General features: G+C 35.3%; 2 protein-coding genes across 3 annotated transcripts; one reads left to right on the top strand and one right to left on the bottom strand.

The window, feature by feature from the left end:
- Nucleotides 1–5,111: 5,111 nt before the first annotated feature.
- On the bottom strand, nucleotides 5,112–27,865 carry rbl2 (retinoblastoma-like 2 (p130)). The gene is made up of 22 exons (XM_051099489.1): nucleotides 27,538–27,865; nucleotides 25,839–25,969; nucleotides 21,991–22,191; nucleotides 21,658–21,722; nucleotides 16,398–16,526; nucleotides 16,120–16,280; nucleotides 15,727–15,791; nucleotides 15,458–15,629; nucleotides 15,196–15,359; nucleotides 12,880–12,992; nucleotides 12,654–12,757; nucleotides 12,394–12,531; nucleotides 12,143–12,307; nucleotides 11,906–12,002; nucleotides 11,581–11,811; nucleotides 10,742–10,992; nucleotides 10,048–10,224; nucleotides 9,748–9,819; nucleotides 9,557–9,659; nucleotides 8,173–8,387; nucleotides 7,777–7,941; nucleotides 5,112–7,695 (listed from the first exon to the last, which is right to left on the bottom strand). Exons 1-22 carry the CDS (start codon nucleotides 27,673–27,675, stop codon nucleotides 7,522–7,524), a joined length of 3,231 nt encoding a protein of 1,076 aa, XP_050955446.1. The 5' UTR covers nucleotides 27,676–27,865; the 3' UTR covers nucleotides 5,112–7,521.
- A 152-nt stretch (nucleotides 27,866–28,017) lies between these two features.
- On the top strand, nucleotides 28,018–57,837 carry rpgrip1l (RPGRIP1 like). 2 transcript variants are annotated; one of them, XM_051099475.1, is made up of 26 exons: nucleotides 28,018–28,494; nucleotides 28,883–28,972; nucleotides 29,066–29,210; nucleotides 29,323–29,624; nucleotides 32,102–32,207; nucleotides 32,653–32,796; nucleotides 32,928–33,033; nucleotides 33,518–33,664; nucleotides 37,457–37,530; nucleotides 37,746–37,885; nucleotides 37,964–38,070; nucleotides 39,610–39,660; nucleotides 39,770–39,949; nucleotides 42,319–42,436; nucleotides 42,522–42,974; nucleotides 44,954–45,093; nucleotides 45,174–45,540; nucleotides 46,322–46,557; nucleotides 46,672–46,761; nucleotides 47,218–47,289; nucleotides 47,390–47,540; nucleotides 51,750–51,820; nucleotides 53,387–53,573; nucleotides 55,398–55,482; nucleotides 55,616–55,752; nucleotides 56,683–57,837. In XM_051099475.1, the coding sequence occupies exons 2-26, from the start codon at nucleotides 28,888–28,890 to the stop codon at nucleotides 56,805–56,807; spliced, it is 3,819 nt and encodes a 1,272-aa protein (XP_050955432.1). In that variant the 5' UTR covers nucleotides 28,018–28,494; nucleotides 28,883–28,887; the 3' UTR covers nucleotides 56,808–57,837. The 2 variants fall into 2 exon arrangements, with proteins under 2 accessions (XP_050955432.1, XP_050955431.1); XM_051099474.1 differs by having other exon boundaries at nucleotides 28,019–28,585.
- Nucleotides 57,838–72,089: the final 14,252 nt, after the last annotated feature.

A 72,089-nucleotide genomic window follows, 5' to 3' on the forward strand; every position in this document is an offset into this window, starting at 1 on the left:
CTAGAGATTCAGATTGCACTCTGTGTTCACAAATCGCAGATCTTAATATGAATTCAAACATTTCTCATCAGTTCTCTGATACAGCATTCACATCAATTTCATAGCTCTATACCCTTACTGTATGTCAACGAGTGTCTCATCTGTGTCTGTTTTATAGCTCTAAAATGAAAATCTTCACAGAGAAGACCAGAGCTGTGAAAGATCAACCTCTGAGCAATAACGTTCTGCTCACTGCTGTGTTTTTTTACTGCTCTCAATCGTTCATCCACAGGTAAATGTTCCAAGTTTGATCAAGGGCAAATATCTCCTGGCCTCGGAGATGAATTAAACTTGCGAGGTTTGCTCTGTTCATTTTTGTTTTTACGAGAGCAAATGTCGCCGTTTTTCCAGCATGCGGCCATTACTGACGGGTATTGTCTGACATCTGCATAAATGCAGCGCATATTTATGATGTGTCAGCTGTGTTTGTCAGGCCGGACCTCACGGCGCGCTAAATCCAGCCCCTAAAGCTGCCAGCGGTAAGGTGCGACTTCAGGATTGACAGGTCTGTGAGTGACAGAATGAATATTTCTTCAGGAATATCAGCTCTGTCGGTTCGTCAATGGATTACTAAAAACAAGCCTGTGTTTTTACTGCCTCCATGTTTCCACTCCACACGCTCCGCTGCTGCGATTGTAAAGAATGAGAGGTTATATATTGAAGAGAAAAACTGAATATGCATGTGTGAATGTATTTTATGTTATAGACTTTCTCTGGTTAAACTTTTTAAAATGTAACTTCATCATTTACACAGAGGCGAGAAAACAAACAGGATTACTAGTCACTAATTAGATTAAAATAAAGAGCCCAAGTCAGTAATTGCTGTTAGGAATTGAGTTACATAAATATGGAATGTTTTGAAGGCTAATTAATACCACAAAACATCCAATGCTTTATTGATACATTGGTTTGTGTGTGTATATATATATATATATATATATATATACAGTTGAGGTCAAAAGTTTACATACACCTTGTAGAATCTGCAAAATGTTAATTATTTTACCAAAATAAAAGGAGTCATAGAAAATGCATGTTATTTTTTTTTTATATATTGTATTGACCTGAATAAGATATTCCTCACAAAACACTTTTACATATAGTTAACAAGAGAAAATAATAGTTGAAATATGAAAATGACCCCGTTCAAAAGTTTACATACACTTGATTCTTAATACTGTGTTGTTACCTGAATGATCCACAGCTGTGTTTTTTTGTTTAGTAATAGTTGTTTATGAGTCACTTGTTTGTCCTGAACAGTTAAACTGTCTGCTGTTCTTTAGAAAAAAATCCTTCAGGTCCCACAAATTCTTTGGTATTTCAGCATTTTTGTGTATTCAAACCCTTTCCAACAAGGACTATGATTTTGAGATCTATCTTTTCACACTGAGGACAACTGAGGGACTCATATGCAACTATTACAGACAGTTCAAACGCTCACTGGAAACACAATGCATTAAATTGAACATATTTTGTCTTTTGGGAAAAAAAAAAAAAAGCAAAATAAGAAAAATGTACACATCTTCATTCTTTTCAAAAGTTTTCACCCCCTGGCTCTTAATGCATTGTGTTTCCTTCTGGAGCATCAGTGATTGTTTGAACCTTCTGTAATAGTTGCATATGAGTCCCTCAGTGTGAAAAGATGGATCTTAAAATCATACAGGCTTTGTTGGAAAAGGTTTGAATACACAAAAATGCTGAAAAACCAAAGAATGTGTGGGATTTGAAAGATTTTTCTAAAGAACAGCAGGCAGTTTAACTTTCCCAACAATGACCAACAATTGCTAAAAAAAAATAAATAAAATAATAATCACAGCTGTGGATCATTCAGGTAACAACACAATATTAAGAATCAAGCGTATGTAAACTTTTGAACAGGTGTAGTTGTATGTGTATGACCTAACAGTTTAATCATGATTGAATATGCAGGAAATATAATTTTAGACTAAACAAGAGCGAGTGTCACAGATAGTATGAGTAAGTAGTAAAACACTCAGTTGTTTTTACAGTTTTAGCTCTTTTATAAAATGTTTGCTTTGATTGTTAATAAATAAATAAAGCCTCTTGCTTTCATATTTTAATCTAATCCAATGAGATTCAAACCCAGATAGGTTTGGAGGTCACCGAATGATCAAATCCAACATAATAACCATCCCGGGCTCTTAGTGATGCTGAATGAGCCGTATGAGAGCAGCATGTGGTCATATTTCAGACGGTGAGATCATACACTGACTCACAGCCTCAGCTATGGCCGGCTTTCATTCAGAAGCAGAAGTGCTGAGACTCACACACGGTTCCCAGAAGCTCTGAATCATTTCCACAATGATGATGATGGAAGTCAAATCAACACAGGTGTCCCTCAGCCGTTCTATTCAGCCATTAGATAATGTCTTGCTGTTTGATCACTAATAATAGGAGACTCCATAAATTATCCCTGCATGACTAAGAAGGGATTTTTACAGCATAACTCCATATACAGTAAGCATGGCAATGAAGTGAATAATTCCATATAAGAACAATATCAGATGTTGAACAGACTGGGTTGGATGTTGCCCATATGCTTATAGATATTCATCTGACTTCTTTTCTGATTGAACTTTTTAACTTTTGGTCCTAACTGAGGTTTCACATTTGTAGGAGTGTGTTAAGTATCTAAATAAATAAACGTTTGTACTAAGTACTAAGACTGTTTATGATAGATTGCTCCTAAGTCCCGGATAAAGGTACTTCCTTCCTACTAATACAGCAAGTTATTCAGCTGCAACCAATCAAAAGCTGCCCTTATGCGTTCCTCATTAATATTCATTAGAGGGAAACCGTTAAACGTGTCGAGTGGTGGCGTTTGAACTGGAGTTATGAAAGGTTTCATTACTAGTTCATCGATTTACATTGTCCAATCACTGTTAACCTTATAAATAAGCAAATAAGTACATCGATATATTAAATAAGTACATATTCGGGATTACAGTATAACGCACGGAACAAAGGTAACACAGGATTACACTTTCTCAGACATTCTTTCTGTATTTATCCCCAAGCTGTGAGGAAGGCTTCGTTATTAAATTCATACAGTGTGTTTATGAGTAATGCTGAATCACGTACATGATTCAGGTCGTCTGGCTCCAGCTCACTGCTGCTTATTGTGTGATTTGTATTATCATAGTGTGCTCTAGATATTATAACCTCACGATATTTGAGCCCAGAGGCAGGACAGACTCTTTGTGTCTGCTTCACAGGCTTTGAAGTTTGTTGATGACACATCACATGTGGCATCAGTCCACACTTCTGCCCTGTTTGGGGTAAAATACAAGAGCAGATCCTCCCCTGGTCTGTTTTTTATAGCAGCTTGGTGCTTTTTACATTGTGTTTTAATATAATATGTTTTTAAAAACACCTCATGTTTTTGTTTCTGATAGTATTTGTGTCAGTTTTTGTCATTTTACAGTCTTTATAGAGATAAGGAAGTTCATCCGCTCTTGTGCTGTGATACAACAGATTTAGATTAAAAAATAATAATAATAATAACTAGAAAATACATGCATCTATCTATAGAGACTATCATTAATTACAGCAGAGCTTTCATTACTTTAGAAGCATCTGAAAACAGGCCTGTGTGTGAACACATAATAATACAAACCCGTAACTCCAGTGCTCCATCTGCTGGGGAAAAAAACTGTATTATACAATGATACTAAAGCACAACTTCCTCCCCCCCCCCCACAACAACAACAATACCAACAAAAAAAGAACAGGTATTGTTTTGGTTTTAGGACAACTTTGATGAAAGGTTGTGATCGACTTCAAATGTTGAGTGCTGTATATTAGCAGCACTCTGATATGGTATCAACTGCAAATTTATAGTCATTTAACATATTTGAAAGCTACTATGTTAAACATTTAATAAGCCTGAGGTGCAAATTATTAGTTTTATTAGGCTATTAATGACATGCAGAATGCAAACAATTTTGTAAGATCTGTTAAATAGTACTAAAATACTACTAAAACACAGCAAACATACATTACTTATATAGATTTATCATTGTTTAGTGTTGTGTGTGTGTTTTAATTATTGCTGTAATTTCCCTGGAAAAAGTAATAAGAACTAACCAGCTATTTAAATACTAACTTGTTTATTGGTCTACTGTAAAAGCACTAAACTATTATACATATCATTTTCAGTTAAATTCAAATTTAAATTTTAGATGAAAGACCTAAACTTGAAAACTTAAACTTGACAAAAATGAGAAAAGTTGCCTTGACAAATAACTGGAATACATAAGTCTAACCCTAAGTACTAAAATTACTAAAACTGAACTAAAACTAAAGCTATAAACTTTATAAAAGCACATTTCTAGATCTTTAGACATGGTTGTTCCATTACGCTTAATAAAAATGACAAAAGCGCATAACAAAAATACTACAATTAAAACTGAGAATATAAAAATAAAAGGTCATTAAAAATATGAATAAATAATAAAATACTCTAAAGTTTACACTACCAGTCAAAAGTTTTTGAACAGTAAGATTTTTGTTTTTTAAAGAAGTCTCTTTTCACCACAAGCCTGCATTTACAGCATTTGATTCAAAGTAGAGCAAAAACAATAGTTTTGAAATATTTTTACTATTTAAAAGAACTGCTTTCTATTTGAATATATTTTCAAATGTAATTTATTCCTATGATTTCAAAGCTGAATTTTCAGCATCATTACTCCAGTCACATGATCCTTCAGAAGTCGTTCTAATATTATCGAATTTTACAATATATTCAAATAGAAAGCAGTTGTTCTATATCGTAAAAATATTTCACAATATTAATGCATTTAACAGTATTTTGCAGTATTTTGTATAAATGCAGGCTTGATGAGGAGAAGAGACTTTTAAAAATATATTAAAAATCTTGACTGGTAGTGTATGTAATATTAAGAATATACCATGTAATAATAAAATAACACTGCACTAGCATTCATTGCATTATTGCTGGAAAGCAAATAATAACATATTTAAGTCAATATTTAAGACTAACCTGGTTGAAGCAATGTAGATTAGACTTGGTAGAATAACACAACTTGAGATCATTTTTCTTAAAAAAAGTTTATTAAACGTTGGATGATAATTTAATGCTGGGCTGCTGTGTTAGACTCAGAGTAAAGTACAGAGATTATCAGGAAAGGCAAAAGGTTCAGGAGAAAAGGCACTTACAACAAACACGCCGTTCTTTAGAAACGAGGGAAGGAAACATGATCTTATGTTAACAAGCAGAAACTATTGAATAAATTCCTTAAAGACCTGAAGAGGTAATAAGATTCTAACACATCTAATACATGCAGAGAACAACGTAGCAAATAAATACATCAAAAAAGCACTCGCCTTCTACTATTAACATGACTGTTACCTGATGTTATTCATCTAACAAACTAAAGTTAGAAAAATAGCATAAATATATAAACCAGACAAGCAAATCCACAGACACATCGAGTTCACATACATCTCTTGACACTATACATTATAAAACTCTTTATGAAAAATAACTCTTTATAAAACACACGGTAAACTCAGAGCAAGATCTGCAAACAAATCCATTGTTAAGTGCTTCATATCTCCTTCAGTCTTATGACACATCCGAGCATTTTAAGCAAACTCTATGTCTACAAAATACTCTTTTAGCTTCAAAAATATCTGAGATCATTGGTTGATCGTGGCTTGATTGTGATTAATTAGATGGTCATCTTTTTATAGCCCATCCATTTATTAAAAATGGCTTTAAAGCAATGTTTCTACCAAAAACAAAATGATCATGTCATTCATATCAGATACTTTTGTTCTTTTTGTTTAACAAAAATGAGTTATTTTGACACAATTCCACACCTATATGAGTTTTTTGATATTGATAAACTATGGAAGTCATTGGTTACCAGTATTGTTCAGAATATCTTCTGTGTTCAACAGAAGAAAGAAACTCGTCAAGATGTGGAACGACATGAGGGTGAGTACATGGCAGAATTTTCATTATTTGCTCATTTGGGATGATTTACTGGTGCGACTCTCTGATTGGTGGAATTTTCTGTGGAGCATCATGGGTAATGTAGTTTTTCACCAGGGATTCCACTGCTACACATAGAAATAATGCAAACTGATGGCTTCAACAAAAGCATATACCTTCGACTAACAACTTCTGAGCTCACAGAAGGTCTGTTTTTGAAGGTTTATAAGTTATTGTTAAAAATCAATTTCCCTATGCAGAACATGAATGACAATTTTACTTCCAGGACCTGACTGTTGTGCTGTAATACATGCTTGACTGTAGCTGCACGTTCAAGCGTGATTATTCGAGTATTCAAGCCTCTATCTGAGCTGCTGTGTGGACAGGGCATATTGAAACTCATGTCTGTAATCAAAGGGGTCATATGATGTAGACAAAAAGAACATTATTTTGTGTATTTGGTGTAATGCAATGTGTTTATGCGGTTTGAGGTAAAAAAAAAAAAAACACATTATTTTCCACATACTGTACATTGTTGTTGCTCCTCTCTGCCCCACTCTTCTCAAACACGCAGATTTTTACAAAGCTCATCGTTCTGAAAAGCACGGTGTTCTCTGATTGGCCAGCTATCCGGTGCATTGTGATTGGCCGAATACCTCAAGAATGTGACAGAAATGTTACGCCCCTTACCATGTTGTGATGCTGTGCGACGAAACTAAAACAATAAAACCTATTATAAACAAAGGCGTTTGTTGCATCCAGTGAGGACATAATTACTGATTATAATGACCCATACTGTCTTTTTAAACATAACACCATGTCTGCATTTCTGATCGTAGAAACGGCAAACAACAAGCACTACTCTACACTGCACAAAACTCGCATTTGAAAAGTCAGTAGCAAATTCTTTAAGTATGAAAATGTACTTACAGGCTGTGAGTCAGACGCGCCAGACTGTGCAAAGTTGGAATTGCCCCACTTTATAGTGTGCACAGTTGGCATTGTAGGTTACTCTCTCAGGTTCAGGAAACAATCCTCCGTAAAATGCGCTGCTCGAATATTTGTGTTGTAACTTAACCGCTGATTTTTGTACTCACTGAGGCCAAACAAAGTACTTTCACCTTTGCAACGAAACACAGCGTCTCCACAACATGGCGGCGGGTGCAACCATACTACAGTGAGAATAAAAGATACGTACATTTGATGTACATTTGGGCGGTGTTATGCAAATCTTCCCACACCATGATGTAGATTTATGGGGGCATTTGAATGAGCTGTTTTAGCAAGGCGTGGCTGAGTCTTAACTTTTATAAAGAATATCTCTTTGGGTTTGAGACGTCAATCTTTGCAACTTTACAGACCTTATAAATGCACGAACAGCTTGTAACACTCCAAAGACAAAGAAAACATGAAATCACATCATATGACCCCTTTAAATGCGGTTGTCAATCCACAACACTGATTTTGGGTGACTTCTGTCTTTACGGGTGTTACGGGACTCATCAGTGGGAGGAGCTTCGGTCGTTGGCCACATCCTGTAGGCGTCTGAGCAGAGCTGTCTGATTCTCCTGGCAGAGCCTTTTGGCGGGAGACTGTTGCTCTTCCTCCAGGGCGATACTTCGCTTTTTGGTGGGCGTTTCGCCCGTTCGAATCATGCTGTTAATCTCCCGCAGCCGCTGTGAGATAAACGGAAAAATTGTTTGAGAACTAGTTTTTGATGAATCTGAAGAATGAATCTGAACAGAAAATGTTTTTACGTTGGATGGGCTGGAGCTGACGTAGTAGAAGATCTTGTCTCGAGGAGAAATTGGGCTGCCGGTCTTGTGTGGAGAGATGTAGATGGAGTGATTGTGGGACAGGAGCACCCGGCGTGGAGAGCCAATGCGGAGTGATGGATATGGACAAAGGGGAGGAGCTTCAGCCTGCAAACACACACACAACTGCAGTTACAAATCTGAATCTGAATCATCACTAAACTGACTGGAGCTGAATAATTTGAATTTGTTTCATATTTGAATAAGCCTCAGTAATTCTGTTACTTTCCTTTATATTACTGTGAAGCTGCTTCGAAAATTTGCATTGTATGAAGTGTTATAGAAATAAAGGTAACTTGACTTGAGACCACAGTAATACTGAAAACAGACAATAGTTACCCCGTTTTTCGGCGAGTTGCTGGAGTAACGCAGAGCGAACGGTTTGATCTGTTTGATGTAGACGTGGTTGTAGAAACGGATGAGGTCTCCCCTCTCCTCCTCCTGCTCTTGGGGGCCCCCAGGGGCCCGGGTCGGGGTGGATGGGGCGCTGCTGGGCTGGGGAATGGGCAGAGTGCTGCTGGAGCGCATGGACACGGGACTGCTCTCACCACTGGCTGTAAAGCAGAAAAACAGGAAGTCATTGTAATGAATTCACAACCTGCAAATGATTTTGGCATTCCCATGTCCGTTTAGAACTGGTCGCATGCGAGCATATAAAACAGTCATAAAATAAATATTTTCAACTAAAACCATGCTGTATATGATAAATAAACATGCAAAACTTCCAAGTTACATTGTTATAATGCTGTTATTTTTACATTTATGCCAGTTTTAGTTATTAAATTTCTCATTTTCTCACATTTCTCATTTTACAAGAACTACAGAAGTACCACTGTAATGCAAGAAACCAAACATATTAACAATGAAATTTATAAGACTATACAATCTAAGAATTACCAATACTGTCAAAATCAATTAAATTAAATATTCATAATGATTTATGATTTATGAATGCTCAAAACAGTCCAAATGTATAAAATCAACATTGTTCATTTTCTAACAAACAACATTTTTGTTTTCTAAACTAAATATAATAATTTACTTGCATATATACAGTTGAAGTCAAAAGTTTACACACATCTTGCAGAATATTAATTATTTTACCAAAAGAGAGAGATCATACAAAATGCATGTTATTTTTTTAATTTAGTACTGACTTAAATATTTCACATAAAATACATTTACATATAGTCTACAAAAGAAAATGATAACTGAATTTGTGAAAAAGACTCAAAAGTTTACATACACTTGATTCTTAACACTGTGTTGTTACCTGAATGATCCACAGCTGTGTTTTTGTTTAGTAACATTTGTTTGTGAGTCCCTTGTTTGTCCTGAACAGTTAAACTGCCCGTTGTTCTTCAGAAAAAACCTTCAAAAACCTTTTTTTTCATTTAGTACTTCCCTTCAGAAGCTACTTACATGAATTTAGAAGACAAAATAAGTGAAATTCACCCTGATCTTTAAATTCAAAAAGTTTTCAAAACAGACCAGAATGCACCATATGGCACAGAAACAGAAAAGAACACATGGAAAACATTCATGAAAATGCACCTGTTGACATTGGTGTTAATTTTTCAGTAAGGCTGCATTGTTTTAGCACTGAATTTACTATTCACCGTATTCAAGTTGGCGCATCATGCAATTATGTGGGCATGCAAATTACAGAACTACCAAAATAGCAGACTGTCCGGTGTCAAAGGCTCTTTATGAAGTGTGCTACCTTGTTCTTGTCCTCCCTCTGTCGGTGAGCACTGTCTATGGGTGTTTTCACTGTTTCCTGAGTGGCGTCTCTTTCTCCCAGAGATCAGCACACTCCTGTACACCTGAAATACCATTGTCATCTTTGTTAATATCTTCATCACATCAACATCTTGCTCACTGTTTTTACACGTGGACTGAAGTTACACTTACACTGCTGCTGGCCTGAGGTTGAGATCTGTAGCACTTCATGATGTTCTGAAAGGACTTATCCTCTTTTGTCACCTGAACAATGGACAAAATAGTTAAAGCGGCCATTTTTCTTGCTCTTTTGAAATACAAAAAAATGCATGTGACATACAGTAGCATGGAATCTTGATTTAACACATCATTGCTCTGCAATTTTGACAAACATTAAACTATACATTCATTTTCTGAAGAAAAACTGCTACAAATGTCTAGAATATGACCAATTACATATCAGCACACATATGATAAATAATGTTTAAATACCTTAGTCATGACGTAGATGGCACACATGAGGAGCTGGTCCAGATGTCGGTCCATCATGAGGTCAGTGCAGTGCACTAGCGAATACTCAAAACACGTCCAGATTTTCCTGCGCAGATCTGCGCTGATGTCCAGTTTAGCACACAAGTCTCTTAGACGTACACTAGCAAGATGATACACCTAATGAAGGAAAGGGGCTTTATTTTGAGTTGAATGACATCTATTGAATTTTCTGAACAGTTTTAGCATGTTAACGGATATGACAATTTTAATGCATTTGGCCATGGCAGACTAGATCTGCTATAGACACTGCTGTTGCTGGACTTGCTACACAGATACACAAACACGCTTCTGTGAGCATGTCAGATGTGCTGCTGCATGAATATTCATACATCAATCTCATAGCAGATCTAGACAGGTGGTGCTGGGGAGGTGGAGGGTTTCAGAGAAGGTTTCAGAGTTCACACTGAACTTATAAATAGTCCAGTTCCTGCAAAACCCTTCACCTCCCCCAGCACCACCTGTCTAGATCTGGCACAAAGTGTATTTAAATGCTGAGCAAGGAAGCTCATTAGTTACAGATTTAGCAGAAGCCAATAAGCTTATGCCATGTAGTAAATGGTGTGATTGCTAGCCTGCACCATCTAGAGATTCATGACTAAATAAATGATTTAAATAAACACAGATCTTACTGTACCTTGCGGAAAAACAGGCAGAGGGAGCCGGTCTTCTGTACTCGTTTGGTGGGTGTTCCCTGCTGAGGGCTCTTCTTGTCCTGTTTGGCAGGGCTGGGGTTGTTCTGGACTGTAGGTGTTGCTGTCAGCTGCTGGGCGGTCAGGGTGCCCGTAAGAGCCTGGGCACTGAGCGTTGGCAGAGCCCCCCCACCTTGACCCGTCACGCTCACCTGCACCGGGATGAATGTGATGCCCCCGCTCTCATTTGCTATTCCTAAAAACAGTGTAAAGGCCTTAACAATGTTAAGAAACTTTTAAAGACACTCCATTGTTATTTTATGTATTTATACACCCGTCCCGTGTAACTGTATAAATGCAATATCACACTCGTAGACATGAGATATGGCTGTATATCGTCATGCTGTGATTACCTACGACCAAATCACAACAGTGCCGATATACAGCCATATCTCACGTCTTCTTGTGTGATATTGCTTACTTATTATTTTACGCATCTAGTTCAGTCAGGAAACTTCACACAGGCACAGGCTGACTGGTCTCTGCTCATTCTGCAGCCATTGATTGCTCAACTTTTAAACAGTCTGATTCAAGATTTGGTTTAAGCTGGTCTTTCTTCTGAAACCCTCCACCTCCCCCAGCACCACCTGTCTAGATCCGCTTACGGATTTATGTATGACTATTCACGGAGCAACAGCACATCTTACATGTGCACAGCAGTGTTTTAAGTAGAAGAATCTGTGTTTTGATCACTTAGAATGGGGTTTTTCTATGGCATTACCCACTTGATAACAGATTCCTAAAGGTACAGATGATCAGTTGATGATACAAGATTATTTTGCACCTTGAACAGGTATAGTGACTGTCTGGCCGTTGTTTGCTGTGACAGTCGCTGTTGCCATGGTGACCACAGTCTGTCCAGCTGGGATGGGGCTGACCAGAGACGGCTGGGCCACTTTGACTGGTTGAGCAGGCTCGGAGTTTGAATCTCCATCGACAAAGAGGCGGCGACAGGCCGTGCCAGTAGGAGGTGAGTTGTAGCGGTCATGGAGAGATGTAGGGGACGGAGAAACTCCTGCAGGAAAATTTGAACGTTCAGTTTGTTTCAGTAAATGTATAGAAATAATCCTGTATTCAGTCACAGTGCTTGTTTATTCCAAGTAAGGCACCTTTTCCTGCTCCGGTGATGTTACTGCTGAACTCACTCTTGTTGGGAGTATGTGTGTTGCTTCCTGAACTGTCCTCCAGGTGTTGAGGAGGCATTACCTGTAATTAATTTTGCACTTAAGTATGCTCTCTTAAATTCTATTATTTATCTGTTGTTATTATTTACTTCTTTTTGAGAAAGGATAGCAAAGATCACTGATAATTTCTTATGTGGTCATAGGCAGTTATGTTGTTCTGACCTCCTGGCAGGCAGGAACGCAGTTCTTGGCTTCTCGGATGCTCTCCCACAGCGGGGAGTTTCCTTTCCATGCCAAAGATTCCAATACCTGCTCCTCAACATGGTTCAGATGTTTGACTACCTCACGGAAAAGACCCTCCTCTGCCCGTACCAATACCTCAATCACCTGTGAGTGAGATAGAGAGGCTTTGAATGTTATGAATGAATGCAATGCCATTTTAACAGTTAATTTCTATCTCTATATTCACTGACCTTGTAGAAGTGATAGGCGGGGAGGTCAAAGATTTGCAGGACTCTGGGAAACTCTCCCGGTGGTCGATAGGAGAAGATGACAATCTCCAGGCAACAGACGATCAGTGACCGGTTAAATATATCCTGCTCTAGAATGCCCTGAGACACACAATATAACATTCAGAAGACAGAATTAAGCTCTGTCAGGGTATATACATTCTATTCATTGCTTATTTAAGGCATTATACTATGATTATTTTTAAACTGAAGATGAAACCTACAGACAGGTCCGTGTCTCCAAGTCGCTTCTTTTCCTGGTTGATGATCACTTCTAGTGATTTGTAATAAAGTGCCTCAGCCAAGCAAAAATATTTCACTGCAACATCTATGAAAAAGAATTCCCCAATCAACAAATGATCAGTGTTTGAATTGTGGGAAAAGTCATGAGCTACAAATTAAAGAACAAAATGATAAAAATATGCCATAAGGAAGTATGAACATGCACACCTCTTGCCAGAGTCTTGTTATTGTCTCCTGTTCCTTCATAATTCTGAAGAAAAATCTCTGACATCTCCTTCAGTCTGGCTGCTATTGACTCACTGGGGTCTCTTACACATGATCTGTTACACACAAACAGAAAAAATACCATTGATTCCAGTGCACAGAAAATTTCACAGGTCACTGGAATCACTGCAGTCACTAGAATTCACTAGAATTCCAGTTCACTCTAAACTTATAATCAGAATACGCTGAATTCACTTAATCACTGTTCACAGTTTTATTGTACTCTCTGGAATCACAGTTTAAAGAAATAACTGGAATTATGTCAAACATCTTACTGGAATTATAGTTTTACGGGACTCTCTGGAATCACATTTTTTACTGGACTTTTACTGGATCAGGTTATACAAGTAAATGGAATTATGTAAATTTACTGGACAAACGTCTTACTGGAATCACATTTTTACTGGACTCATTGGAATCATAGTTTGTGTAAATAACTGGAATTACATCAATTTACTGGACTAACATATTGCTGGAATCACATTTTTCCTGGAATCTCTGGAATGACAGTTGTGGACTCTGGAAGTTTATGGAATAACTGGAATTATCTTAATTTATTGGACTAACATCTTACTGGAATCACAATTTTACTGGACATTCTGGAATCACAGTTTTACTGGACATTTTTTGACTCTCTGGAATCACAGTTTGTGTAAAAAACTGGAATTACATCAATTTATTTGACTAACATCTTACTGGAATCACATTTTTACAGGACTTTCTGAAATCACTTTCTGGAATCACAGTTTTACTGGACTCTCTGGAAACATGTTTTTACTGGATTCTTTGGAATCACATTTTTACTGGACTCTCTGGAATCAAAGTTTGTGTAAATAACTGGAATTACATAAATTTATTGAACTAGCATCTTACTGGAATCAGTTTTACTGAACTCCCTGGAATCACATTTTTCTGGACTCTCTGGAATCACATTGTATAGAAGTAACTGGAATTACATCAATTTTTATTGGACAAACATCTTACTGGAATCACATTTTTACGGGACTTTCTGGAATCACATTATACTGGACTTTCTGGAATCACAGTTTGTGTAAATAACTGGAATTACATCAATTTATTGAACTGGCGTCTTACTGGAATCACAGTTTTACTGGACTCTCTGGAATCACAGTTTATGTAAATAACTGGAAATATGTAAATTTATTGGAGTAAAATATTACTGCAATCACATTTTTACTGGACTCTTTAGAATCACAGTTTTACTGGATCTTCTGGAATCACAGTTTATAGAAGTAACTGGAATTACATCAATTTATCGGATAAAAATCTTACTGGAATCACATTATACTGGACTTTCTGGAATCACAGTTTTACTGGACTCTCTGGAATCATATTTTTCCTGGATTCTCTGAAATGACATTTTTATTGGACTCTCTGGAATCCCAGTTTGTATAAATAACTGGAAGTACATCAATTTATTGAACTGGCGTCTTACTGGAATCACAGTTTTACTGGACTCTCTGGAATCACAGTTTATGTAAATAACTGGAAATATGTAAATTTATTGGAGTAAAATATTACTGCAATCACATTTTTACTGGACTCTTTAGAATCACAGTTTTACTGGATCTTCTGGAATCACAGTTTATAGAAGTAACTGGAATTACATCAATTTATCGGATAAAAATCTTACTGGAATCACATTATACTGGACTTTCTGGAATCACAGTTTTACTGGACTCTCTGGAATCATATTTTTCCTGGATTCTCTGAAATGACATTTTTATTGGACTCTCTGGAATCCCAGTTTGTATAAATAACTGGAATTACATCAATTTATTGAACTAGCATCTTACTGGAATCACAGTTTTACTCAACTCTCTGGAATCACATTTGACTGGACTCTCTGGAATCACAGTTCATGGAAATATCTAGAAATACCTCAATTTATTGGACTAACATCTTACTGGAATCACATTTTACTGGACCCTCTGGAATCATAGTTTTACTGGACTCTCTGGATTCACAGTTTTTGGAAATAACTGGAATTCCATCATTTTATTGGACAAACATCTTACTGGAATCAGTTTTACTGGGCTCTCTGGAATTACAGTTTACTGGAATATCCTCTAATTAAAGCGTGCTGGAAATTACAAGACAGTGTAATCAGTACAAGAACATTTCAGTTGACAGTGAACTGTGGTTGCAGTGAACCAACAGTAAATACAGGTAGTCTGCTTCTTGTCTTTGGGTGTATGCAGCAGATTGTGACTGACACAAAAGCTAACTTGGGCTCACCTGAAAATGTCTCTGAGTCTCATGCTGGGTCTGTATTTGAATCCTGTCAGCAGAGTGTGCAGACGGCCCACGCTCTGCATCGCAGTGGAAATAGGGGTACCAGCACTGCTCTCCGACACGTACCTCCTTCCCGTCAAAGGAGTGGACACTTTCAGAGCAGATGCCTGTAAAACAAACACACACGTTTATTAATAAAAATAACATCATTATTTATCATTGAGAATTATTTTTATTTGTATTTATGTTTGTCGGACACACGTACTGCCATGGAGTTTTGGAGCGGGTTGGTCAATCGTTCCTGGTTCTCTATTCCTTCACACAAACAAGGTCCTGGGGTGCCAATGTCTTCTCTAGCCGCTTCTCCCAGAAATATCCTCTCATCCAGAGAACCAGATGACAACACGTGTTCCTCGTACACACGATTCAGAGAAGCACTAAAGAAAAACAGAGAGTGAGGAGATCATAAACTACAGGAGAAACATTTGAGCAGCTTCATGGGAAGTGAGTGTTTAACTGAAAAGAGATGCTCACAGACTGTCACCAAAATTCACTGGCTCTAAAAATCCTGTCAGCGTGTCTTCCTTCCCTTTCAAAACCTGTGCGATAGAAAAGATGGGATATACCAAATATATCAATGGTAGTCTTCAGTGTCACATGATTCTTCAGACCTCATTCTTATATGCTGATTTGGTGCTAATTATTATGATTTTTTCTTTGTGCTCAATTATTAATAATGGTTCTTATTATTATCCATGTTGAAAACAGTATTTACTGCTTAAAACAAAAGCATTTAACAGCATGTGTTTACTGTCACTTTTGATAAATTACTCAAAACTTTTAAATGGTAGTGTATCACAGTTTCCACAAAAATATGAAGCAGCACAACTGTTAGTCTACATTATATGTCTGGAGTATTTCCAGTACCTTGCGCTCAAAGAGTTTCTTAATGAAAGGTTTCCAGAAATGCTCCTTTGCTCCTTTAGCCTCCAGCACCAGCCCATCATGAAGCTCACACAGCTTCTCTATGAAACATAATGAACCCGGGCCAGGCTTGTAATCTTTGCTGTTGAAGTCCTCGGGCAACCCTGCGCACAAACCGAACACAAACCAATGTTTGTTTGACCTTACTGTCTGGACAGCTGATCCCAAATCAAATGCTTCATTTTGGTTTTGAAGAAGAATGAATGCTGTGTGTGTGGGACCTTTAAAAGCTGGGTTGAGCAGATCTTTACGACTAGAGCACAGGAGAGCGTTGCAGTAAACCAGGTCCAGAGCGCACAGGAGCAGATGATACGAGTTCACCAGATCATCACTGATCATTGGGAAGTTTCCTAAAGGAGAGAGGAGCAAAAAATAATGTGATTAAATATAAAAACAATAATAATATATGAGGGTATCAGTGGTGGTTGTCCAAGGATCTCTTATGACATTGGACTGTAAAGACATTTTTGGTTCTGGCTCGAAGGCTTATACTTTGGTATAAACTTGTTTTCTCAACTAAAACTTAACAATCTGTCAAACATATTACAGTAAAGAGCTGAGCACAATAGTGTTGAGCAGGAAAACTCTGCTGATCACACTGCAAACGTATATCAAGCAGACAGGTGGCCAACTTTACTGCAACAACAGGAAAAGTCTGCAAAAAAATCAACATGTGCTGTTAGGCCACAATGCCTGGATTTATCATTTCCTGTTTAATTCATTTCAAGAGTTACAGTACCAGCCTGTACAATGCAAAGAAAACATTAAGCCTGTAAAGTGATGTATACCAGCAGCAAATCTCAACTGTTTGATTGCTCCCCAGGTAACAAATTTAGGTTGTAAAAACATTGTGGGAACATTGTTTTGCAATGTTTAAATGTTTAGTTTTCTCGTCATGATTATAACATAATTTGAAGGCTACAACAGTTCTTACAACATTCGATAGATACGATCAATACTACTTATACTACTAATATAATGTTGTTTTCAAAGTTAATCTTTAATATTCTAAGACCGTTTAAATGTCCAGTTTTCTTGCTGTGATTAGAATGTTATTTAAATATGTTCTAAACGTTTCTTAGAATGTTCATCAAGTACAAATAGTATCATGAGAATCTTCTAAGAACATTCTATCTCAACGTTATGAGAATATATATCAAATAGTAATTTATAAGAATGTTCCATAAGCAATACATTAACATTACATTTTGTCCTAACATTTATAGAACTTAAAAAAAGGTCCCAAACTGTAAACGATATATTTGTGTCATATATTCATTATAATTTTCTGTAAAGCTGTTTGGAAACAATGTGTTGAAACATATACAAATACATTTGACTTGACTTGCACTTACAGTGCTTTTAAAAATTAGGCTATAACTGGATGAGACACTGCATATAGTTATCGCCTTACTCAGCTGATTGATTAAATTGATCATTTTTTGTATTACAAGTTTATTTTATGTTAGGTTTAAATATGCAAATGAGGCATTATTTAATGAAATATGCATTAATTTGTATACAATTCTAGTAGAAAATTCTAAACTCTGGATGAAGTCAGTTTCAAAATTCTTGTTTTATTTTTTAGACATATTAGAGTCAAATGTTTTTACAGAGGAATTTTGGGTATCTCCTTTTTGTCACCCCATAATTCAGAAAATACCTAGAACAGACAGCAAACATTATATTTTCACATTTTTAGGAGTTATAACATGTTGTATATAATCAAGGAAATTATATATGAACAAATCCCTTTGTAAAAACCTTTAGAATATAGAAAAGTTATATAATGAAAAGTTTTGTCTGTGCGTGTGTGTGTGTGTAAGAGCTACTGAAGTGTACGAGTGAAACTCATTTTGAGAAAACAGCCTTTAAAAATGTATTGTAACTGAAATCTGTTGACACAAATAGATAAGATGATATAAAAAGAAACACTTAACAGTGTCTTTTGATGTTTTTTTTCCAGTAGTCTGAAAAAACACTTTATGAAAAACAAAAAAGCCCCAAATCTCAAACTTGACAGGTGCATGAAAAAAAAAAAAAACAGTTTTTGCCTGCAGTGTCTCCAGTATTAAAATTCTATTTAATACTGACATGTTCTCAGAATTCCCCCTGTTACATAAGTGTAAGACATGACACCATAATGGCATAATTTGGAATTTAAATTTGCAAAGGAATTGTTGATAACAGTTCGCAAAATGACTCAACTGATTCACTGAAAAAACTCCAATGACTCAATAATCTTACTTGGCGTATTAATTATTACTCAGATACGTTTGCAGTATGTAGTATGTGCACTGTGCAGTGTATTTACATTTTCTGCTGTATATGCTAATATGACCTCCTGCATTTTCCATAATGTGCAAAATACAACCAGTGCACACTGTACAGAATACTGTATCCCACAATGCAATGCATTCAGTGCAATACCTTCAATTTCCAGTGTGACAAATGAAATCAGTGGCAAATTTGAACTTAACTGTAAACTACTTGGCTTATTGCTTTAATGAACTGCTAAAAACCAACAATCAAACAAACAAATAAAATATGCAAAATAAAGTTTTTCTCTCCTAGATTACTTTCCAAAGAAATACAGTAACTGTCATTCACTTGCACAAGACATGCACCTTTCACTTCTATACATTTCAGATTTGCAATGCACAATAAAACACATTGTCAAGTTAAGCTGAATTAGGTTTGCTGCACTACTTACATGCATTTTCTTATTTCATTCCCCAGATAACGTGACCTTTCATCTTTTAGCAGCAGCAGGCTCTTTTCCCTGCATTGGGTTCTGCAGAATGAGGGATTTTCCTCCAGGACGGGATACAGAAGGACACAGATCTGCCCCAGTGGCCCGCTGAGCTTTACTCAAACACAGACAAGTCCTGACTTGTCATCTGGGCTAGTTGCTATGTTAAGTGACGCACGCGGCATATGAGGAAATAATGCGCTCAGCTGGTATCCTCTTGCTCTGCTGCTTTCTGCATTTTAAGCATGAATTTCACAATTTACTTATTAAATATTTTCAATATTTTGTCGGAATACACCCAGATAAAAAGTAATCTGAGCTCAGTTTAGGTTTGAGCTTCATGGATGACATTGTTAACGGCATGACATGCAGTATTGTATGCCATTAATAATGACGCAATTCAGAAGGCTTTACAAACGGATCATTCATAACTTGCTTAAAAGATTACTAGAAAAAAAGACTGAAATAAACAATTCAATCATCTGATTCGGACTGAGGCGCTTATACAGCACAACTAAATGTATCTATGTATCAGAATAAAAGTGTTTATTTGCTTCTCAAGATGTAGTGAAGTAGAACTGAAAGTCAGCAGATTTATATTTATATTTGCAGCATGTGCAGGTTATACTTCACCCCAAAATCAAGAGGAAGATATGAGAAATTACATTTGGATAATTAAAAGAGATAAATAATAATAATAATAATAATAATAATAATAATAATAATAACAATAAAAAAATAATAAAGGTTATTATTATTATTATTATTAGTAGTAGTAGTAGTATTTTTATTATCTTTATTATTTTCTCATTTTATTATCAAAATGACATTACTCATATCTTTTGATAATATACTACTACTGCTACTAATAAAGATAATTGTTATTGTTATTACTAATATTTTTATTATTAGTAGTAGAATTTTTATTATTATTATTTTCTCTTTTTACTATCAAATAATAATAATAATATAATAATAAAGGTAATTAATAATAATAATAATAATAATAATATTATAATTAGTAATAATAATAATAATAGTATTATTATTATAATTAGTAGTATTTTTTATTATCATTATTATTTTCTCCTTTTATTATAAAAATGGCATTTCTCATATCTTTAGATGATGACAATAATAATAACATTAATAATAATAATAATCATCATCATCGTCATCATCATCATCATAATAAAAGGTAATTGTTATTGTTATTATTAATATTTTTATTATTAGTAGCAGTATTTTATTATAATTTTTATTTTCTCCTTTTAGAATCAAATAATAATAGTGGTCAAATGATTAATCGCGATTAACTGCATCCAAAAAGTTTTTGTTTACATAATAGGCTATATGTGTGTATATTTATTATGTATACATGAATACACAAACATACAGTATATATTTTGAAAATATTTCCATATATTTCTATGTATATATTTATATTCATATAATTTATATTATATATAAATATATTTAATATATAAAGTTAACACATTTTTCTTAAATATATACATGCATGTGTGTGTATTTACACATATATTATGTAAACAATAATATAATAATAATAATAATAATAATAATAATAATAAAGGTCATTATTATTGTTGTTGTTATTATTATTATTATTATTTTAGTAGAATTATTTTTATTATCATTATAATTTTCTCTTTTTAATATCCAGATGGAATTTGTAATATCTCTTAATAATAATAATAATAATAATAATAATAATAATCAATGACATTTATTATTTAATAATAATAGCAACAACAATAATATTTTAGCACCAATAAGATATTTTGCATTATGATATAATTTTCATGACAAGCAATTTTTCCACCAAATTCTCCTTACTGAAATTATTCCACTATAATGTTTTATTTTTAATTAGTTCAAAATACAGCATTTAATTTATGCTGAATTACATGTATAAATTCACATTTACAATATTGCATTAATTAAGATAATGCATGGAAACGTTTTTTTGTGTAAATTAAAGCACAACATAATTTCTCACTTTTTAATTGTCACCATATTTCCTTTGGATTCACCAATTTCTACTTAATTTCTCTCCAGCTCTGATGAGATCTTATTGCAGCATGCCTGATCTTGCAGCTCAACACAAACAACGAAAATATCTGCTTTCAACACGGCAAATTCACCCGCAGCATTAAACGAGCGACTCTGCAGATGAGACGGGCATGTGTTGATGTGTGTGTGAGGAAATGCTCTGTCCCCGCTGGCCTCTGACCCAATCAAACATGCCTGCACAGGCCCACATAATGAGCCCAGGTCACATGACCAAGTTCTCTGCGCTCTCAGCCAATGACGGCCTGTCCTTCTGTTAGACACTCTCCACAGCTTATGACCCTCTTATGGGACACTACAGGAGGAACAATCCCACGAAACACTGCCTCATTACAGCAGGAGCTTTCCTCGGCTCCTGCTAATCTCTTCAGCACTCATTCCTCTCTAAAGTCGCCTTCTGTCCCACCCTCAGTCCAATGTTATTTAGCAAAACGATCCACTGAAGCATAAAAATCCAACAGATACAGGCTGAAAACATGACATTTTAAGCTTTCCTTTCATTCTGCACTTCCACAGATGTGTATGTTTTTACTAGTCTGAAAGGTGTAATTAACATTATAGTGCAAGTGGACTTCAGGGGAAAAGGAACATGTAAAATATGGTCTTATAAATGAATGGTATGTTAAACAACTCTTTACCTTTCGCATGTATGAACAGGATCCAGCAGAAGTTGAAGACCTCAGTGACGGTGCAGGGATGTCGTCTGAGGACACAGGAAAGATCAGTCAGCACGAGCTTCTCATGAACACTCGATATAGTGTAGAGCTGTTTGTTTCCATTATCCAAGATTTTTATGTAACCTGTCACACTTTAATTCTCGGGCACGGTGTCAAATACAAATCAGATCCATATGCATAAATCACAGATTGTTTGCACACTACTGCGATTATCTGTGAGCTCCATTTAACATATGATCATGTGCTTCACATTATAAGCATTGCAAAACATGCAGTAAGGTCAGGCTGAAGTACCTCTGCTTCCTGCCTCTGTGCGTTCTGGGTAATTCATCTGTGGGCGCCTTGAAGATGTCTTTGAATAAGGGCACGTATTTCTTAAAGATGACGGAGGTGACGGTGAAGTTTCTCTCTAGTTTCTCCGTGCTCTGCTGGAACTCCTTGGGCAGGTTGGCCATGTCCTGCCATTTCTTCATTTTATTGAAAAACTCAATCAGGCTGTAACATAAAATTACGCTATTTAAAAGTGTTAATCCGTAAGAATTGTCCTTGTTACACATGAGTCAAATTTCATATCTATTTATGGTAACGGTCACAGTTTATATTAGATGGCCTTAAAGGAGAAGTCCACTTTCAGAACAACAATTTACAAATTATTTACTCTCCCCCTTGTCATCCAAGATGTTCATGTCTTTCTGTCTTCAGTCGTGAAGAAATTATGTTTTTTTAAGGAAAATATTTCAGGATTTTTCTCCATATAATGGACTTCATTGGTGCCTCGATTTTGAACTTCCAAAATGTAGTTTAAATGCAGCTTTAAAGGGCTCTAAATGATCCCAGCTGAGGAAGAAGGGTTTTATCTAGCGAAACAATCTGTCATTTTTTTCGGAAAATAATTTTTTTAATCATTTTTAAGCACAAAAGCTTGTGTAGCACAGGTTCTGGGATGCGCATTCACATCGCTATGTACTATTGAATCACATCAAAAGGTCACGCTGAACCACAGACCCAGTGTTTACAAAGCGAACACACAAAGACTAAGAAAGTGCAAGTAAGTAAAACGCTGTTCACAGACAAAAAGGTACAATGATATCGGACGATTCTGAAGTTGTAGGAGAAAATAAGATTTTTTGAGTCAGAGTACACAGACAATGAACTTAGACGTGATTCGTAGTAGTGATGGGAAGTTCGGATCATTTTACCGACTTGGACCTTTGAGTCTCATTCAGCAAAATGAACGAATCTTTTTTCGAGTCATTCCGTTCATTTTGTTTATTTTAGCAAAATATAATTAAAATGTTACGTGTTACTTCACTAAACACATCTACTGCTGATACAAACATTGATCACACTACAAACAAGACTAAACTATAATGCTAAAAGAAACAGAACGACTTGAAAACGGGTAGGAACCTAATAGGATGTTGCGCATGTGCGACTGAACGAATCACTCCCAGAGACGACTCGTTCTTCCCGAGTCACATTAAAGATTCATTCAAAATGAACGAATCATTCAAGAACGACCCATCACTAATTCGTAGCATCATGAACACGCATCCCACAGCCTGTGCTACACCAGCTTTTGTGCTTAAAAAGTATACAAATTTTTATTTTTCGAAAAAAAAAAAAAAAATGGCCAATCGTTTTGCTAGATAAGACCCTTCTTCCTTGGCTGGGATCGTTTAGAGCCTTTATATTACCATTTATATTATTTGTAAATTGTTATTCTGGAAGTGGACTTCTCCTTTAACTACTATTTTAATGAATAATTTGATACAATCCACTTACTGTGTACATACATGCTTTTACATTGTACTTATATTTAAAAAATAAAAATCTGCATGTAATTGCATCTGTAATTAAAGCCACCTAATATAAAGTGGGACCATAATTACATTGTTTTACAACTGTCTTAAAAAATCATATTTTATCCATTGAGGGAATGCGCATTATAATCTCACATACAAATTTTCTGCACTGCATACTATTGTCACACCCCTGTGGACTGTTTTTGTGGTTTTCCCTATGTATACCCTTATTTGGTCTTTCCTGTTCCGTCTTCTATTATTACGTCATTGTTTAATCGATTACACCTGTCCTCGTCTGATTGGTCTGTGTATTTAAGTTTGGTTTTGTCCTCCGCTTGGTTGTCGGTTATTGTTTATGTCACTCTTTATTTCTACGTCTTTTCGTGTCGTTTTGCGTTCGATTCCCTGCTGTTCCTGTCCGTTCCTGTTCCTTGTGTGGATTATTTAAATAAAGTACATGTTCCAGATCTCCTCGTCCCTACTCCTCATTCCCCGCACACGACGCCGTGACAACTATGTGTTAGTTTGCTTGAAACTGCTTTGATGTCTCTTGAATTACAGTTTTTCAGTGTTTTTGAAGTGAGTGGGTCTTAAGTTCATAATAATAATAATAATATTTTTTTCTCAAATCTAAATACTCCAGAATAAGTAAGTTCATTGAAAAAAGTTTAAATGTAATTAAAAAAAAAAAAAATATATATATATATATATGTATAATGGCACACCATATATATTCTTTCAACTGTTACTAACAAAACAACCATTGGGAAAAAAACAAAAATACACCGCCATCACAATACCATGTAACCAGCATCATATGATGCCATTGTCTTCTGTAGTGGACATTTTTAACACATTATTGTAAAAGTCTTGTCATTTTTTCAGGATTTTATCTACAATAACCTATTGTCAAGGAGTACACAAATTAACTGTCAAACTATGCTGGGTGTCTTATTATGGTTTGCTATATTTTTTTATGATTTCAGTTTCAATATATATTGAAATTTGAGGTTAATCTGATTAAGAAAATAACATGTGGTTGGCCAGACAAAACCAGCCATTGAAATGAGTGACCATGCTGAAAATATTAAATGGATATCTGCAAAAAATAAAATAAAATAAAATAATAAAAAGACTCCTACAATTCATTAGAAAAGAATCACACATGGCAGAACAGATAAAGAATCCTTAAATACAGACAAAGCCAGCCATTGAAATGAGTGACCATGCTGACAATATTAAATGGATATCTGCAAATAAATAAATAAATAAAAATAAAAATAAAATAAAAGACTCCTAAGATTAATTAAACAGAATTACTGGATACATGGCAGAACAGACAAAAGAATCCTAAATTCATGTGCTACTTGAAGAGTACCAAGGAAAACCTTGTTTGTATTATTAAAATAGTGTTTAATGATTAAGCTTGCCGACTAGCAGATGTGTCATATACTGATGAAAGATATCAAATGAAACAAAGGGTCATTGTATTAATAGTAGTAATAAATAATAACAGTAAAACCCCAACCATGAACCTATACACTGTTAAGGACTCAGTCAAAATAAAATGCGACTGAAATTGTATTTTGCATAAAGAATATGAAACCTCTTTTTAGGAGGATTTAATTAAGATGGTATACATTGTTACATCATTTTCATGGCAATTTCACATTTCTCCCCAAATCTTGTAATTATTATAATGTCTCTGAACATTTTACTTCTGAGTTTTATGTAATTCTCTGCAATCTGCTCATTACTGTAAAACAAAGTGTTTAAATAAATGAGTGAAAAATGAATTAAAGCCTTAAAACAGGAAAACAGAAAACAGTTCCACCAGGAGAGATGCCAAGGGAGATGTCCTTAATTATAATAAAAATAATGACAGCATGCCTCATTTTATTAAAGCTAAATATAATTTTTGTTTAATTTCTTCAGATCTGAGGTTGCATGTTTTTGACATACCATATACTTGACATTTACCCATATACTGTGTATGGTTATTATTATTAAGACTATAAAAAAAAAAAAAAAAAAAAAAACCTTATATTACCATTTTTATTTTATTATGATTATTTAATAATAACATTACACGACTGTATGCACTACATCCTCTGTGGCTTACAAGCTGTAAGAAGCTACAAGCTCATTGCAAGAAAAAATGCAGCTCTGTAAATCCCCAGCTGATCTTTAAGTTGTCTTGGGAACATCACAACACGTGTATGTGTGTGTGTGTGTGTGTGTGTGTGACGATCAAAAACCTGTTCAGCTGTGTCTTTTGTATCTCTTTAACTCTATCTATCTATATTATCATCAGAATAAGTCAATATGTTTACTCACCTCTGTTGTGAAGAGCGCAGTATCCTGGTCAAAGAAACATAGTTGCCCTCCGCTGTGCCTTTACCTATCGTGGGCACTGATGAACGGCACGCCACATACAGAGCACAAGCTAACCAGTGCAGTTCACTGCCCTAAGATACACACAGAGGATATAAAATAGCTGATTTAGCTAAAATTAGCCAGAAATACACTACCAGTCAAAAGTTTTTGAACAGTAAGATTTTTAATGTTTTTAAAGAAGTCCTTTCTGCTCACCAAGCCCAAATTTATTTGATCCAAATCACAGCAAAAAAAGTAAAATTGTAAAAAATAAAAAAAAAATTACTATTTAAAACAACTGCTTTCTATTTGAATATATTTTAAAATGTAATTTATTCCTTTGAATTCAAAGCTGAATTTTCAGCATCGTTACTCCAGTCACATGATCCTTCAGAAATCATTCTAATATTCTGATTTGCTGCTCAAAAACATTTATTATTATTATGTTAAAAACAGCTGAATAGATTTTTTTCAGGTTTCCTTGAATAGAAAGCTCAGAAGAGCTGCATTTATCTAAAATAGAAATCTTTTGTAACATTTTAAATGTCTTTATCATCACTTTTGATCAATTTAAAGCATCCTTGCTAAATAAAAGTATTAATTTCTTCCACCCCCTATTATAAATATTGATAATAATAATAATAAAATGTTTCTTGAGCAGCAAATCAGCATATTAGAACAATTTCTGAAGGATCATGTGACACTGAAGACTGGCGTAATGATGCTGAAAATTCAGGTTTGATCACAGGAATGAATTACATTTTAAATATATATTCAAATAGAAAGCAGTTTTTTAAAATAGTAAAAATATTTCCAAATATTACTGCTTTTACTGTACTTTGGACCAAATAAATGCAGGCTTGGTGAGCGGAAGAGACTTCTTATAAAACACATTAAAAAATCTCAGTGTTCAAAAACTTTTGACTAGTACTGTACATGTCTACACTAGCAAAACAGCATTACATTAATATTACCATGTAAAACAGCAACCCAGTAAACACAGAAGGTTCCTCTTTTGATACTATTTAGTTCTCATTTGGTTATAATAGTGTTCTTTTATGGTCCAACCATAAAATAACATTCTCCCAATGTTGCAGGAAGGTTTTTGAGACAACCTAAAAATATATATTTCCAGGTTGACCAATAGCATTGCATTCTACTATGTAAATACCATGGGTTTGTGTCCACAATAATAATTCTGCAACTTAGTATTTGACAGAAAACCACGTTTTTACTATTACTAACCCTGCACAGTACAGTAACACTGCTGAAATGTTTTTCAGCACAAGCACAACAAGGTGACATACAGGATATAAGTGGTGCGTATTTATGCCGTATTCATTTTTACGTATTAGCCTTAAAAAAGCACAGCTTGTCCTTACTGTACATTATTATAATCGTTTGACTGTAAAGGTGTTCATTCAGATAAAGCCGCTGATGATGTCACACGTAACTCGGGCGCATTCTGCACTCATGTCAAATACGTAACATGCACATACACACATTTATACGTCCTGTGACATGTTAAAGCACACACTTTATTCATTAAAACATAGTAATAACATGTTAGCGTGTCAATTCACCTCAACGCTATTGAATGCGTGCATAGTTACGTTTCTAAATGCGTGCACCGGGCCTGCATATTATGAGCTGACTTTACCTCCAGAGTGTAATTTTTGCTGATATTTTCATAACTCCTCCAAGCCCCGTTACTCGACTCCTCATCCATATTCAGAGCTCGACACAGATCTTCAAATGCATGTCTAGTTTTTCCTAACGTATCTTCCTCCTCGCTCATTTTTAGGGCTTTTCGTGCGCAGATGTATAATATACGAGCGACGCGAGTCTTTGTTTGCAATAGAAGAAATGCAGAAAAGCAAACCGCTGTTAAATGAACGGGGGTGAAATAAGAATGAAGTTATTTCATGACAGCGCAAGCGACTGTACAGTTCTGCACGGTGTAGCCATTTAAATGTCCTTTGACTGACAGCTCACTTCTGCTGTATTTGAGCTACGCTGAAAGCGTACACACACGTACGCAATGAGAACTTACGACGAGTTTGTGACGTAAGTGTAACAGCGAATGCCAATATGTGCGTAAATCCTGTCACACGGAAGTGGAGGTCCCGCCCACTTTCTGACTTCAATATGCCGTTTCCCCTTGACTTAACTCGTAAATTACTGTTTTACGAGTCGAAACCTGCCAGGCTGCATTTTAGCTTTTGGATAACGTTTTAATACAGGTCAAAGAGTAAATTAGTCTTTTTCCGTGTCAAGTTTTGTTCAATACTCCATTTTCTTTACTGGATATACTGTACGAGCACATTACACTAGATTTGTTTTGCCATTCAGATATTCATGTTAGTGAATATGTGATATATTTTCACGTAGAGAACGAACTGTTACTTTATACTAAAAATAGCAGCAGTTCAATGGAAATTCAACAGATGTTTTTGAGCGCACTTCATTATGCACTCGAAGACGTCACGCCGTGAAAACTCCATTTCCCATCAGCCAGTTGTCGGAAGTGGAGTACGTAGGAGCGGAAGTGGATGAGTTGTTTGGTAGCAACTGTCGCTGTGGTCTGTGTGTGATGCGTTTAAATCAGTGAGATCAGGTTTGGATTAAAAGATTTTTGTTTTATGAATGTTTAAAGTGCGCTGTGTGCTTATAAGTTCGTCTGCAGTAACATCGTTTTTCTATGTTTGGTGAGAATTTTAATTTATTTGCGATACACTGTATGACTTACCATGTTAATGCATGTATCAAGTACAGATGGTAATGCTATAGTACTTTGATATATTACATGGTGCTAAATGATTATCATATGTATATGTGGTAATATTTACGTATTTTATTATTTAATAGAATACCATTGATACATGTCCAGAATTATCATGGTGATACCGTTGTATTCTTCTGTGTTTAAAGTTAAGTTTTAGTAAAGTAATTTACTCTAATGCATGTTTTCAGTGTTTTACACTTGTGTATTTGTTTGATTTCAGTCTAAATGATGTTTGCTCGTGCTGATGAGACAGCTGGTGATATTCCTGTGAAAGACATCACTCTCAACCCAAATGGAGCCACATTGCCTGGTCAGTATTAAAACCAAAGTATTATTATACTTGACAATAATTGTTTTATATAATGGCAGTTAAATGGATAATCCTGTTTGAAACTGTGTTTAGAGGCTTTGCTGTCTCAGAATATCAGAGAGAGGCAGAATGTGTCCAAGTTCAGCAGGGAGGAGCTGGAGGACAAATTTCTACGGCTGCAGGATGAAAACCTCACACTTAAACAACATACATGCAAACAAGAAGACAAGATCCGCAGGTTTGGTCAATCTTTACATTCTAAGCACATCTAGATGATCTGGTTTATTTGTATTCTTTTCAGCAATAGCAAAAACAATGTATTAAGTTTTAAAATGTGTTTGGTCTTTCAGGATGGCTACCAAGTTGATTCGTCTGGTGAAGGACCGTAAGCAGAGTGAGGGGGGTCGAGTAGTGGGTGGTCGGGATGTTGAGATGGAGGAGATGATGGAGGAGCTGCAGGAGAAGGTTCAGGAGCTGGAGAAACAGAACGAAGGGCTCAAGCGGCGACTGTTAGCAGCCAAACAGCAGCTGCAGGTGCAAAACCGCCGGCACACTCCCTACAGTCACATCCAACCGCGCATCAACTCCGGCCTCCGCAGACTCAGAGACGATATGCCCATGACATCATCTCGACCGCACACTCCCAAAACAGGTATCAAATTCTATTCTATTCTATTTTATTTTTTTTTATTTTATTTTATTTTATTTTATTTTATTTTATTTTATTTTATTTTATTCTATTCTATTTTATGTTGTATTCATGTTCTGTTTTGTTATATTAATATTCTGTTCTGTAATCTTCTTTATGCATATTAAATTCTACTGTATTCTATTGTTTTCCACTATGTTCTTTTTATATATTCTATTCTATTCTGCATTCTATTCTTTAATCTTTATTGTAATTTATTTTGCTGTTCTATTCTGCTGTCCATTTTGTTATATTTTATTCTATTGTGATTTGTGTTGTTTTGTTCTATTCTGAATTCAGTGTTTATTCTGTTCTATTTTGTTATCTATTCTTATTATATTCTACTGTATTCTCTTCTGCTGTCCATTTGATATTCTGTTCTATTCTTTTAGTTATTCTCTTCTGCATTCGGTTCTATAATCTAGGCTGTGTTCTTTCTGCTCTGTTCAATTCTGCATTCTATTGTAGACTATTGTTCTATTCTATTCTAGTCTATTCTATTCTATTCTAGTCTAGTCTATTCTGAATCTGTTCTGTTCTTTTCTATTCTTTTCCATAATATATTGTTTATTCTATTCTGATTCTGTTCTATTTTAATCTATTTCTATTCTGTTCTATTGTGCTCTGTTGTGTTCTGTTCTATTCTGAATTCAGTTTGTATTCTGTTCTATTTTGTTATATTTTGTTGTATCTTTTATGCATATTATGTTCTGCTGTATTCTCTTCTGTTGTCCATTTGATATTCTGCGCTATTCCTTTGTTTATTCTATTCTGCATTCTATTCTAGAATATTTCTTTATATTCTGTTCTAATATCTAGCTGCGTTCTTTCTGCTCTGTTCTATTCCACATTCTATTCTAGACTCTTGTATTCTATTCTATAATCTTTATTGTAATTTATTCTGTTCTGTTCTGCTGTCCATTTTGTTTTTCTATTCTATTCTATTCTATTCTATTCTATTCTATTCTATTCTATTCCATTCTATTCTATTCCATAATATATTGTTTATTCTGAATCTGTTCTATTCTAATCAGTTTCAGTTCTATTTTATTGTGCTCTGTTGTATTTTCTGTTCTATTCTGAATTCAAATTGTATTCTGTTCTATTTTGTTATCCTTTACGCGTATTATATTCTACTGCATTCTCTTCTGCTGTCCATTTGGTATTCTGTTCTGTTCTTTTATTTGTTTCTAGTATATTTTATTCTGTTCTATAAGCATTCTTTCTGCTGTGTTCTGCATTCTATTCTAGTCTATTGTATTCCAATCTGTAATCTTTATTGTAATTTATTCTATTCTGCTGTCCATTTGTTATTCTATTCTATTCTATTCTGTTCTGTTCTATTCTATTCTATTATTCTATTCTATTGTGATCTATGTTATATTTTATGTTCTGTTCTGAATTCAGTTTATATTCTTTTCTGTCTTATCTATTCTTTTATGCATATTAAATTCTAATGTATTCTCATCTGCTGTCCATTTGATATTCTGTTCTGTTCATTTATTTATTCTGTTCTGCATTCTATTCTAGTATATTTTATTCTGTTCTATAAACATTCTTTCTGCTGTGTTCTGCATTCTATTCTAGTCTATTGTATTCTAATCTGTAATCTTTATTGTAATTTATTCTATTCTGCTGTCCATTTGTAATTCTATTTTATTCTGTTCTATTCTATTCTATTCTATTCTATTATTCTATTCTGTTGTGATCTATGTTATATTTTATGTTCTGTTCTGAATTCAGTTTATATTCTTTTCTGTCTTATCTCTTCTTTTATGCATGTTAAATTCTAATGTATTCTCATCTGCTGTCCATTTGATATTCTGTTCTGTTCATTTATTTATTCTCTTCTGCATTCTATTCTAGTATATTTTATTCTGTTCTATAGTCTATGCTGTGTTCTTTCTGTTTTGTTCTATTCTGCAGTCTATTTTATATTATGTTCTATTTTGTTACCTGTCATGTTCTTGTATACATAATCTATTCTATTCAATTATATTCTGTTCTGTTGTGCAGTCTATATTCTGTTCTGTTTAAATTCTACTCTATTCTTGTCTGGAATCTATAATGTAATATGTTCTGTTTTCTTTTTTATTCTGCAAATTATTCAGTTTTCAGTAATTATATTCTCTTCTGCAATGCAATATTATTTTCTGTGTTATTGATTCTATTCTATTCTTCTATTCTGTGTAATATTTTAATTCTACTCTGTTCTTTTCTGTATTTTTTAATATAAAATTTTCTGTGTTATCAATTCATCCTAATCTAATTTAGTAATCGCTTAACCTTTGTTGGGGGTGATAATGTTTCCATAACTTCTAGATATATTCTCAAAGTATCCATTTAGTGTTTTGTATGAAATGTAAAAACAGAGGTTCTAGAGAAAATTATATTCTATTTATGATACAAATTATTGGTTGTATTTTGTTTTCTATTCAAAGGTATCAGGCATGTTGAAGGGGACATGAGTGCAAAACCACCCCAAGGTTTGTTGCCCCGCTATGGACACAGTCTGCTGGATGAGGCCCGTGCTGAAATCCGCAACCTGTGAGTATGGCACCGAATCCACCTTATTTTTCCCATAAGAGTGGGTGCAGCCATTTGTAAATTGTTTTGTGTCTGGCTTCCGGTCTCATCCACTTCCAGCTATTTTTAGCTGCACAAAAAGCTTGTTTTGCTGCTTGATATTGCAAACTGGTGTGTCTTACCATATTATTTTAACGTATTATCGTAATTATAAACACACACGTTTGTAGTGCCAACTGTTTTGCCGTTTACTGCGCTTCGATATTTTTCTCGTTATTTCCCTATGGCGGATTATGAACCGGACGTCTAACACATTACTAGAAAACAGCTTACTTCCGGACTGAAAAATAAGGTTGATAGATGTTGCACTATCGCTATTGACAAGCCCACAAACGGCAACACAGCGCTCATAGAATTAATAACATTACATGTGTTCACATTTGTTGCTTGTGTTTTCTGATCACAGAGAGAATGTGATTGAGAGCCAGCAAGTTCAGATGGAGGAGATGGAGAGATCAGCAGAGATGCTGAGAGATCAACTGAAGAGGAAAGAGAGAGAGTTTGATGAATCACTCCTTCAGATGAGAGAGCATCAGGCCAGCGGACAGAGGTGCTGCTCGCTCCTTTTAAACACTGAACTTTTAAACTCATATTCAGCACAGGAATTGCTGTAATAGAATATTAATATGACTACAGCAGAGTTTGAACTGAAATCCTTCATGAGATATGTGTGTTCTGCAGGTTAACTATAAAGGATAATGTGGAGATGATCAAACTGCAGAAGCTGTTATCTGAGAAAGCAAACACACTCACAGTGCTGGAGGGCCGATTTCTACAACAACAGGAGGTACGACTCACCATCATTGACAAAAAGATTGATTTTCAGCCAGTCATAGTTTATCTGTTATTAGGATTGTGTTCTTTGCTATCATTAAATTCTTTGCACCCATCTGGAGTAATGATGCTAAAAATTCAGCTTTCATCACAGAAATAAATTATATTTTAAAATGTATTCACGTAGAAAACAGTTATTTTGGATTGTATAAATATTTCACTGTTTTTACTGTAATTTTTATCAAATAAACGTAGCGTTGGTGGGCAGAAGACATCTTTAAAAACTTCTGAACTGTAGTGTGTAATCACTAAATAAAACACTGAAGTATGTCATCTTAAACTATCTATATAGTTTAAATAAATTAGGGTAACCACATTAAAAATACATTACCTTTAAACGCACTTCATTGGCATCAACATCAGTGTCTCGTTTTTTGTGCCCTCTGCTGGTGGTCAATATCAACTGCAGTTTTTGTAAAGTGTGCGTGTTTTTGCAGAGTATGAAGACTCTGAAGGCTAGTCATGATGCAGCACTGGTGAAGGTGGACGAAGTGAGCAGACAGCTGAAGGAGGAGAGACTGAAGAGTTTACAGCTGGAGACACAGATTCAGACCAGAGCTCTGGACCAGAGACACTCACAAGAGGTACAGCTGCCGTCATATGGCATCTTTACACAGCAAAGGCGGCACAGAAACCGAATCTGAAGCGGCATAAAACCACGAAAATGTGCATTTACACAGACCGTTTAATGCTGTTCTGAAGCGGCATACATGCATTTACACAGGAATTAAAATAGTGGAAAACATACATCTTTTAAAATAACTACAATTTTAAAATTAGTTTTAACAAAAACAAATGCTATAAAATTAAATAACAAATATAAAAAAGAACAAACAAGATAAAACACAAAATAAATAAAAACACGACATTTTAAAATGTACCTGCAATAAATGTAAATTTCATGCGCGTGCTACAGTGTATCTGCAAGACGATGGTGGAAGTTTGGCAGTGTTTTTTATTTTAAAAAGCCTGTTGACTTCTGCCGTTATCTATGGTTATTTCAAAATTTTTTTTTTTTTTTTGAACATTCGTTTCTTATTTATTTGGTTCTACACTCAAAAAAATGATTTGTTGGACTTACTTAAAAAAAGACTGTCAAGTGGTTCCACGCAACTACATTGAGTAATTTGTACAAGTAACAATTTAGTTGTATGAACAAAAAAAATTCAAGTAAAGCTGACAAAATTTCTTGAAGTAAATACAAATCATTTGAATTTGTTACTGTTATATATTGATTATATGTGTTGTTTACTTAATAATTTTATGTTAAATTTTTTATAAAAGTTTATTACATAAAGTGAACTGATTTATTAATTTAATTTACCTTATTACCTTATTAATTATTTGTGCAAGTAAAAAAAAAAAAACAAAACATTAATGTCAAGCATTTTTTAGAAACAAAATACATTTATTTTCTTCTCAAGGTCTTACAATGAGCAACTTCTTCAAGAAATTGTAATCATTCTCAGTTCAAGATAGGCAACAGCATTCTTGTCAACAGAAAAAGTTCTTCCCAAGGTCTTGGTGATGTAATACAGATTCATGCTGTATATGACACTCAAATGCAGAGCACAAGCCTAGGTGACATCTCGACTTTTAGTTGATTCCAAAACCTGATGGAGGGTCACAGACCAGGTTTGATGATGTAAATTCCAATGGCTGTATTAGTCAGGTCTCTTTCAGCATTCACAAAGTCCTAAAAGGCATGAAAACAGTTAAGCTGTTCAGTAATTTTCATTACACCAACAAATGCAGGTTGCAAATTTAACATCACTTAGCAGTACATCCAGTAAAAGCAAAGATTCTGAGAATTATGTATCCACAGACCTTAGTCGGGTCATATTAATTTTAGACAGGAATAAATAGGGCTGTAAGTAATAGGTTACAGTGCATTCAATGAATTGTACTGTTGTTTGACAACATACATTTTGAAGCTGGAAAAAGAAAGAAAAAAAAAAAAAAACTTTCAGTGGACACAAACTCCATGAAACTCCAAATTCCAGTTTTAAAAGTTGTCAGGTTTATGCAGGACCTTTATGCAGTGTGTAATTGTAAAGACTGTAAATCCATATGCATCTACTATACAGTTGATTACTGTATTGTATTGTCTAGTGTTCAAAAGAATGCCTGAGAACACTTACTGTATACTCCTTCATGAGGATTTCATAGTCTTCATTAAATGACAATTCACTCAAAAATTAAAGTTTTGTCCTTATTTACTCACCCTCAAGTTGTTCCAAACATGTATGATTTTCTTTCTTTTGTTGAACATAAAAGATATTTTAAAGAACGTTGGTAACTAGACAGTTGACAGTAGCCATTGACTTATGTATATTTTTTTCCATACTATAGAAGTCAATTGATATTCAACAGATATTACAAACCTTCTCAGTGACAGCCATTAGTTTACACATGTTCCGTCCTGCAACTCCTTTATTGGTAGATGCTGGACAGTTTACTTCTGTATCCACCCAGTGTTTGTCTAAATCAGTTGAGTGGTGGTAATTCAAGTAAACTCAGCAGCAATCTAGAGATTTAATAGACATAACACAACACTGAGGATATCTTTCATTTTTAAATTTACATTCAGGGATATTCAATGAAATCTGAAGACAAAAAGCAATTAGGCTACCTCCACATGGGCTTGAACAACTAAATAGAACAGCGTAAACACTAGTATCCTTAGCATATGAACGATTAAGATAACTCTGTAGTACATTCCATGTTAATTCCATATTATATAGTGCATGGGAAACAATTACTGTGACCAAATTAGCCTTGTGTTAATCTAACATTATAGTGCTTCAAATATTGCCATCTAGTTGACACTGTTATTTTGCAGTCCTTACATTGCCACATGCTTGTTTTGGGGGAGAAACACGAGTTAGCATAACTGACTAAAATGGAAACATACTAGAGAATGAAAATGTAGCCTGTTTTGAACAGATTAGCATTGCCAGGCACCAAAATATACTGATAATTTTAATAAAAACCCTTTGTGCAGACTTAAATCACTTTTTCAAAGCAGTATTTATCAGGATGGTAAAGAATTTAATTCATACCTGACAAGCTGAGTCACCCGCATCTTTTCCTGGTTTGTCTGTCTTCTGTTGCAGCTACGGTGCACCTAAAGGTCCATCCTACATCGTTTTACTAATTTGTGCGTTTTACTCAGCATTGTTAAGTTGACTGAACAAACACTTCTTAAGTAAAGCTAACAATGTTAGCTTTTTGTAGAAACCACTCAGTTATATTAAGTTGACTGAACAAACACTTGTTAAGCAAAGCTGACAATGTTAGTTTTTTGTAGAAACCACTCAGTTATATTAAGTCCATGGCGTTGCATGCATTTTTTAAGTAATGTTAACATGGATGTATAGAGTGAAACTCACGACAGTGAAAGTTAATTTTTTTGAGTGTATGGTGTTTGGTGATTTTTACTTTGTGTAATTTATTTCTTATTCGTTTTCTAATAAACGTTTTACGTTTCTTATATTTATTTGGTTCCCTTTATGTAGGCCTAGCCTAAGTTATTTGTTATTTTATATTAGGCATATAGCATGGTGTAAGCTATTTGTATTCGTTTTGTTAATAAAAGTTCCATGATCAATTTATAGGCTAAGTAAGTTTAACGTTGTATTCTGTTGTTGCTTGAATTGGATTCAAGCAATTGCGTTGAATGCCGCTAATTTAAAAGTGAAAGTAAAATGTGCACTGTGCATTGGCTATATAAAAGTGAAGGAAAGCGAGTGAAAAGATGGAAATTGAAGATATGTGCCATTGAAGTTCGGAGCTAGTTTCCTACTTCCCTCATGACTGAGAAATTTGTTTCTGATGTAACGAAACATTTAACTTGCAAAAGCGGGAAAATAACGAAAAGAGAGCCCTCTTTATCAAGACAAGCTGAGAATCATGAGTCGCGACTCGTGAGGATATGGGGCTTAAATTGAAATTAATTTACCCAAAACGTACGTATTCTACCCACTAAAATAATAAAATAATATGAATAAAATGAAAAAATGAATTGAAAATTAAATCATGATTGGCTCTCATCATGACTGTTTCGCGTTTCGTTTACACTGAATCAAAACAGCATTGCGTCGCCTTTGATACTAGGGACTGAGGTGGGTCAGACCCGGCATATTTTAGGTCTGCTTTAATGCGGCATTGCATCTTTACACTGAATTCTGAGCCGACATAGACTCGCTTTAGAGCAGCCTTAAATCGGCTGTGTAAAGATGCCTATATATACATCCTTTATATACAATATGATAAATGGCTTTGATAGTGCAACAGCATCACTACCAGTGTTGTTACTGTTAACTAAAACGAAAAATATCTATCTATCTATCTTACCAATTTCTGTCTGTTTTCAGTTACAAGAGAGAATCCAAGATTTGGAAAAGGAGAGAGACTTGCTCAAGGAAAACTGTGATAAATTAGTGAAAAGGTGAGAAGATAAAAGCTTGAATGGAGTACATTAAATAATAAAAAGCATAGAAATTACAGTTTGTAAAACTAAACACATACAGTAGAGTTATTGTAACTAAAGTACTGTTGTTATCGCTCATGCTTAGTATTAAGGATTTCAACAAATCCCTAGAATTGTGGCTGAGCGCTTTGCTGTGAGCACATCACTGAGTTTCTTTTTGTCTGTTGTAATAGTGCGTTTGATGTGAGTCAGGAGCACAAATGGAAGACGAGAGAACAGCAGCTCAAACTACAGGTCGCCCAGCTGGAGACGGCTTTAAAATCCGACCTCGCTGATAAAAACCAAATCCTGGATAAGATCAAGGCAGAGAGAGGTAACTGCACACACGACCGCAGCTGCTTTAAAACTGCTGATGTAACACACTCTCACTCTTATTTTATTTTCACAAAAGATTTAAATGAAAAGCTGGTGCAAGAAAACAAGGAGCTTCAGCTGCGTTACCTTGAGCAGAAACAACAACTGGATGAAATTAAAGAGCGCATGAAGTTCTTTACCAAGGTAAAGTGTAATATTTGTAGCAGCAGAGAAGAAACATAGCAATTTGATGCAATAGTTCACCCAAAAATAAAATGACCATGAAACAACTTAAAAAAGGATGAACATGTACAGTTGAAATCAAAAGTTTACATACACCTTGCAGAATCTGCAAAATGTTATATATTTTTTTTTTAACAAAATAAGGGGGATGATACAAAATGCACGTTATTTTTTTATTTAGTACTGACCTGAATAAGATATTTCACATAAAACACGTACATATAGTCCACAACAGAAAATAATAGATTAATTTATAAAAAATGACCCTGTTGAAAAGGTTACATACACTTGATTTTCGACATACACTAACTGTCATGAACCGGAAAAAAAACAGTCCAGGCAGAGTGAGACAAGATGAACGTTTGGCATTAAAAAGTATATAAATTGTATTATTTTTATGAAAATAACCGATCGTTACACTAGATAAGACCCTTCTTCCTCGTCTGGGATCGTTTGAGGCCGCATTTAAACTACATTTTGGAAGTTCAAAATTGGGTCACCATATCAGTCCATTATATGGAGAAAAATGCTGAAATGTTTTCCTCAAAAAACATAATTTCTTTATGACTGAAGAAAGAAAGACATCTTGGATGACAAGGGGGTGAGTACATTATATGTGAATCTTTGTTTTGGAAGTGCGCTTCTCCTTTAATACTGTGATGATCCACAGCTGTTTTTTTGTTGTGATAGTTGTTCATGAGTCCCTTGTTTGTCCTGAGTTAAACTGTCTGCTGTTCTTTAGAAAAATCCTTCAGCTCCCACAAATACTTTGTTTTTTCAGCACTTTTTTTGCATTTGAGTCCTTTCCAACAATGACTGTATGGTTTTGAGATCCATCTTTTCACACTGAGGGACTCATGTAACTATGACAGAAAGACACTCACTGATGCTTCAGAAGGAAACACAATGCATTAAAAGTGAAAAGTTTTTGAATTTGTAGATTAGGGTAAATTTCATTATTTTTCCTTCTGGAGCATCAGTGAGTGTTTGAACCTTCTGTAATAGTTGCATATGAGTCCCTCAGTGTGAAAAGATGATACAGTCATTGTTGGAAAGGGTTCAAATACACAAAAATGTTAAAAAACCAAGGAATTTGTGGGACCTGAAAGATTTTTCTGAGGAACAGCAGGCAGTTTAACTGTTCAGGACAAACAAGGGACTCATGAACAACTATCACTAAACAAAAAACACAGCTGTGGATCATTCAGGTACCAACGCAGTATTAAGAATCAAATGTATGTAAACTTTTGAATAAATTCAACTATTATTTTCTCTTGTGGACTATATGTAAATGTATTTTATGTGAACTTATTTGATCTTATTTAAGTCAGTACTAAATTAAAAATAACATGCATTTTGTATGATCTCTCTTATTTTGGTAAAATAATTAACATTTTGCAGATTCTGCAAGGTGTATGTAAACTTTTGACCTCAACTGTACATTGCAAATGATTTTATTTGTTTCCAGTTGTTGCCTAAATCTTATACTCTGTTTTAAAGGAAAGTGAAATAGATGCAGCTGAACTCAGTGAAGCCCTCATGCTTATAAAGGTAAATGAATAAGTACTAATTACAGATGACTAGATTACTAACATACACTACTGTTCAAATGTTTTGGGTCAAAGTTTATTCATTTATTTATTTTGTAATGAACATTTAGGTTCGTAGGAGTCAGAAGAGTGGAGAGCTTGGATTTCTGGAGAAGGTTGAGGAAGATGTGAAAGTAGATGTGGAGCGATCTTTCAGGGAACTGCAGGCCACTCATGCTGAGACCATTCAAGAGCTGGAGAAGACCAGGAACATGCTCATCATCCAACACAAGATCAATAAAGACTATCAGGTTTGGCCAACAGACCAACAGACCTTAGATAATCATCACTATCTATTATCCAGACGTCAACATGAAATCAAAATGAACACATTAAAGGGTTAGTTCACCCAAAAATGAAAATTCTGTCATTAATTACTCACCTTTATAACAGACCAAACCTGTAAGACCTTCATTCATCTTCAGAATACAAATTAAGATAATTTTGATGAAATCCAAGAGCTTTCTGACCCTGCCAAGACAGTAACACAATTACCATGTTCAAAGCCCAGAAACGTAGTAAGGACATTGTTAAAATAGTAGTTAAAACAGTAATGTTATTAAGCTACGAGAATACTTTTTGTGTGCAAAGAAAACAAAAATGACTGTCAGTTGACATGCATTCAGGGTCAGTCTGTCTATGCAGAGTTAGAAAGCTCTCGGATTTCATTGAGAATATCTTAATTTGTGTTTCGAGGATGAACGAAGGTCTTGTGGGTTTGGAACAACATGATGGTGATTATATGATAAGATGAAAGAATTTTCATTTATGGCTGAACTATCCTTTTAACACAGTATTTCTACAATCTTAATAGTTACTGCAGTGATTTAATGTTGGTCAACTTTAATGTAATGACACTTTCAGAAATAATAGAAAATAACAATAGATTTGAAAGAAGTGTCCAGATTCACTTGAGAGTAAACTTGACCTTTAGCCTTCATATGGAGCCTTCTAGACAGTAGGGGCTGGGGCTGTTTAAGGAAACTGCAAAATCATATCCAATTCCAGACTTCCAGCTTACACTTTATTTTGGTAAGGAACACACTTTTCACAATTCAGTCGATTCCCAGTCGATAACATCAAATCTTGCTGTACATTTTTATCAACATAGTGAAACAGTATTGTAGAGTCTGTCTCAAGTCCAAAAACATATTTTCAGGGTCTCTGTCTGGTTATGGAAGGATACTTCACCCTGTTCAGGTCACTGACAGAGTTAACCTTACAGTAGCGCTCAACACTGATTACTGTCAGACTTTCAAAATCCTTTATCACTTGAATTACGATTATGAAGGAAGGGATAATATACATCTTTATTTTGCGATAAAGATGGCTGGATGTACATTATTCCACTTATTACACAGCTGCTTGCCCTAAAGTAAATAATTCAACATGAAACACTGATCTGAGTTGAAATATTTGAACTGAAATCTTTCATGAAAAAATCAGTTGCTAGCACGTTTCAACTAGACAGACAGTATTAAGGGATAGTGCAGTCATACCACTTTTATTACACAACATTTCACCACATAAATATTTAAGTACTAGTACTTACAGTGCTAGTTATCTTATAATCCATTACAGTGTACAAAACACGTTTGTATGAAACAACAGAGCGAGTCCACGATACCAGGATGAGAGAATTAAGAAGTTGTATACATAATATTGAATTTTTAATAATAAGTAATATTTTATTAGCTAACCAAACGCAAAGCTTCCTCCAAGAAAAACTATCAAGCGTATAGCACCGACTTTTACCAGTTGTTATTGGGTAATAACATACCTTGGAATGTCATGACTGACCAGTCAGAATCAAGCATTCCACAGAGCCGTCTAATAATTTATTTTAAAGCACAGCCACACAAATTCAGACTTAACACCTCTTATTTACTTTGAGATCATTCTGAGGTTAAAGGAACACTTCACTTTTTTTGAAAATAGGCTCATTTTCCAACTCCCCTAAAGTTAAACAGTTGAGTTTTACCGTTTTCTAATCCATTCAGCCGATCTCCAGGTCTGGCGAGGAACTGGCTAGGAACTATACTCTCATTTTGGCGTAATAATCAAGGAACTTTGCTGCCGTACGGTTAAGGGCAGTTGGACAATGAGCCTATTTTCAAAAAAAGTGGAGTGTTCCTTTAAATGCAGATTTGAAATCATAACAAGAAATAGTTTCATAGCTGTGATACTGGTTTTAAAATCAAATGTTTGCATAGTTATGACAGGAAACACTGGCATATAACAGTGCGTTGGAAGAAAACAGTTAATCCTAAAAAATTAAGTATATGTACAAACCCAAATAAAAAATAAAACAGTTATCGAATAAGCAGGTGTGCTATTCTGTATCCTAAACTCCTGAAACATTGGTGTCTCATTTCATAGCAGTCAATGCAATTTACGAAAGAAGTCAATTAAATCTATATATGTGTGTCTGTCTGTGTGTGTGTTTGTGAAAATTCAGATGTAACCCCCTTTGTAATCATTAACATTTTTCTAAAGTAACTGTAATTTAATTACACATTTTTCTCAGTAACTTAACTAATTACAGTTACATTTATTTTGTAATTAAATTACGTAATTCCATTACATGTAACTAGTTACTCCCCAACACTGATTGTTGTAGGCAGAGGTTGAAGCAGTCACTCGCACGATGGACGATCTGAAACTTGAATATGAGCTGAAGTCGGAGAAGCTGGCTCAGCTACTGGACATGAGAGCTGCCAAGATAAAGAAACTTGAAGGTATAGCTGCATCCAACACATGATTTTCAGATTCCCAATGTTGCATTAACGCTTAGTAAAACTAATTCTTCCTATGTCCTTCCAGCCCAGCTGAAAGACATTGCATATGGAACCAAGACCCATGTATTCAGACCTGATGTGACCAGTGATGACGTTACAGATGAGTTTGATGAAACCCTTAGCTTGGCTCGAGGCGAGAACCTTCTGGAAATTCACTTGGGGAAAGCACAGTTCTCTCCTGAAGCTGTAGAATATCTGAAGGACAAAGATCTGTCCACTTTCTGCACATACGCCTTCTACGACTTTGAGCTGCAGTCTACACCTGTGGTTCGAGGGGTCCGTCCAGCGTATAGTCTCACGTCTCAGTATCTTGTGAGGGTGGACGATCTCTTCTTGAACTATCTCCACACCAGCTCAGTTACGGTGGAGGTTCAACTCGCTGAGGGCTTGAGCTTCCGCACGGTGGCTGCTGGTCAGCTCAGGTTAAAACAGCTGCTGGAACGAGATGGAAAGGTGTTTGGCACCATTCAGTTAGTTGGTGAGTCTTAAGACCGTCTTCTGTAGAGGTTGACCAGTATGGGTTTTTTAGTTGATATTAAAGGAATTGTTCAACCTAGGGCTGGGTGATAAATCAATAACAATAATTATCACGCAATATAAATTTCCTCGATAAATGATAACGAGTTTGATAAATGTTCGATATAATGTTTATGCAGCATATGCAGAACGAACGAGCACTAGTCATTTGAAGCACACCACTCAGACCGTTTATCCGCTTGGATCAAAGTTCAAACGGCGGCTCGTGCAAGCTAGAGCAGATGCGTTCACTCGCTGATGAGTCTCGTTTATGCGACCACTAAACGGCGCTGTGAGATCTAGTGTGAAGAGCGAAGCGAAGTTTATAGCCAGATGAAACAGCGCTGACTAACAGGAGAAACACTGTGCCCAATGATACAGTCAGAAGGCTTTTTAATCTACAAATCGCCATCATTTTCCATTGATTTACTATGTTAGTAGCACTAACTGCACAGTGTATTGTGTCAGAAATGTGGGTATTCATGTTGAATTTTATTATATTATTAATGTATATAAATTGTATTGAAGGAAGAGTAATGGAAAATATTACAGTATTTTTTTGTGGTTAAGCTATAGTGTTTATGCATTTATACTAAATGTATTTAGACTGTTTTCATACAAATACATAGAAACCATATTACTTTTTTACCATGGTATTGAAGTGCTATATTTGTGGTTTTAACTGTGATTACTATGATCTTAATGTATGCTACTATGAAAAACCAATGGTTAATTAAAAAAAAAGTCAGAATAATTAAATTTCACCATATAAAAATGAGGTTGCTACAGTTTTTACAGATATTACTCACTTTGATAATGAACATAAATCTACATCTGCATCCTAACTCAAGCTGCTATCAAATGTGTGTTTCTAAAAGTGAAAAAAAAAGTATTATTATTAATAATATAATGAGGCAACACAAACCTGTTTCTTGATTTGAAACAGTATTACTTATTAGAACATGTAGAACTAAGAAATTATTTTTTTTTCTTATTATTTTTGATATATTTTGTTAAGGAAAAAATGTAAAAGTGTAAAAAAATTCAAAAACATGAAGAGTTTGTCATGTTCTGAACATAAAGAATAGTTTAAAACCACAATTAACCATCTGGTTTTTACAAATTTCATATTGGAGCAAAAATCTGCCTTTAAACTTAAATATTGTAATATTTTTTTGTCCATATCACCCAGCCCTAGTTCAACCCGAAATGAAAACTGTTTCTGTAAAGACAACTTAAATGACTTTCTTTTGAGGAACACAAAAAGGAGAAGTTCAAGCTGCTCTTTTGTATACAACACTTAAAAAATAGAGGTTCTTTATTGCCATTTATGGTTCATTAACATCCATTGAAACTTTTCAATGCACAAAAGGTTCTTTATAGTGGAAAAGGGTTCTTCTGATTATTAAATGTCCTTAACCCTTTAACTGCCACTTCCATTTTTGGACACAGATGTAAAAATGCACCATCCAAACTTATTTTTTAAATTATTTTTTTAATTATTAATTTTTTTAATTTTTATAATTTATGAATGAAAACATTTTATAATATAGTTTTGATGTACATTTTCCATGGTAATGCAATGTCAGATTTTAAAATGGCCTTCAAAGGATGAATTTTGATATTTTATTTTTAACTGATATATAATTTCTTTTGATTTCTAAAGCGTGTTAGGGAAAAAAGCAATGAAGACACTCTTTTGTGACAAAAGTCAGAAACTCCTGTTGTGATGTAGATTTTTGAGGTGCACTCTTGACATATATTAATCTATTAAAACAAGGTTAACAAATGGTTAATCTATTGTTGTGAAAAAAAAAAAAAAAAACTTTTTGAAACCGTTTTTAAAAGTTAATTACAGTTGAAAGTGATTAAAACTGCTAAAAAAGGACAAAAATAAATGACCATAAAGCTTTCATAAAAGTGTTTTCAATCTGTTTGTAGGTGTTACAGATGAGATCCAGGTGTTTGGTACTCTGGAGTACTGGCTCAAACTCAGGGTTCCAATGGAACAAGCCATTCGCCTTTATAAGGAGAGAGTCAAAGCGCTTGGTTACCTCAACACAAGCATGAGGGACAGCCAGGTACTATTTGCAACCCCATCTAAGGCACCGTTTGCTGCTTTGAAGCATGCTAAAATGACTTGATCTTCTTTCCTCTTCAGGCTTTATCGGTTCCTGTCCCTAGTTCCTCATCATTGATGGATGGTGATCTAAATGAACTAAATGTCACCATACACTCCTGCTGTAGTCTTAAATCCAGAGGTCTTCACACTCAACCCAGCCCATATGTCATCTACAAACTCTACGACTTCCCTGACCATGACACGCCAGTCATATCCTCCACCAATGAGCCGCAGTTTGAAGATCACATGATCTTCCCAGTGGCTATGAACTCTGATTTTGATGCGTTCCTTAGGTCAGAGGCTCTAGTGTTGTATGTGTTTGATGATTTGGATGTTGAGAACCAGCTGTACCTGGGGAAGGCCAAAGTACCACTTGTGTCGCTGGCGCACGATAAAAAAATCACTGGTGAGGACAAACTCTTTGTTGCAGTGTAGACTGAATTTGATTGATTTTTTTTTTTTTTTTTTTTTTTTAAATTAAAAATTCAGTGAAATCAAAATAAAGGTTTTGTGGCTTTTAGGTCATGTCAAATAGTAAAAAAACGTTTCAAATAAATGTTGGACGTTTTTGACCAATAAAATGCTGACCAGAAATAGAAAAGGACAAATTTGGGAATTATATATATTTGACACATTTTTGGGAAATATAATGTTATCAGGATATTTTTTTTATTTAGAAAATTAGTCATAGAAACATTGGAAAGAAAGGTGTTTATTATATTTTAAGTTTATAACATTTATTGCATTTTTATTTCTTCAGGGACACTGCAAAAATATATTAAAAATCTGTAAATTAATATATAAATATATAAAAATATATAAATATATTTTTTATTTTGTTAATTATTTTTTGAGGTTTAAAAGGTGTAAAATCTGTATATATATACATATATATATATATATATATATATATATATATATATATATATACATATACACAGATTTTACACCTTTTAAACCTCAAAAAATAATTAACAAAATAAAATATATATTGTATATATAATTTATTTATTATTTTTTGAGGTTTAAAGATAAATAGCCTATTTTGCTTCTAAATTTATCTTGGTACATTTATTTTGTTATAGAATTTTTGCTGGAAAATATGACTGGTGATTATGATTGATTGATTGACAGATTTATTTACACCTTTAATATTGGTGTTTTTCTTGTGATTTGTATTTTTTAAGGTATGTTTGAGCTTACAGACCCTGCAGGTCTCCCCAGCGGCCAAATCAGTGTGACTTTGAAATGGAAGTTCACATACCTTCCTCCAACAACCTCGACTATCACCACACAACAGACCAAGATCACCGGCAGAACGACGCCAGAGAGACAGACGTCCCAAGACAAGGAGAAAACACAGACAGAGACACAACAGATGATCAAACATCCTCCACTAATACCTCAACCCACTGTTTCTGAGGTAATGACATCCCCAAAACGCTTCAGCATGCAGAGCCATAAATAAATCAATGCAGAATGCTTTTTGTTGTTTCGTCATTGTAGAATATGTGTTTTTCTTATTCTTCATATATAGACTCCAATGCCCAAACCCAGGCAGCGAACTTTACCAAAATCAACTACTAAAAGAGTTTCTTTTGTGGATGTTACAGAGCTTGAAAAACAGGTTCAAGAAAATTCTGTGTCACTCTTACTATTACTCAAATTAAAGGAGAAGTTTATTTCCAGAACAAAAATGTACAGATAATGTACTCACCCCCTTGTCGTCCAAGATGTTCATGTCTTTCTTTCTTTCTTCAGTCGTAAAGAAATTGTGTTTTTAGAGGAAAACATTTTTCTCCATATAATAGACTGATATGGTGCCCCGATTTTGAACTTCCAAAATGCAGTTTAAATACAGAAAAATCCTGAAATGTTATCCTCAAATAACATAATTTATTTACGAAATGAACATCTTGGATGACAAGGGGTGAGTACATTATATGTGAATCTTTGTTCTGGAAGTGGACTTCTCCTTTAAGGCATTACTTAACCCTGAGTATTATCCTGTACCATTTGTGCACTTCTGTATGTGGTGTTTTGATTATGTATTTTGCGTATTTGTATTAATAATCACTAATAGATGGAGCAGACTGCAGCCTCTGATGAAGGTGATAATGAAGAGCCGAAATCATCTGTGATCCCTGCACCAAAGGTACACTCAAAATACTGTGAAATTCACAGTTTAAAAAAGGAATACAATTGTCAAAAAAAAGTTTAGGAACAAACAATATGTGATGCTGTGTTTTTCACAGACTGTCATAGTGATGGAAGCAGGAGAGGCCACTGCAGTCAGTGAGGAAGAGGATGAGGAAGAGTCTCATTTCTCTGAGGGTCAGGTGATCACCGCCAGCTCTCAGTCTGATGAGTCTGAGATTTCTGAGGAGCTGCAAGAGCCACTAACAGGTGTGTCTGTTTCAAGTTATGGAAATTAAAATCATGTAAAGTAGGGTTCCTCAAATCTTGCGCTACAGAGTTTAGCTCCAACCCTGATCAGCTCACCTACCTGTGATTGTCTAATGATCCTAAAGACACTGGTTAGCATGCTCAGGTGTGTTTGATCAGGATTAGAGCTAAACTCTGCAGGAAAGTGGATCTCGTGGGCCAGATTTGAGGATCCCTGATGTAAAGCATAAAACACCATTAACATTGGTAATAGTATACATTTCCGAGTGAAACAAACATAATCAGCCAGAAATAATGTTTTCATTGTATCCATTGGTATTTGATTTGTCTTTGAATTCCAGGCTATAATATTTTTGTTTCATTTTATTTTCCCCCTGCCTTGATTGATTGATTAATTTGATGACTACTGGGTGTGAATATGACAAATGTAGCTTTGCAGTTGGCCTATTTTGATGGTTTTAGTATTGTAATCAATTATTTAATTTATATTAGTACAAATTTAGTGCTAAAATAATGCTAAAATGTTTATTTTATTTTATTTTATTTTATTTTATTTTAAAGTTTTTTGAAATTTCATTTCATTTTCATTATTAAAGCTCATTTGCACTGGTAAGTAATAATTTTTTTCAAGCTCTGCAGCATTTTGTCCATAATTTAACGTCATTATATGGAAGGAGCAGCATTAACATAATTCAGAACTTCTCATTTTGTGTTTCACCAAAGAAAGTTCACAAAACCAGTCATAAGGATTTTTACAGTTTTACAGTTTTACAGTTTACAAATAAATAAGGTTTCCATTGATGTATGGTTTGTTATGATAGGACAGTATTTGGCTGAGATACAACTATTTGAATATCTATAATCTGAGGGTGCAAAAAAAAATCAAAACATTGAGAAAATCACCTTTAAAGTTGTCCAAATGAAGTTCTTAGCAATGCATATTACTAATCAAATTAATTAATAAAAAAAATGTTTATATATACAGTACTGTGCAAAAGTCTTAGGCCACTAGTATTTTCACCAGCTAAAAAATGGTTCAAAGTAAGTTATTTCTATCTTTTGCTGTAGTGTGTCAGTAGGGAACATCAGTTTACATTTCCAAACATTCTGTTTGCCATTAATTGTAATAATCTAGTGAAATTTTTGTTTGCACAAGGAGTCTGACAACAGCCAGTGCTCCACACAGAGATCTGATCTCACCATCATCCAGTCTGTCTCTGGAATGACATGAAGAAACAGAAAAACTGAGACAGAGTAAATCCAGAAGAACTGTTTCAACATCTCCAAGATGTTTCAAGTAACCTACCTGCAAAGCTACCTGAAAAACTCTGCACAAGTGCACATAGGGCAAAAGCTGCTTTAAACACAAAGGATGGTCACATCAAATGCTTATTTATTTTAGTTAATAGAAGTTTATATATCAAGAAAATCTATTTATGACATTGTTTTTAACAGCATCCTCATTTTATGTGCCTAACTGCCTAAAAAACAGTACTATAGCTTTGTAGGTGTAGGTCTCTTAAAGCATCTTGGAGATGTTGCCACAGTTCTTCTGGATTTAGTCTGTCTCAGTTTTTTCTGTTTCTTAAGACAGACTGGATTGAATGATGGAGAGATCACATCTCTGTTTGCACAAGGAGTCTGACAACAACCTGTGCTCCACACAAAAATCTCGCTGGATTATTACAATTAATGGCAAAATGAATGTTTAGAAATGTAAACTGATATTTCTTACTGATACACTACAGCAACAGACTGACTTTAACTGACTGTAAACCATTTTTAGCTGATGAAAATACTAGTGGCCTAAGACTATGCACAGTACTGTATGTACAGTAGGAAATTTACAAAATATCTTCATGGAACATGGTCTTTACTTAATATCTTAATGATTTTTGGCACAAAAGAAAAAGTGATCATTTTGACCCATACAGTGTATTGTTGACTATTGCTACAAATATACCCATGCTAATTTTGACTGGTTTTGTGGTCCAGAGTCACATATACACTGACTAAAATTATAAATGCAACACTTTTGTTTTTGCCCCCATTTTTTTCATGAGCTGAACTCAAAGATCTAAGACTTTTTCTATGTACACAAAAGGCCTATTTATCTCAAATATTGTTCACAAATCTCTCTAAATCTGTGTTAGTGAGCACTTCTCCTATGCCGAGATAATCCATCCACCTCACAGGTGTGGCATATCAAGATGCTGATTAGACAGCATGATTATTGCACAGGTGTGCCTTAGGCTGGCCACAATAAAAGGTCACTCTAAAATGTGCAGTTTTATCAGACAGCACAATGCCACAGATGTCGCAACTTTTGAGGGAGCGTGCAATTGGCATGCTGACTGCAGGAATGTCCACCAGAGCTGTTGCCCGTAAATTGAATGTTCATTTCTCTACCATAAGCCATCTCCAAAGGCGTTTCAGAGAATTTGGCAGTACATTCAACCGATCTCACAACCGCAGACCAAGTGTAACCACAACAGCCCAAGACCTCCACATCCAACATCTTCACCTCCAAGATCGTCTGAGACCAGCCACCCGGACAGCTGCTGCAACAATCGGTTTGCATAAGCAAAGAATTTCTGCACAAACTGTCGGGTCTCGACCTGACTGCAGTTTGTCGTCTTAATCGACTTGAGTGGGCAAATGCTCACATTCGATGGCGTCTGGCACTTTGGAGAGGTGTTCTCTTCACGGATGAATCACGGTTTTCACTGTACAGGGCAGATGGCAGACAGCATGTATGGCGTTGTGTGGGTGAGTGGTTTGCTGATGTCAACGTTGTGGATCGAGTGGCCCATGGTGGCGGTGGGGTTATGGTATGGGCAGGCGTATGTTATGGACAACGAACACAGGTACATTTTATTGATGGCATTTTGAATGCACAGAGATACAGTGACGAGATCCTGAGGCCCATTGTTGTGCCATTCATCCACGACCATCACCTCATGTTGCAGCATGATAATGCACGGCCCTATTTTGCAAGGATCTGTACACAATTCCTGTAAGATGAAAACATTCCAGTTCTTGTATTGCCAGCACAGGTCATACATACTCACTGGACATGTCACCCATTGAGCATGTTTGGGATGCTCTGGATCGGCATATACAACAGCGTGTTCCAGTTCCTGCCAATATCCAGCAACTTCGCACAGCCACTGAAGAGGAGTGGACCAACATTCCACAAGCCACAATCAACATCCTGATCAACTCTATGTGAAGGAGATGTGTTGCACTGCGTGAGGCAAATGGTGGTCACACCAATTACTGACTGGTTTTCAGATCCACCCCGGAGCCCCCCAGTACTGTAAAACTGCACATGTTAGAGTGGCCTTTCATTGTGGCCAGCCTAAGGCACACCTGTGCAATAATCATGCTGTCTAATCAGCATCTTGATATGCCACACCTGTGAGGTGGATGGATTATCTCAGCAAAGAAGAAGTGCTCACTAACACAGATTTAAACAGATTTGTGAACAATATTTGAGAGAAATAGGCCTTTTGTACACATAGAAAAAGTCTTAGATCTTTGAGTTCAGCTCATGAAAAATGGGGGCAGAAACAAAAGTCTTGCGTTTATCATTTTGTTTAGTGTATGTTTGGAATGACACGAAGGTGACTAAATAATGACTTCAGTGTTTACGTTAAACTCTAATTATATTCCAAGTTACCACAAACTTAAGGTGGTTGTATCATTAAAAAAAAAAAAAAAAGTTTGTCTTGTGTTTGTGTTATTGTAGGCAGGAAGGCCCCTGTGCTTCGGCCCTTAGTAAAACTTGTATTCAGCAGAGCCACAAATGGATGTTTTGGTTTCCAATACTTAGTGCCAAGTGTTAGTATTCAGTTTCATATGAGAAAGCAGCTGTGCTATTGTTTTTCGAATGAGATGAGAATCATTAATATTTCATTCGCTGCTGCCAATAATCTGATGTGTTTCCTGTTGACAACCAACAACATAAATGTTAATGTGTGCTGACCTTGGCCAAGAGGCTGTCTTTAAAGTGTTTGTGTCTAACATCTCTCTTTTACCTGCTGCGGGCCACCTGAGACCAAAGCGAGAGATGGACGATGAGAAAATAAACAACCCGTTCATGAACACCTTCCATGTGAAATGAGATCCATCTAATGATCTTCTAGTGTTTTACATTCTGTATTATCAACTGATCATAATAAAGAAAATGCTCTGTTGTGTCTGCAGACGTTCAGGGTGAGGATGATGATAGCGATGACTGCATCGTTCCTGCTCAGAGCTCACAGCAGAAAAAACAGGTGTGTTGGATCATTTTGCATCTGTGCGTTTAACAAATGAACCAGTTTTTTTCCTATTGTTGACCGATATGTTAAGTGTATTTTCTAATGTTAGTTTATGTGTGTTTTGCTATATATGCTAGACAGGAGGGGAAGGGGGGGGGGGATCAATATTTCTTTTTCTTTTTGACTGTCCGCTGATTTAAAAATAATCAGTGCAAATAAAAAACAAGTGAAAAATATGACAAATAACTAAATGCAAATAAATTAAATACATTTCTATAAAAACAAAACAAAAAATAATATACATTTATGTAAACATTTTATATACATATACAGAATTAAAATATAAAATGAAGAAATAATATACATGTATTTTTCATTTTATATACATGTATATTCATTTATTATAAATCACAATTAATCACATCCAATATAAAAGTTTGTGTTTACATATTATATGTGTGTGTTCTGTGTAAATGTATCATGTATAAATATAATTATATATATATATATATATGGCTGGTGAAATTTCAGCTTTGCATTTTAGGAATAAATTATATTTTAAAGTAAATTACAAAAGAAACCTGCTGTTTTAAATTGTAATAATAATTATTTTAACAATAATAACAATATTAATAACAATATAATAACAATATTAGCCTAAAAAACTTCCTTGAAAACATTAAAAATCTTACTGATCCTAAATTTTTTTTATAAGCGTTTACTGAAAAATAAAAGTGTTTTTTATCTGCACAAGTACACGTAGATGTCAGCTTCTACTAACATGTAATCTAACTTTGCAGATAGGTTCTTTACCATATTATGAAATGTGTTTATAAGAAACTATTTTAATTTAACCACGTAATAGTCACAAATTAATACACCTAATGTCCCTATTATTTTTCTTACTTTAAGTGTTTGACATTATTTAAAAACCACAGAGAGGAAATTCTTATGACCTAATACCTAAATATTTGGTATTTCTAACAAAACTATGATGTATATATCTTTAGAGAAATTCACTTTCTCAACAAAGAACAAATATGAATCGCTGGGTCTGAAAAGGATATTATATTTTTTGCTGATAAAGGGTCATTTTAAATATTTTTGTGATTAATTTAGCCTACAATTTAGCCTGTGTAAGCGGACATTAGACTGGGTGATGTACATGCAGAGATTTGAACGGTCAGGTTAGTGTTAGCTCACTTTGTGTCCTAAGAGGATTGTGGAAAGAAACAGAGATCTAACGACTGCTGTCAGCACAAACTTAATGGCCTAAACACTCCAGCAATGTGGACGGCATGTTTGACAGATTGAATCAAATGATACACGGATGGACAAAGCATCTCCAACCCCCATCATTATCAGAGAACTATGCCCTGTAGGTTACACGTCTACATCAGGAAAGAGATATAGTTTTTCCGGTGTCCATCATTTCAAACGGTGGAATATTCTTCGCGGATGTCCTGTCAGATGTAGAGAGTGATTGGAGTCCCTGAAGGTTCACAGCGAGTCTCACCATGTCAGTTGGTGTGAGGTTGTATGTCAGTTGTGATAAGGTCATGTGTTGCTTTGCTCCACCAGCCGTCCGAGTGCATTCGTGTGGAGATCGTTTCTCTGAGTCTGAAGCCGGGCTCAAGAGTGGCAGAAGACAGTGGAATCGTCCGACTGTTTGTGGAATACTGTTTCCTGGGCCTGCCATCAGTTGAGACACCGCTGTCCCTAAAGAAACCTCTTCCTGGACACAGCGTCTCCTACAACTTCAGCAATGGTGAGCAACAACATTCATACTAATATCCATGCAATACCAACCACTGTAATTGTTCTACTTTTTCTGCATTACTACCTACTGTATGTCTTGTGAGAATTGGTGCATTGGTTGGGAAGTTTTTGAACTTTCCTCTGACCAATTTTGGGGTCTACACCTCTAACCTTCTAGAGCAGGGGTTGGGAACCTTGATCCTGGAGGGCCAGTGGAGCTAAACTCTGCAGGGATCCCTCCAGGATCTAGGTTCCCGACCCCTGTTCTAGAGCTACCATAAGCTTACACTTTCCTGCTTCGGTCTACAACAGTGGTTCCTGGTCCTGGAGAACCCCCAACACTGCTTGTTTTTAATGTCAGTTTTATCCAGGGATACCCAAACTCGGTCCTGAAGGGCCGGTGTTCTGTAGAGTTTAGCTCCAACCCTAATTAGACACACCTGAACCAGCTAATCAAGCTCTTACTAGGCATACTAGAAACTTTCCAGGCAAGCTGGAGCTGAAATCTGCAGGACACTGAGTTTGGGCACCCCTGGTCTTATCTAATTTACACATGAGGTCTTAGAGCAAGGTTGTCCAAACTCAGTGTCCTGGAGGACTGGTGTCCTGCAGAGTTTAGCTCCAACTTGCCTCAACACACCTGCCTAGAAGTTTGTAGCATGCCTAGTAAGACCTTGATTAGCTAGTTAAGGGGTGTTTAATTCGTGTTGGAGCTAAACTCTGCAGGACAGTGGCCCTCCAGGACGAGTTTGGACACCCCTGTCTTAGAGTCTTTACTAATGAGCTGATGAGTTGAATCAGATGTGCTTGGTTAGGGAGACATCTAAAATGTGCAGTGATAGGGGTTCTCCAGGACCAGGATTGGGAACCACTGGTCTACACAGGGGTGTCCAATTCTGCTTTTGGGGGACCACTATCCTGCAGAGTTTAGCTCCAACCCCATTTAAACACACCTGAACCAGCTAATCAAGGTCTTCAGGATCACTAGGGCTACAAGCAGGTGAGGTTTTTTCAGGGCTGGAGCTAAACTCTGCAGGACATCTGCACTCCATCACTGATGTTGTCTACCCCTGTTCTAGAGAGCTACTGTTGTGCAGACTTCAATTCCAACTCTGCTCCGACACACTTTCCTGAAATTATTAAGTGACCCTAAACATCTTGATTAGCTGATTCAGGTGTGTTTGACTGGGATTGGCACTGAAATTTGCAGGAGAGTAGCTCTCCAGGACCAGGGTTGGAGACCCCTGATCTAAAGCCATGTATCTTCGTTTAGATTCAATGGGTAATCCAGAGTTTTCTAATCCTGTTCCTGGAGGCACCCCAACACTACACACTTGTGAACTCTTCCTCATTAAATGCATTTGAATCAGCTCATCAGATCATTAGTAAAGACTGTAGGACAGTGATTTCAAACTTAATTTCTAGAGGTCCACAGCTCTGCACTGTTTAGCTCCAACACTAATCAAACACACCTGCTTCAGCTAATAAAGGTACTTCAAAATTACTAGAAACTTCCAAGCAGGTGTGAATTGGAGCTGGTTGGAGCTGAACCCTGCAGAGCTGTGGTCCACCAGGACTTGAATTTGAGACCTAAAATGTGTAGTGTTGAGGGCCTGAAGGAACCGGGTTGAGAAACACTGGGGTAATCCAAAGTACATTTATTAGCCACATTGACTGCCCACCATTTTAAATTTTATACTGTTTAATACTTTACTTGGCCATTTAATTGGTTCTTGTAGCTGTCTTATTTTACTAAACAATGCCAAATAAACATTATTAGTAATTTATCAAAATAAAGAAAGAGACCTAAACAACATACAACATGTTTTGACAGTGATCCATGTGGATAAGGAAAGTAACCAGCCCAGACGGCAAACTTTGAGGGCGGTGCTGGAGGGCCGGAACAGACAACTAGAACAGTGAGACTCTTTATGATTTATAATATATAGTTTATCTGTGGCTCATTTATTTGTCATGTGAAGTATATAGTTGTAGCATAAACTCTGCTATCCAGCTCAAATAAGCAGCTGACTCTTTCATTGGTTGTGACAGCTTAAAGTTCACGGTGGTGAGCGACCCTCCTGAAGAGGAGGAGCAGGACGAGGAATGCGAGGATGTGGGCGTGGCCTACCTGCGTATTGTTGATATCATGGAAAAACGCAGAGACATGAAGGACGTCAGCCTCAACAGTAAGTGTGTTTTACTTTGCATTATAAAAATGTAGTCATAACAAAAGTTTTGAGTTTAGTTTGAATATTATGTTATCTCAAATCATGGGTACTTGGTAATTTTCACAAATACCATGTTAAATGAGGCCTAAACTCGTTTTTTTTTTAAACAAATTATCAGTAAAAGGAGATGTCTGACCTCTGAAAATGTTGGCCACCTCAGAACGTCAAAGTGTAATGAAAATGATTTCACTTTTGATGAAAAAATACATTTTACATTAAATTTCCCTTTTTCTTCAACCCTGTTACCAAAGTTTGTGACACAGCTTAACCCTGATTTTTATATTTTTTTATTTTTTAATTCATAGCCATAAACGTTGGATAAACATGAAAAAGTAAAGAAATATGTCAGAAAGTTGTAGGTTTGCAAGTAACAGGGTTCATATTTAAAAATACCTGTATTATTAAAGTAACTTTGGCAACAGGGTTGAATAGGTGAGCTTAATGAATACAGTTTGTGTAAAAATTGAGAAAATGTAATGCTCTGGCCCGCTATGTGAAAGATCAAAATTTTTGTCACATCCAGTTTGCCACAGTTTAATGAAATATTACAGTTTTTATTCAGTAACAGGGTTGAATGCACATTTTTTAAATGCCTACTTTTTGAATTTTTGGTCATTGGTCAAAAATATTATTGTATGATATTAATTTTTGCATACAGTCAAGACAGTTAAGACCACTGAGGTGGCACAGACATTTAATGTGTTTAAATTATTAATTTAAACACATTGTTCAAATATTAGTTTATCTAACATATGTAATAGTTCTTTCTCTGAAGAACATAGTATTCATGCCTTTTTACATAATGAGAGAACAGTTTGTATCCTATTCATGGAAAGTGCCATCTGCTGACCATAAAAACAGTTTTTTTTTTTCTGTCCCTCACTGTAGTTGTGGACGTTCAGGACAGCAGTGAAGTTATTGGCCATCTAGTTGTGACCGTCGAAGCTCTGGAGGCTCTAACATCCATCCTGAAAGATCCAGAGCGTGATCGACCTCTAACTACACTTGCTTAATTTACCAAAACCAGTGATTTACTTTTTCCAGTTGTGCTGTTCCATCAGCAACATTAAATGTTCCTCAAATCATTTTCGTTTTTAATTAGATTCACCAGATGAAGTTCAATGTAATGCACGGGGCGGTCGGTTTGGTTTTAAACGCTACAGACGGTGACAACATATGGGAACAAAACAGTCCTTTATGTAAACGCCATCACACGGCTTTGATCCCTTACGGTGTGAAATCATATCCTAATGTTTCTCTTTATGGCCTCCAGTGTTGCGTTTGATGGAGCGCTGATGTTTAGACCTTTAATAACTTTGCTTAATGAAAAGGCTGTTAAGCCTCATTAGGCAGCGCTGTGGCAGGCGGCGATATTTTATTGAAGGTGCGAAATGAAATCTAACTGGATTTAATGGGATTAAATCAAGCTCTTTAAAATGCTAATGCAGATTTCCACGCGTGTCGAGCTGTGGCGCTCGCGCAGACACTCCTTCTGTTTTGGTGTGTGCGATTGAGTGTGAAATGTTACTGTTATCTGCACTGCAGATCATTTGATATTTCTTTATAGGTCGGCATAAGAGTTCAGATTTAGTATCTTTTGTAGAGATATAAATGCTTTATTTTGAATGTACTACAAACCTTTGTAGACAGCCTTATAAACTGATATTTGTAAATGTTTTATATTTATGAACATTTCAGAGTAATGTATTAAAGAGTTTTAGTGTTATTTCATTTTGGTTTCTGATTTTCTTAAAATAAAATTTTTTCCTTTTTTTTTTTACTTAAAGTCGAGAAGAAACTACATTTAGAAGCAAGCCATTTGAACTTCATAATGTAACATCCAATGACTGACTTTATTCTGCTGAACACAAAAGATAATATAAAGAACTTTGGACCCCATTGACTTTCATTGTATGGACAAACAAAACACAGAGACATTTTTCAAAATATCTTTGTGTCTCCGTGTGTGTTTCACACAGTCATAAAGGTTTAAAACCACATGTGAATGAGTAAATGTTGACAATGTACATTTCTGAGAGTTTAATAAAGCCAAGGAAATCAATAAGACAGTATGTAGCCATTATGATCTCAATGGTAGTTGCTTGGCTGGCGCATATAGTTCCATGCTGTACATAAGTATGTAACCTGCATTATTTTCAGCCAATCACATGGCTGTTAACAGCATTACCCAGTCAAACTCTGACCCCTAATAGAGTGCAACAGTCAGGCTCTGGAAGTAAAAATGCTATTCATTTTCTGCATAGGGAGTTATTTTTTGCTAACTTATAAACCTTCAAAGACAGACTTAGGGGCCGTTCACATATCGCGCCTAAAAACGCTAGGCGCGCTGATTTTTCCTCCTTTCCAAAGCGCTCTTTACCTTGCGCTCCCGTGGCGTCTGCCGTTGCTAAGCAACCATGACCTGCACTCTCAATGAAGAGTAGCTCTGCTACTAAATTTATTTAAAAATGTACAGCTATGATCAGCTGTTTCTCCATCTTGGCTGAACTTTCAATGTTGTTATGGGAAGGGATGAAGCTAAATTGGTTGAATCATGTCACATGACCCGCGGCACGCTTGCAGCATTTTGAAAAGTTTAATCTCGATGCGCCTGAAAAAAACGAGCGCGTCGCACCGCGTGCGTGTCGTGACCGCATCACTTCCGTTATGAGCATGGCTTCCGTGCGTTTACATTTGAAATAACGAACTTGAGCGTGCAAAAGATGCGATATGTGAACGGCCCCTTACTGTGAGCTCCGAGGTTGTCAGTGGTACAGTGGTATCAATGGTACATGCTTTTGTTCAAGCATCAGTTCACATTATTTTATTTTTGTTTTAAATAGTTGTGCTTAAAGGGGTCATCGGATGCCCATTTTCCACAAGTTGATATGATTCTTTAGGGTCTTAATGAAAAGTCTATAATATATTTTGGTCAAAAATTTTCAATAGTTGTGTAAAAAAACAACCCTTTTTACCTTGCAAAAATCATCCCATTCTGAGGGATTGTTCCTTTAAATGCAAATGAGCTCTGCTCACCCCGTCCCTCTCTTCTCTCTGTGGAGTGATGAGCTGCTCTGAGAGATTGTTTACATTAGCCACATTTTAATTGTTCATTACATTTTAATAATCAAAATCATGAAGGATAATTAGATTTGATAAAGAATTAATTTATTATAGGCTATTTATTTCTTTTATTTTTTTTTCAGAAATAGTGTGCTGTGTATTTACAGTTTTGTAGTAAATAAATTCTGGTAAATATTCCTTAAACATTGTTTTAATAATATTTTTATTAGTAGTAGTAGTGCTATCTTTATATTAAGTAATATATTAATATATATTTCTGACTGTCAAGTCAAACCAAACTTTTATTTTTACGGGTTGCTGTGAAGACCTTTAAGGTCTTCGTTATATGATAGATAGTTTTCCGCAAAAGAAACTGTAAAATGCTCATGAAATGACTCTCAGAGCAGTTCTAGAGATTATGTTAATGTGTTCATGCACGTGGATCATCCTTATGTTTTGATGAACGAAGACAAACTTTTATTATAATGTATACCACATGCGCTGATCAATCCTGTACAGTAAGAAGGAACATGTACTAAAAAAGCCAATAAAATCAGTAGCTAACAAACTCATGCTAACAACGGAAACTAATTTGTATCTTTCTCCAGAAACACATTGGCAGATGTTTTAGTGAGTTTGACAGAGCTTTCAGTGAGGTTGAGCTACTGTACATCAGTATTGGATCTTGGATGGGTAATGATCTCTCTAACGGGGTTCATATGTTCAGCCAAGCAGCATCATTAGCCGAGCACATGACTTGATCAATATCACAGGTCGATTCCGAGCACCGCCGCCCCGTCCCGTCAGCTTCGTCTGTCTTTCGCGCGTTCCCTTTCGCCGCTATCATGCAAATGACCCTGCCACCTGAAAAGAGGACAAGAAAAGGTGTCCCACGGGGTCTCATTAGCCATTCAGAGTTAAGATGTGGGGCGGGTCGTGTTGTCATGTGAAGATGATTGGAGCGCAGCCCTTTGACAGCTGTGACAGGCGGGTGGGTGGCCCCCGGCCCCCCCTCCCTTTCCACTCTTGGCCCATCTGTCAAATCACCGCTGAGCACTCTGGGAAATGATACAGGGCCGCTCCTCAATTAGACGTGTTAGGACAAGAGGGAAGTGTCATTTTGGTGACATGGATAACCTGAGCCCACAAAGGCCACTTACCGCCGGCAGATACTAAATGAATCTAGAGTGGAGCGATTCGCAGAAATATCAATTTAACTGTCTCTCTCGGAGGGCACCTTGCTCTTACATTTTGTTAAACCCGAAGCTTTATAGGTGGTATGACACAACAAAAGCACTAACGTTATGATCAGGAACTGCGCTGGAGAAAAGACAGGTTCAGTCAAAATTTAAAGTAGTTCAACTAGTTAAGCAATCTTTTTAGCTAACTAAAATAGCTACCCAGTAAACAGAACATCCCCCGTATGTTAGTATTTGGTTCCTATTTGCTTCATTTTTGGGAACCAAATAAAAGTTCTAGGAACATTCTTAAGTTAGTGTGATACTTAGGCCAAGTTTGGCTTATTGTTAGGTTTTTCTTTTTATGAGCATGAAATAATGTTGCGAGAATGTTGCAGGGAGGTTTTTTTTTTTTTTAAATGCAACCTAAAAAATCTTTGCTGATTTACCAATTACAGACCTTAAAAAAAAGTATGTTTTGGAAATGTCTTAGGGACCTAAAATTGTTAGCCAGATAACTTTTTAATCTACAAAATTATGCCATATAAGGTTGTAAGAAACTGCTCGAATGAATTGAACTGTCTGACCAGGCTAAAATGAAGCAGATATTCCAACACTTTATACTAGAAAGAAAAGACAGTTTCAGAGAGCTTTTCAGATTAAATCATTCACTTTTGATGAAAAGTAGCAATGTAGCGCTTACTAGTCTATTTTTAAAACCTGTATTTGCAGTTTGGCTGTTGTAACATTATAAAAGGCCACTTAAGTGTACTTAAAAAAGACAAAACTTTCATAATTGTTTCTTAAAACCTTTAACAAGTGTGTTTTGTAATTGTCAAATTTGTAATAATGTCTACAGTTTAAAAGTAAATAACTTATAAAAACCCTTTGTCATGCTTTAAAGAAGTACACTTATTTTATGTGTTGACTAACATACTAAAGCACATGTGAAGTACTTGATTATAGTTTATAGTTATATAACTGCAGTATTATTCAATATTGCATTTAGAGTTAATGTATTTTAAATGTACTACGTACAAAAGTGACCCTGGACCACAAAACCAGTCTAAAGTAGCATGTGTATATTTGTAGCAATAGCCAACAATACATTGTATGGGTCAACAAGATTGATTTTTCTTTTACGTCAAAAATCATTAGGATATTAAGTAAAAATCATGTTCCATTAAGATATTTTGTAAAGTTTCTACTGTAAATATATCAAAACCTGCTAAGAACGTCATTTGGACAGCTTTAATGGCGATTTTCTCAATATTTAGATTTTTTTGCACCTTCAGATTCCAGATTTTAAAATTGTTGTATCTCGGCCAAATATTGTCATATCCTAACAAGCCATACATCAATGGAAAGATGATGTACGTATATATATCTCAGTTAAAAAAATGACCCTTATGACTGGTTTTGTGGTCCAGGATCACAAATACATTTAAATGACATACAAGTATCAGTAGAAATTAAAGTATCTTTTAATTTTGCTATAAATGCTTGTAAGTACACTTTAACTATATTTTAAAGGAACTATGAAATTACTTATAAAGATGTACTCAAGTCCTACCAGCACTCTAAAGTTCACAGCCTACCTTAAGTGTAATTAAAGTTGTAGTCCTTAAATGGTTAACGCCATTTTAAAACTGTTCAAAATTCACATTTGAGGTATTTTAAAGTAGTTACAGTCTATAAAAGTGACCTAATATGAACCACAGACTTCTTTTTAGACTACAGGCATTAAGACAACAAACTACAAACTCCTTAATTATCAAGTATGTTTTGATTGGCTGCGATTATGTTTTTTTTTCTGACAGTGACAACATGTCATTGATGTTTCTGTGTAGATTTGTGTATAATTCTATTGTGGTTTGAATGGCAGTCACTTTTCCTGTCAGGACATTTCTTAAACCTTTCATGAATTGCTAATGGTGTCATTTAAAGCTCAAACACATGTGTCCAAACGGGCAGTGCTTTGCATGTCAGACCGACCCACTCCGGTCACTGAGGCGTGATGTTTGCCCTCACCGCTGTCTCTCCAGCTCCTCACCTTTGACTCGGCACTGTATTTAGTGAAAGTGCTGTGGTTCGGGTCGGTTGTATCGCTGGGCTTGTCTAAATATGACTGGCCTGTCGGCGGGTTTCATTACACTCACTCAAGCTCCTGCCCGGCAGCCCGTTCCAGCGCCGCAGGCCTGTCAACCGCATGATCAGGGGTGCATGAAGACAGGAGCCTCTATCACACTTCCTCTTTTTTAATATAGGCAGATTTCTCATAAAATGGCTCTTGCTGTAGTGGAAGTGTATTTAGATGAGCCAAAGGAGAGGGTTATAGAGAAGCAGGATGTTGTTTGGACCAGTTCCTAACCGGTTTTTGATGGGCAGTGCTGGTTTGTTACTGGCACAGGTTGGTTAGTGTTGCAAGCAAGCCAGGCTAAACAGTGTGCCATGCTGAATGAACACCCAAAACCAGCATGAGAGTGTCCGAAACACACCTGATCATACTGGTAGTCATCATTAAGTTCTTACTGGTAATTTATAGCAGTCAGTTGCAGTTAAAACTAGGTTCAGGATTGGTGGAAACAGGAATAAATCTATTACAACAATATAAAATGATTAAAAAGTACAACAGCAGTACCATGACACAGTGATGGAATTAACACATTAGTAACACAATTATTACAACATTTTTATTTGACATAATAATTAAAAAGTGGCAATTATGTGGTCCAATGATGGCATCAAATGGTAATAGCATGATAATAACACAATTATTACCAAGTTTTTTTGGTATAACTATGGTATATTCCCAAAATTTTATTTAATTACAACGTTGCATGTGCAAAAACAAATAAAAAGTGGCAATAATATGGGCCAAGGATGGTATCAAATGGAAATAACATGATAATAACACAATTATTACCAAGTTTTTGGCATAACTATGGTATATGCCTAAAATATCATTTAATTACAAACTTGCAGCATGTGCAAAAACAATTAAAAAGTGGCAATAATATGATCCAATGATGGCATCAAATGGTAATAACATGATAATAGCACAATTATTACCAAGTTTTTGGCATAACTATGCCAAAATTCCACGCAATTACAATCTTGCATGATGAAAAAATGGTGTTGCTGTGGTATATCCATCCCTCACAAAATAGTATTTAAATATAAATTAAAAAAATACGATGTCAAAATAATGTAATACCCAAATATGGTATTACAAATATGTCTCAGAAATATGGTACATGGCCCATAAATACTACCATAATAGCTAATAAAGGGGAATTTTCATAATAGACACATACAAACATGGTATTGCATTAGTACAGTGGTTCTCAACTCCTGTCCTTGAGGCCCACTACTCTGCACATTTTATATGTTTCTCTCATTTAACGCACCTGATTCAGATCATCAGCTCATTTGGAGAAAGATCCATGAACTGAACTGAGTGTGTCAGATTCATACAAAATGTGCAGAGTAGTGGGCCCCGAGGACTGGAGTTAAGAACCACTGCATTAGTACATGAATATATGCCCCAAAATTCAGTATGAAAAAAGGCCCAAAAAGCTTTGTATAAATATACTATATTGCTATCATACATGACCAAAAAGTATAGTATTACGAATGCTCAAAATATAGTACTTGCCCTATAAGTCTTCAAAAACACATGGTGTTTTATAATACATTCCTATTTTTTACCATCTGGTGCATCTAAAAACTAGCATTACTGTGGTTCATGCTCTGAACTGTAACTGAAAAGGATACAATACTTGGAAGGTGCAGAAACCACCACTAGGTGGCGTTATGGCACCATTCTTTTCAAAGAGATCCTGTCATCCTCTCAGTCTTTTACTCTGAATGCTTTTTAATGGCATTTCTGTCACAAGACATATTGTAATGTCGTCACCTCTCGCCCAGTGAGCTCTCTCCAAAACCTGGTCCCTGCCCTGGTTTACCATAATAATTAGCTGCACGAGGAGCATCGGTTTGGTCGGGTCTTACGTGAGGACTGTGACATTCCTCCGGTTAAGAGACGCACTCTCAGGTCATGTGTTCCTGACCTTGTGTTTTCATTGGCTCTCTATTAACAATGCTTTAATGTATGCATGGCATGTCACCACCGAAATTACATTTTCAAATCAGCCCTGTCATGCTCCGTCTCACTGTTAATCGTTCACAGCGTTTAAGCTACTGTACAGCTCTCAGCACTAACTCACTCCGCTGCTTGTATAATATTTGTGTTGAGACCATGTGATCCACACTTTAACCAGCACACACACACGCACAATTCAGCGAAACCCTTCACCGGCCTGTATTTAAGCTTATTGATTTAAACACAGACATAAAAAGACTCTTATCAAGAGCACTGTAAAAGCATTAGCATGCTATTGACTGCACTTGCACCGTCAGAGCCATTAAACTCATTGGACTGTGTTCCTAATCTGTTTTTCACTCAATGCTTTTCTCACATAGAAGTCGTACAGGTAACGCCACAGACTGTGATACTGTTCGAGGCAAATTATTCACTTAACAGCCAGAAAAGAAAAGTAGTCCTTAGAGACCACTGGCAAAGAATGTCTGAGTCAATACATAAGCATTGCTTTGAAAATTAAATTTATTATATATTGCCTTTGTGTAATCGAGAAGAAAAAATCAGTATTTGCCTTGATGTCATACTATCATTACCACCTCAGTACACCCATATGGCATCTAAAGCTTTTCATTTCCCATTTTTATTTACAATTTATTCAAACCTGTTACTACAATTTAGTGAAATTTCAGCCCTGTTACTAAAAATCTGTGTGATTTCATAGTTTTATAGTGCTAAACGTGGAATAATCTTAAAACATTAAATGAACAAAAGTTATAACATAACTGGCTTAAGTGTACAAAATAAGCAGTTAAACTCAGTTTGATGTTTTGTGTGTGTTTTGAATCATATAGTTTAAACTATTTTTAAACTCCTTTCACTAAATGACAAACTAAATTAAAAATTAAAGAAACTTTTCATTTTCTATATTTATTTTGAGAGATTTGCAAACTCTCAGCCTTGTTACCAAATTTTGGAATATGAATCTGTGTGATTTCATATTATTTTCTAATGCTAAACATTGTTATTTATAGTTAATAAACACTGTAAATTAATAACACATGTATATTTGTATTTTTTCTTATAATAACAGGGTAGAATGGTTAAACGACGAATACAGTCTCCCCTACAATTTTTGTAAAACTGACTAAATGGAAAGTGATTTACTACTTTTATTAATATTTTTTCTGCCATTGAGAGTATCCACATGATATCACTAAATTTAAATTCCTTGCAATATATTAAAAACTAAATATTTTTAAAATATTTTTCATTTTTATATTGTTTTAAATAAGATGTGCAATTTTTTCAACCCTGTTATTAAAATTTGGACCATAAATAAGCTGATCACTGTGATTTCATTATTTTCTAGTGTTAAATAATCTTAATATTACATTTTTTAATGAATACATGTATGAAATTAAGAATGGGTAACAGAGTTGTGAATAACAGGGTTGTAGATTTAACATAAATTAAGCTATTACTCATTATAAGCTAGCTAATTTGGAACCAAATGTTGGTTTCTAGTTAATAAACATATTAAAAAATATTTGTTTCATGATTTTCATGACATTACGGTAACAGGGTTGAACAGTTAAATTCGAAAAATATAGTCAACACTACAATTTGCGTAAAATTGACAAAACGCAATGTGATTTATTTGCCACAATTTCATAAAATATAAAATTTTCAATAGGGACAAATCATGCAGTAACAGGGTTGAACAGAAAATGTGGGACACATCTAAAAACGATGTTTTGTGGGGATTAATGAATATTTAACTGTAATATTATGGAATTATCTTATTAAAGTTGAGAATGTAAAGACCTCTGCGGTGGGTCCACAGTCATATTTTACAATCCTGTTATTTTTCAATGCAGGAATATGGCAGAAATGTAAGAGGGTTAGTGCCGTTTTACTCACACATGCAAATCTACACACACACGCGTCTGATTCTCTGATATTATGATGATAAAGCATGTTTGAGTGATGCATTCATCAGTGATCAAGAGCCATGGATCTGTACAGCTTTCATCAGGCTGGAGGTTACAGCTGTGTTAAAGCTCCTGGTGTCCCCACAGGTACTCACACACACACACACACTTACAGAGACGGACAGACAGATCAATCTTTATATTAATGATCTCTACAGAGACAGATGAACTCTGCCCCCATCCACATTTAAATTACCTGCCCATTGTCTGCTGGCCGCTGCCGCCGCTGGCAATCATTTCTCAAACGCCACCTGGGTTGGTTTAACCTGAGATTAACACTTCAAGTGGCTGAATGTGTGTGTGCGTGCATGTGTGTGATATATGAACTGGAGATTTTGCTAAAAGATGTGCGCTTATAAATGTGTAAAGGTGAATAATATATTTTCATCAAATATATAAAATATTATAGAGGAAACCAGCCCTAGTTTTCACACTTTTCAGTCCAGCGAATATTTTTTGGGGGGTAGGTTTATTTTTTAAACTCAATTTTTTAGACACATAACATAAAAAACACATAATAAATAAATAAATAAATAAATAAAGCAATTTAACATTTTTCCAATTATTCCAGAAGAAATGCAGTTCATTTAACACACATTTTATTAACCTTTTATTTGTCCAATAGCAGGATGGGTTGTCATAATAAAACCTGCCATAAATATTTTATTACCTATTTATTTATAAAACACAAAACTATATATATAAAAAAGCGATGAAACATGCCAAGTAGATTATGACTTTATGTGCAAACTCACAGTTTGAATTTAATGACACATCTTCAATCCAGAGGTTAATTGTTAATTCCTGCAACAGGAAGTGACACTAATGTTATTCTCATTTCACAATCAAAACAAATCATAGTTGTTTACACTGAATAATTTGATCATAACATTCGAAAGGTGTTCTTGCACCGAAGGGCCAAAATGCTCCTCAACTATATCACTAGCTCTGTGAATGAATGACCGATAGTTAGCGTTATTATAGCGCTCGTGATGGTTACGTGCGTGAATAAGTATGCCTTTTCACACCTTAAGAGAATAAGCAGAATAAATTAAGGAGTCTATTGCCTTTTGGGTTAGACATTAGACGTCTTTGCTTCGGACAAGAGGGTGTGAAATGTTAGTGATTAATTTCACCTGAATGTGGACATGAATGAGTGTGGCTTGACTTGTTTAATGGTCCATCCATCTAACCTAGAACCTTCTCCAGGATACAAGACCTTAAGAAATTACGGCTGAATACAGTAGAGCTTTGCTGTACTTGAAAGCATGGTTTAATGCAATACTTTGTATAGACTTTAGAATTGATCTGAGATTTTAGTATATGGGTAACTAATGAACTTTAAAGAAATCATATGTTCTCACAACAGGACCAAAGTATCAGTGTTGTAACACATTGTCCCAGTATTCAGATTGGGAGTCAACAAAAAAATAGGGTTTAAACTGTTGATTCTTAAATTATTAACTCACATTTTTTTGCAAAGCACCAATATTTTTCTATGATTACCAAACCTAAAGTGTTACATTATTTAAATTCTGTCACAGTAGAACAGCATTCTGGTTGTATCATTTAACTACTTTGTGCTTTTTAATAAATCAAACATTATAATTATCAATCAATCAATTTCTCTATAATCAAACTTGCAACAACCCTAGTTGGCGAAATAATTACAGTCAGTGTTCTTGTGATTTTTGTCAAGAGCAATTTTATTTATAAAAAGAGTTTAAATTTAAATATAATAAGTAAATATTTTATATTTTCATAACAGAGTTGAAATTTTGAGCTCTACAGGGTTGAAATAAAGAAAAAACTAATTTGGAATTAAATGTTTTGTAAGTGATAAACACACACACACACAATTATGTCAAATACGTTTTACACATTTTCTTAAAGTAACAGGGTTGAATAGTTGACGAATACAGTCATCACTACAACTCGTGAAAAAAACTGACAAAATGGAAAGCCATCATTACAATTTTATTTATTTATTTTTTTTAATTAATACTACTTCCTGCAAGTGACAGGACCCAATTATCACTTTATGGGTCTCACAATTTTATGAAATGTTTAATAGGGAGAAATCATGCAATAACAGAGTTGCACACAGAATTCTCTTTTAAAAAGTGTTTTGTTTGTTGGTATTTAATGTTACGGGGTTGAATATCAATGCAAAAACAACTAGTACCACTTTAGCTTTAGCTTTTCTTGTGATTTTTGTCAAGAACAATTTTATCTATAAAGAGTTAGCAGAGCAGAGTTGAAAATTTTATGCTTCACAGGGTTGACATAAGTGAGCTAATTTGGAACTAAATGTTGTTATGTAGTTAATGAACACACACACACACACACACACACACACACAATTATAACAAATATGTTTTACACATTTTCTTAAAATAACAGGGTTGAATATTTGACGAATACAGTTGACACTACAATTTGTATAAAACTGACAAAGTGGAAAATCGTCACTACTATTTTTTTTATTAATACTACTTCCTGCCAATGATAGAATCTAAACATCACTCTATGGGTGTCACAATTTTATGAAATATTTCATAGGGAGAAATCATGCAATAACAGAATTGCACAAAAAATGTAAAATTGTCTTTTAAAACTGGTTGTTTGTTGGTATTTAATGGAGTTGAATATCAGTGCAAAAACAACTAATAACAACCTTAGCTGGCAAATGTATTACAAAATACAGCCTGCATGACTTTTGTCGAGCAAAATATTTTACCTATAAACGCATATTTTTTCCCAATTACAGAGTTAAACTATTGAGATTTAAAGGGTTGACATCAGTAAAAACTAAAAAGAAATGGCAATAAAGACTTTAAAAGAAAGTTACCTCTTTTTGATGGAAAAAGACTTCCAAATTCACTTCCAAATATCATGTCAGAAAGTTACAACCATTATTTTAAAATAGAGAAAACTAAATCATAACAGTATTGAACAAAGACATGCATATCATTTCAACACACCACTTTATTTATTTATTTATTTATTTATTTCAGCATTGTTTGCAATTTAAAGCTATATGTGAAACAACAACAACAACAACAACAAAACAATATTCTTAGGAGGAAATGTTAAAGCATAACAGAGAGAAAAGAAAATGTAAAATCTAATTAAAATGTAATTGTGATGTTATGAGTACAACAAAATTCACAAATTCTATCCGTCAAATGCCACAATTTCCTGAGAATTACCCATGCAATATTAAAATGTTTGATTTTTTTTTTTTAATTTCCTGTGAGCACAGATAAAATCAGCACTGTCATCTGACTGACACCTTGCACAGTCTCACATTGTCCCGTTGACCTCTGACCCCTGAGACCCCAGCGAGCATCTGTGTGTGTATTTGTGCTCTCAGCACATTCCAGGAGTCCAGTAGCACCAGCCTTACATTTCTAGCGACTAGGAGGCAAATGAGCTTCAGGTTTGATGGAGGTGCTGTAGGTTCAGCCTTCAGTTTGTCACTGTGTTTGTCTGCGCTGACAGCTTTATGTGATCAGGGCGATTCTGGGACGGGTGTCAGGTAGGTAGTGTATATGACAGCTTAACTGAGTAAATACAGTGATCTGTCTGCCAGCTGCCAAACACACTCGAAATCTACTGCCATCCACTGCGGTGGGTGATGGAGGATTGAGCGGCAGTGCTGAACTATTTCTCAGAACTGTCTGCATGCTTGTCCAGACAGAAACTCGCTCTTAAAACAAACCGTTTGAATGTGTTTGTCGTGTCTTACAGGTTCCGTTTCCTTCCCGTTTGTACAGAAGTAGCTACATGTGAAGTATGCTAGCAGACTTGTGTTATTCAACCTAGCTTTGTGTGTGAAGATATTTATGTTTGTACATCTATTTTACAATGTTTAGACATTTAAAAACCCAAACTCTCTTTCCTGTGCCATTTATATCATGGTTCATATTTTTTTCTTTATTTTTCTGAGTATATGAGAATGTATTGTAATATAAAAATATAGTTACATAAATCATAAAGATGTATTTGCAAGAATGTTTCTAATGAAATGTAGCATTTTACCTCCTAAACAATATTAATAACGAGGCAAAAGGTATTTTTCTTTCTTTATTTAATAAACCTACAGGTCTCATTAGATGTATAACAGATAATATTGTGCTGTAGATGAGTGTTTGTTTTGGTTAGCAGTGGCAGCTAAGGTAGATCGGCAGGCTATATCCTTGGCTGGAATGATTGATTGAACCTTTTGTTTCCATTTACCCTTGAGGGCAGAGAGTCAGTATATCCATTATTTATGGCTGCCTTAGTGTGGTGGGCCGCCCGCTTGGCCCTTGTGTTCTTCCTGCCTTTATGACATAAACCTCTACTGAGAGAATGTTACAACAGAGAGAAAATATAGCAACAGAATCAATCAAACGTAACCTGGTCAGAGGTTGACTCCACACCTCCCCTTTAGAATGACATGGGAATTTGTTTTTTTTTTCTTCTTAAATTAACACTCTAAGGAGATTGTAATTATTGAAATTAATGATAGTAAATGGCTGCAATGTAGAACAGAATGATTTCTCTGTTTATGTTGTATATAATCTTAGAAATAGAACTGGAATATATTGTTTCTTGTGAGTTTTGCGACACTTTCAAAGTTAAATGTCCAGTGAATGGCGCTAAAAATGCATACAGTTTTATACTAAACACAAGAATGTAAATCTGGCAGTGTTTTATTACTTTAGCTGTTGTACGTATTGTGGCAGTTCGAAAAAAAATGACTTGTTTGATGAGTAGAGCTAAAAGCTTAATGCTTTACCGCGTTTAGAAATAACAGTGCCTTCACTAAACCAAACCGATAGTGTTAAGAAAAGCAAACATGACCAACACATTCTCACTCCCAACTCGTCACATATTGACGCTTGGTCAGGACCCTTTGGCGTCGCTTTTTGATGCTCAAGATATTCTTTTTAGCATCACTTTTGGACGTGCAGCGTCCTCCATTGATTTCAGTTATTTGCCTTAATTTAATGGTTTGCATGCATTTGTAAAAAAATATAAATAATTTTATATAAATTTATACTTTCACTGGAGCACCTAAACCCACCCTTACCCTAAACTTAAATATAAGTACAGTCACAGGTATTTACTGCAGAAACTGACCATAAACAAGCAGTTTAAAAACATTACAAACAAGTTGTGTTGTATTCAGAGTCTTCTGAAGCCATACCATATCTTTATGCGAAGAACAGAGTAAAACATAAGGTTTTAATCGCTGAAAATGATCCTGCTCCGTTAATGCACTCACATCTCATTCAGAAAGATACTCCCGAATATTAACATGATGCAATCGGTCACAAGACACACAAGAGCCAATAGCATTTCACAACCAAGACTGACGTAACACTTCTTCTGAAAGGCGGCATTTCTTGAATTTATTTTTACGCACAAACAGAGTGAGCTTTACAGCGGACGGAGACGGATCGCGTCTATTCCTCTCACAAATCAATTGTTTTGCCTCAAATAACTTGGAATATTAATACTTTTTGAATAAATTATGAGTGTAGCTGTATCTGCCAGTTATATCTTGTGTGTTATTGACAAATTGTAGGTTTAGGGGCAGGGTAAATAATGTGTAAATAATGAAATGTAAATAAAACTTGTGACCGTTTACACTGAAAAATCACACCCCAACATATATGCAATAATGACAATATTATTACCCAATATATAATTTAATCAGGACAATAAAATTCTCACTGCCTTTTGTGTCAGCATTATGATGCCAAGGGTTTCTTATTTAAAGCAATGAAGGACGCTGCACGTCGAAAAATGACGCTAAGGGGGTAGCCTGTGCATCAACAAGTGACTGAATGAGAACTTGCTGACATGACATAAAAATGCATTTGACAGCAACCATTCCATTACAGATTGCTTCTGCAAGACTCTTACCTGAATGCTCTGCGTCACAAGTGTAAAACTGTACCAGGT

This window comes from Labeo rohita, chromosome 25 (assembly GCF_022985175.1).
Source record: "Labeo rohita strain BAU-BD-2019 chromosome 25, IGBB_LRoh.1.0, whole genome shotgun sequence".
NCBI classification, from domain to species: domain Eukaryota; kingdom Metazoa; phylum Chordata; class Actinopteri; order Cypriniformes; family Cyprinidae; genus Labeo; species Labeo rohita.

Coding starts and splice junctions, on each gene's coding strand:
- rbl2 (XM_051099489.1), bottom strand. CDS start 27,675: ATGAGCGAGGAGGAAGATACGTTAGGAAAAACTAGACATGCATTTGAA. Junction 25,970..27,537: donor GCAAAAATTACACTCTGGAG/GTAAAGTCAGCT, acceptor TGTGTATCTTAG/GGCAGTGAACTGCACTGGTT. Junction 15,360..15,457: donor CGCTCCAAAACTCCATGGCA/GTACGTGTGTCC, acceptor TTTGTTTTACAG/GCATCTGCTCTGAAAGTGTC.
- rpgrip1l (XM_051099475.1), top strand. CDS start 28,888: ATGATGTTTGCTCGTGCTGATGAGACAGCTGGTGATATTCCTGTGAAA. Junction 28,973..29,065: donor AAATGGAGCCACATTGCCTG/GTCAGTATTAAA, acceptor AACTGTGTTTAG/AGGCTTTGCTGTCTCAGAAT. Junction 33,665..37,456: donor ACCAGAGACACTCACAAGAG/GTACAGCTGCCG, acceptor GTCTGTTTTCAG/TTACAAGAGAGAATCCAAGA.